This window comes from Aquarana catesbeiana, linkage group LG04 (genome assembly GCF_042186555.1).
Source record: "Aquarana catesbeiana isolate 2022-GZ linkage group LG04, ASM4218655v1, whole genome shotgun sequence".
NCBI classification, from domain to species: domain Eukaryota; kingdom Metazoa; phylum Chordata; class Amphibia; order Anura; family Ranidae; genus Aquarana; species Aquarana catesbeiana.
Window position 1 is genome coordinate 339,302,020 of NC_133327.1, and position 72,089 is coordinate 339,374,108.

Below are 72,089 nucleotides of genomic sequence, written 5' to 3' on the forward strand. Positions count from 1 at the left end.
AGGCGAGCAGGTGACACGGGATCCCCCAGGGCATGGAGTCTAAGGGCCAGATGGTATTCTGCCAGGGACTCCCTCACAAGGGTTTGGGCTTAGCTGCATGCTGACCCCAGGTCACGACCCCCGGGTTCATCCCGCTCGCTAGGGAGGTACCAGAAGACACTGTCAGACAAGGATGGATAAAGCAAAGGAGGGCCGGATAATGAGCCAAGGTCAGGGTGGGCTTCAGACAAAGTAATCAGAACAAGCCGAGTCTGTACAAAAGAGATCAGTTCATGAGAGGTCAGGTTAAGGCAGGTTACATGAAGCGAGCTCAGAAACAAATGTTGCTCAAGCAACCAGAACTAGCCTGAGAGGGATTTAAATAGAGAAGCACATGAGAGGCTGAACAGGAAGTAGCAGGAAGGAATCATATATTAAGCAACAGGTGAGGCTGGTGACACCCATAGCTGCAGAGTGCAGCAGAGCTGAACACAAGCTAGTGGAACAACAGGTGCCAGCTGGCCTGCAGCAGTAAAGATGAGACACAGATCAGTTCCGCAGATGAACTGTGACAGTACCCCCTCTCTTATGAGGTCCTCCTACATGTCTGGGGGCTGGCTTGGAGGGAAATTTCGGATGGAATCTGGCTACCAAATGTGGGGCTAAGACATCGGTGGCAGGAACCCATGACCTCTCCTCCATAGGCCTTCCAATCAATCAGATTGAGTAGCCTCCCTTGGGAATACTTGGAGTCCAATATTTCTTTAATCTTATACTGATCTGTGGTATCAGCCACAGGAACGGGGTGAGAAGAAGGGCGAGAGAAGCGATTAAGGACCAGTGGCCTGAGCAGGGAGACATGGAAGGCATTGGGTATCCTGAGATGAGAGGGCAGACGGAGCTTGAAAGCAACTGGATTGATCTGACGGAGAATAGGGAATGGACCGAGGGGCAAATTTTATTGAGGGCACTCGGAGTCGAAGGTGCATGGTAAAGAGCCAAACTCTATCGCAAGGCAGGAACTTAGGAGCCTGTTGGCAATGACGATCTGCTGCTGTTTTATGCCTGGAAGCAGGTAAATGAAGATTCTCAGAGACTTCTTTTCAGATTGAGTTGAAGGACCTTTAAATTTCAGCTGCTGCTGGTACAAGAGGAGAAATGGAAACAGAAAAGGGAACAGATGGATGCTGCCCCTAAACAGTGAAGAAGGGAGATTTTCCAATACTGGCATTGGAGTGATGGTTTAAGGCAAACTCTGCCCAGGGCAAAAGGTCCACCCAGTCATCTTGGTGGGCTGAGATGAAGGCACAGAGAAAACGTTCTACATTTTGATTGACAGGTTTCGCTTGCCCATTGGACTGGGGATGAAAGGCAGATGAAAAATCCAATTTAATCCCAAAAGAGATGGCCAAGGCTCTCCAAAACCGAGCAGTAAATTGAACTCCTCTGTCAGAGATGATATGTGAAGGCATCCCATGAAGATAAAAGATCTCCTTAATGAAAGTTGTGGCAAGACTGGGAGCAGAAGGTAGGCCTGGGAGAGGAATCAAGTGACACATTTTGGAGAACCGATCCACCACTACCCAGATGACTGTAGAACCTGTTGAGGGGGCAGATCTGAGATAAAATCCATGGAAACACAACACCAAGGTATATCGGGAACTGGTAAGGGCAAAAGCAACCCAGCAGGAGCAGACGTGGAAGATTTGGATAGTACACAAACTGTACAAGCTTGAACGTATTCCTTAACATCCTTACAAAGAGAAGGCCACCAGTAATGATGCTGAAGAAGGTCACTAGTACGAGGTATGCCAGGATGTCCAGAGAAATTGGAGTCATGTGCCCAAGCAAGGAGTTTGGGACGAAGTGCGGGAACTACAAAAGTTTTTCCAGGAGGAGGCTGCGTAGACCAGAGTTGAGTAGTGGCTAGAATACGATGCAGAGGGATAATGGGACCAGGATCTAGGTAATTCTTGGGAATCGTTGACATCAAACGACCTGGACATGGCATCGGCTCGAAGGTTTTTGGCACCTGGATGAAAAGTAATGTTAAAGTTGAAGCGGGTGAAAAAGAGGTTGAGCTTGACGTGGGTTCAAGCATTGCACGGATTGTAAATACTGCAGATTTTTATGATCAGTATAGATGGTAATACAATCAGGAGAACCCTCTAGACGGTGTCGCCATTCTTGAAGAGCTAGTTTAATAGCGAGTAGCTCACAGTCCCCAATGGTATAGTTCTTCGCATCAGAAAACTTCTTGGAAAAGAATCCGCAAGGCTGAGACTTGCCCTTCTGAGCTTGGAGTAGGACGGCACCAACTCCTACTAAAGAGGCATCAACCTCCAAAGAAAAGGGTTTTGTAATGTCTGGACGTAGGAGAATTTGGGAGGAGAGGAAGGCTGCCTTGAGTTTGAGGAAAGCATCAATGGCTTAATTGGACCAGAACTGGGCATTGACACCCTTGCGAGTGAGAGATGTAATAGGGGCCACCAAGGTGGAGTAGTTATGAATGAATTGGCGATAGTAATTGGTGAAGCCCAAAAAGCGTTGGGTGGCTTTAAGACCAGAAGGCTGGGGCCACTCAGAGATGGCCCGAAGTTTGGCTGGGTCCATGAGGAGGCCCTGTAATGAGATTATGTAGCCCAGAAATGGAACTTGTGTTTGTTCAAATAGACATTTCTCCAATTTTGCATATAGACAATTGTCCCGTAGATGCTGTAGCACAGCTTTCACATGAAGACGATGGGTAAGTAAGTCTGGTGAAAAAATAAGAATATAATCCAGATATACAATAACACAGACATACAGAAGATCGTGGAAGATCTCATTAACCAAATTTTGGAAGACCACTGGGGCATTGCATAAGCTAAAGGGCATCACAAGATATTCATAATGTCCGTCCCTGGTGTTAAAGGCAGTCTTCTACTCGTCTCCATCCCGGATTCTTATTAAATTGTAGGCCCCTCTAAGATCCAGTTTGGTAAAAACATGAGAACCTCGTAGTCTGTCAAAGAGTTCCAAAATTAAAGGAAGAGGGTATCGGTTCTTCACAGTGATGGCGTTAAGGCCCCTGTAGTCGATGCATGGACGAAGTGAACCATCTTTTTTTTGCTACAAAGAAGAACCCGGCTCCGGCAGGTGAGTTTGATTTCCTGATGGAACCCTTCTGCAGGTTTTCCTGAATGTATTCAAACACGGCTTGTGTCTCGGGGATAGATAGAGGGTAGACTTGGCTTCGGGGAGGAGAGGTGAGGAGGAAGGCAATCAGCAGACTTTTTGCAGAAAACATCTCGGAAATACTGATATTGGGAAGGCAACATGGGAGTTGTAGAGGTCTCAGCCAGAGGAATGGAAGGAGGAGGTAGCACCTTGGAAATACATTGCTGCTGACACGGAGGACCCCAAGCCAGTACTTGTCCAGAATTCCAGTCAAGATGCGGGGAGTGTTTCTACAACCATGGAAGGCCCAGGATGATGGGACTGGAGGACTTAGGCAGAATTAGGAAAGAGATCTCTGCAGCATGCAAAACCCCAATGCGTAAGACAATAGGAGGGGTTTTAAACTGGATGGGGCTCATAGGCAAGAACGAGCTATCTACTGAGGTCACGGAAAGGGGTATAGCCAAGGCAACAAAGGCAATGCCCAACTTGGAAGCTAAAGATTGTTCAATGAAATTCCCAGCAGCACCAGAGACCACATATTCAGAGAGTTGATAGAAAATGAAAGGATCGGTCTAGATCACCTCCCTCCGAGTGACCTAGACCCTGGAGTTTCCCGAACGGACTGGACAGGAGTTCAAAAGATGTCTTTTATCGCCACAATAAAGGCACAAGCCCAATCCCATGCATCGAGCATGTTCCTCGGGAATGAGGTGAGTTCGCCCAATCTGCATAGGTTCTTCAAACGTGTGAGCGGTTGAAGACAGAGAGGGTTCCACAGGTCTTCGGACTACCTGCGCTGGACAGCCAGCAGGGGGATGACTGGATCTGGATTTCTCCAGGGCCCGCTCCTGGAAGCAAATGTCTATTTGAATGCTCAATGAGATTAAATCATCCAATGTGGTAGGAATGGTGCCTTCAGCGAGTTCATCCTTGACACGCTCAGATAGGCCTTGCCAGAAGGTAGCAGTAAGGGCCTCATTATTCTATTTGAGTTCAACTGCCAGCATACGGAATTGAACTGCATATTGGCCGAATGTCATTCCTTGCTGACAAAGATGAAGGAGGGCCCCAGCAGCCGAAGACACTCTGCCGGGATCATCAAAAGTTTTCCGGAATGCATTCAAAAAGAGCTGGAGGTCGGAGGTGATAAAATCGTGTGATTCCCAGAGTGGGGAGGCCCAAGCTAGAGCATCATCGGAGAGGAGAGAGATGATATATGCGACTTTGGTGCGATCAGTTGGTAAACGGTGGCTGGAAAGTTCAAAGTGGATGGAACACTGATTAATGAAGCCCCAACAAGCCTTAGGGTCGCCAGAAAAATTAGGTGGCAGCGGCAGATGCAGGTAGGGTTTGCCAGGTGTAGCAGGTAACACAGGAGCAGCTGAAGCAGAAGCAGGAACGGGAGGAGCTGAAGTTGCAGCGAGTTGCAGATGATACAGACGAGAGGCAAGATCCTGAAGGACCAGCATTATTTGCTTTTGATTTGCTTGCTGGGAGTTAAGTCTCTGATCTAGATGTTGCATTTGATCCTCAATCAGTGGCCGATTCTCATGGCTTGAGAAAACTGTCACGCTACTACTTACAGTGAGCCCACAGGCAAGCAGGTGACATGGGATCCCCAGGGCGGGGAGTCTAAAATCAAGTCGGTATTCTGCCAGGGTCCCCCTCACAAGGGTTTGGGCTTAGCTACGTGCTGACCCCAGGTCACGACCCCCGGGTTCACCCCGCTCGCTAGGGAGGTGCCAGGAGACACTGTCCAACAAGGATGGATGGATGAAGCAAAGGAGAGCCAGATAGGGAGCCAAGGTCGGGCGGGCTGCAGACACCGTAATCAGAACAAGCTGAGTTTGTACACAAGAGTTCACAAGAGGTCAGGTTTAGGCAGGTTACACAAAGGGAGCTCAGAAACAAATGTTGCTCAAGCAACCAGAACTAGCCTGAGAGGGATTTAAATAGAGAAGCACATGAGGGGCTAAACAGGAAGTAGCAGGAAGGAATCATATTAAGCAACAGGTGAGGCCGGTGACACCCATAGCTGCAGAGTGCAGCAGAGCTGAACACAAGCTAGTGGAACAATAGGTGCCAGCCGGCCTACAGCAGTAAAGGTGAGACACAGATCAGCTCCGCAGTTGAACTGTGACACTTCACTAGATCTGTTAAGGGGATCCACAATATCTCCCTGATTGAAGCTAACCTTAAAGTCATGTTTTGTTGGTACCTGGTGCCTACCCGCCTTGCAAAATTTTACCCGCAGTCCTCCCCACTATGCTTCAGAGGGCACTCTTTTTCACACCCTCTGGCAGTGCCCTAGAATTAGGAGTTACTGGAATAAAATCTTCAACCTAATTTGCAAAATCACTGGGGTCAAGGTGAGCCAAGATCCCTCTATAGCCCTTCTTAATCAATGCATTCCCCAAATCACTAAACATACCCAGGCCCTAATTAATTATATACTTTTGGGAGTCAAACTAATGATTACACGGGCAAGGAAATTTCCATTGGTTACTTACCACTTGTTCAAACAAAAAATATCTTGGATTATATCCCAGGAAAAGATATGCTTGACACCTCGGAGAAATTTGATCTGATCTGGGAACCCTGGGCCCGATATACTGGAGTAACTCTATAACCCTGGCAATGGGTAGCCTTGTCTTAGGTTCCTCCTCTCCTAGATATCTACACTATTAGTTCTCTGTGTGGGTTCTTTTCTATCCCTGTCAGGGAATCAATGGTAGGAGAAGGGCTCTAGAACCCAGCATCTCTACCAGCATGTCACATGGGTCTTTATAAGGAATTGTGATAGTGTTCAAAGCTGCTGATTGATCTTCAGCTTGTACTGTGTTCCTGTGATCCTTGTTCCTGAAAATCCTTTGCTACCAACCCCGCTTGTCTTTGACTACTCTCCTGTCTGTCTCCTGACCTGACCTTGGCTTGTGCATTGATATTCTCTACTGTCTCCTGTGTCTGACTTTGGTTTCCTCTCTGACACTGCCTGCTCTGTTATGCTCCTGGCTTCCGAACTCTGGCTTGAACTGACTTCCCATTATCTCAGTGCTACTACAGATCTGCCACGTCTCACAGATGCCACCTGTCTGCAGCAAATCCTGAGCACATCAGAAACCCTTCTGAGTTCCTCTGCAAACAACATCACTGGCCTGTGCTACTTGAGCCTGACTCCTCCTGTTCTCACTTTTAGGGGAGTCTGGAACTTAGCCGCAAGGGAAGCCCTCTCTCCATTGGCTTCCAGCACCAGGTACGTGATAATCCCTCTTCCCCTTATACTACTCTATTCCCCTTTCTGAACTCCTTCCCTTGTTTCCACCTAACCTCACCTCTCTCTTTGCACTTGTCAGCCCCAATAGCATTTAAAGGATAAGGATTCACTTTGATAGCTTTTGACTCCTGGTCATAGGTTATATTTCTTAGGGCTTGTGGGACCCGTTCTCATGGTTCTGTGGTTACGGACCTTCGGGGTTGGGCCACCAAGACAAATCTTCAACAATTTGACCTGAAAGAGAAACTCTAGCCAACCCTATAGACTTCCAGAATCAAACCTTATATAAATAATATGTAGGTGATATCTGAAATGCCATACCTTTCCTTGAGGGGTACCCTCCATATCACTCACAGAGGCGTTTCCAGCATAGCTTATAACTTTGCTGTATCTGTGGGCATGTGAGAGGGCCAAACAAAAGGTGGCTCTAGGTTTTGCTGTCTTGACCAGACACTTACATCATCAATGTTATACTTTCATAGTTTGCTGACTATCCTGGAGCCTTATGAGGCTAATAGCTGTCTTTGTTCTCCTGTCTCTCCAGCCTTTATTATGTTTGGATCCTTCAAGTTAAATAGTTTTATAATTATGGTAACACCAGTTTTGTTCATTATCACACAATACTATTGTGAGCATACCTTTTGGATGCTCTCCACACCAATTCCTGTTAATGCTGCGTGTCCTTCATATTTCTGAACTTGACATGCCTCACCAAACGATTGAATACGCTAAAAGACACAGTATGCATTCTGATTATATGGCAGGCACCATTGCTTCTTACCCCACTACACAATTTGTTCCCAGTTGGGGTGTGTGGGAGAGGGGGCAATACCCATGCCAATTGTTTAGACACTGGATCATAACCTGTGTTCAATTTGCTGTTGGTCTATACTTGTCTATACTTGTTCACCAATATAATATTCAGATATGACTGTATAACAGGATACAATGCAACTTCATATTTGTATTTACTCTCTTATTTTGTTTGCAGAAAACTTCAATAAAAATTATTAAACCAGTAGAGTAGTCAGGTTTAAGCAGGGGTTGAGGCAGGTAGCAAGCAGAGGCTAGTTAGGCAATTAGGGTCAGCAACAGGCAATATCAAACTTCAGTATTATAGCTCTCAGGCAGCCGGTAAGAAGACACAGCCTTAAAGCTATATACCCTATGGTCTGTGATCGCTTCTGGCGCTGCCACAGAGATCGTGGTAACTTGTTCCATATCTACTGGCAATGTCCACTATTACAACCCTACTGGAGGTCGGTACAGGATCTTCTTTGAAGATTGTTTGACTCAAACCTTCCCTTTTGTCCCAAGGTCTTTCTATTAGGGTTACTCCCTACTACATTATCTAGACTTTCTAAGAAATTGACGCGTCATATACTAATGGTGGCCGGATGCCTTGTGGCTCTTCAATGAAAAAGGCAAACACTGCCAACCTCCATTGGGTTGTACACTAGGATTAAGGATGCGGAGACCATGGAGTCACTTACTGCTCACCTCACCCATACAGTTGAGTAACATAATGCAGTCTGGGAGCCTTGGCACTTGCGAGAAGTTTCCTTATAAGAGTTTAATGTGTCCCAATGTCGAGATTGGCGGTATGCTCCAATTCCCGAGAGTGACAACCTCAGGATCCCTCTTACTTTTACTCTCTTTCTCTTTCTTCCTTCTTTTTACTAACTAGTTTTTGAAAGCTCCTTATGGGCATGGCATGGCGTGCTGGGCTCAATCTCTGGGCCCTATTGGGCCTCAAAAAAGAGAGGGAAGAAATGGAATTGGAGACCAATTCCAAACGAAAGCAATTCATCAAAGAGGAGCATGCAATTAACAGAAATATAAGTTATGTTTATTATTAATTCACTTGGACACCAATCAAAAATTGTAGTTAAAAAACAGGTACTAGCACCAATTCATAAAATAGACAACGTTGTCTTGGACAAACAGAGATGGCCACCACAGACAGAAACCATGCACACCTCCTATCATGTAAGTACCAGATGATATCTCCTAGTGGGTCATCTGAAAGGGAGCTAATTATCCTGATAAAAGTCATCCACATGCAGAGTGTTGCCAATTGCTTTCATTTGGAATTGGTCTCCAATTCCATTTCTTCTCACCCTCTTTTTTGATATGCGTAATTAATTCAGAGGAACGCACCTATATTACGGCCTGAGTGCCACTGGTGTAAGCAATTATCTACACCTAATACAGGCACAGATATTATTGAACCATACTGTTTAGCGGAGCCTTTATGTTCCTTTTTACCCCTATGTTATCCTATTGGGCCTCAGTTGGTCCTTTCTGGGATAGGGTCCATTGGCTGATATTTTCAAAGCTAGACAGTTGTAATTATATTTTGGTTAAACACTGTTATTGATACTTGCAGATGTCTTACTGTTATTATTTATGCATTCCCCTCAGACCTATCCTTTGTTGGATTGCTGGTCTGTTGTGGACAGCATATGATGTCCTCTGTTTGTTGACTTTTTCTTTTTTCTTTTTCAATGTTATGTGAAAGAAAACTCTGTAACTTCTGTAACAAAAACACACAGACATGACCTCTAATAACCAGGAGGAAAGTTTAAATCTAACTTTAGAAAGTATTGTTTTTACCCAAAGAGTAGTTGATGCTTGGAACAGACTTCCAATAGAGGTAGTAAACCAGTCAACAGTAAGTGAATCTAACCACTTTAGCACTATCCTGTATGCATTTTCAGTTTGTAGTGCTGTGAGAGTTTAACTGACAATTATACTGCACCCAAATTTATTTTGTATAATTTGTTGAGATAGACATAACTTTTGATGGTATTTAATAACTATTTTTTTATTTTTTACTACATAAAGTAAAGCAGTAGTGCAAAAAGACCAACAATTTAGAAAATGAAAATGGTTTACTTTACTTTCTACTATAAAATATCTAAAAAAAAAATGTCAAGCCAGTACAAATACCTCCAAAATGACCACTTTTTGAAAAGTAGACACTCCAAAGTGATCCCATGTTTTGCCACAATTTTTTGTAAATGAAAAAACATATAGGTATTGAGATGGTTAAAACATGGTGCACTACATACAGTACCTCAATAATGTTTAAATCATATACAGAGGGAGGAGATGGTGGGGGGCTTTATGTACAGGTCACCTAAAGTAGGAGGAGTAAAGTGAGGAGGTTAAGGTGCAGAATAATGGAGGAGAAGACATTAATATAGAGGCCACTACAAACACATAAAAGAGATGAGTTGCATAAGGGAAAAAGAGGTTGAAAATGTTAAAGCAAACATCCCACAATCAAATTAATAAAAAGTCCTACCTTGAATCTGCAGCTTCTTGACTCCCTTCCTCAATCTTATTAATCCCCCCCACCACCACCACCACCACCACCACCTCGATTGCAGGAAGAAGAAAAGGGCTTTCAAAAGTGAACAATGGCAGTGTGGGTACAAGGAACAGAACCACTCTGATTGGCTTCATGCATTTTGCCTATGATCTGTGCTTTCTAATGAGTGCAATCACAGTCATTGTGCACATATCTGGAGTACACAGAAATAGTAAAAAGAGAGATGTTTCTAAGCAATGCTACAGAAATGTATGTCTGGTTACTTGCTGTATTTTCCGTAAGGTGATTAAAAATCCTTGGGACAAACATACATTTATATCTAACCAAAAAGGTTAAAACAAAAACAGTTAAAAAAGAAAGGGATTAAAAAATGGTCAGGCTTGATGGACCACTTGATATTTTTCTGCTGTCACTATGTTTCTATGGAAATTCAATAATACTCTAAACCCTCAAGCTCTTGCTTAAATAAGTAGAAATTAACTCTAATACACCTGACCTTTCTATCATACTCAGCAATAAGATATTTTGCCGTAGTAATAAAATATAATCAATGTACTCATACTCTTATTTAAAGTTTTTCCTATAATTCTTACTGAAATGCATGTTTTTTTATATACATTTTCATTGAAGTAACCATAACTATGTCCATGAGTTCATCTGTTATAACAATTTATGTCTGATGTTGCTCATATGATAGATATTTATATATGTAATGAACATATTAGCAATTAGCAAAAAAACACAGTACCATTGTATCTGTGATGCATAGTGTATGTATAAAAAGAGGCAAATTATTGATTTATCATTTATTTTCCACTCTATTGTCACTGAACACACGCACTTTTTTGCCATCTGCAATTGCATGCACACTCACCCAATCAAGCCACATTTGTTGATGTCTAGCTAAGATTTAGATCTCTATTTTTTCAGTGTGAAATCAAGGTCACAATAACCTTTGTTTTACTAATAACATTGTCTATGATACATTCACTGGCAGTGATCACTTCAACTTGATTGCTATATTCAAATAAGGAAGCTCTGATTTTATTAAGGATTCCCCATTGATTTCAAATAGTGACCAGTTACATATGACTTGCTCATCTGTCTAAGTTATCCTAAATTATTAATTGATCAGCTATAAAATGTTCTGTTTTGTTAGACATTCCTAATGTAAACATTGCCCTTTTATTATCTAATTTCATTTTCTCTATGCATAGCTTTTTGTTCTATTTAGAAGGATGCTCCAGCTGTTTCCTATCCTTGTTTATTCTTTCTTTATTGTGTAAATTAGGCTTTAAATGTATTTATTTCAGTGCCTTCTTGTTGCCAGCTAGATTCAGCACTACCTCCAGCTTTTGGCTGATTCATTGTACCCCCCCCCTAGTGTGCCCTAGGCTTTGCCTGCTGATTCCATGTACTTATATTGTCTGTGACTGGCAGCCTGCCCCTGGTATTTACCTTTAGGTGTAATTGGCCTGCCTGTCAGCTTCCTGTGGGATTCTTTTCCTGACGTCTGTACCTGGATTTTGTCCAAATTACTGTCTTGTTTCACACCTCAGGGGAAAAAAAATACTTTACTATATATATCTAGATATATCTAGATATATACATTTGGGAGTAGCAGATGCTACACTGAAAAAGTTATCAATGGTCAGAAAAGTAGTATTAAAAAGTGCAGCCTGTTACTTTGTGTCTTTTTTTTTACTAAAGAGGTCATAGAAAGTACAAGTAAACTGGAGCCAATTGAAAAAAAATAAAGAATTATATGGGCAAATATATGAATAAAAGCATTGAAAAAGGCATGTAAATCTACATTGCAGAGAAAAAAACTGTAGGGCATCGGTCTTTCATCTTACTTTATCCTTGCTGCTGACTAATAATTAACCAGGAGAAATACTTTTTTATCCATTTCTTTGTTCTGCTTAATCCTGATGTTCTGCCCATCATATTTGGACCATCTTCAAAGGAAATATTTCTATACAGAGGAAAGCAGCAAAGCAACAGAACATTGCAGTGTGCTGTAAGGTATTCATTCATGAAAACAGAAATGTTTTCTTCTGATCAATTAAAGTTGATATGTTAGTGTAGTGAAAGTAACTGATAACCTATGTATTGACTTAAAGTAATAGTTTATTTTTTTATCTAACATAATATTAAAAAGCATTAATGGTTAATAAAAAGAAAATAACTATTCGACCACTAATTATTATATTCATAATATTATTCCCTTTTAAGTGATCTCCTGAAATGCTGTTATCATCTGAATTGCAAGTGATTTACTATCTCATGATCCAGGTTTGATTTTGTAATGCAACAGGTCCAACAACAGGAAATGAGAAAGTTAAACTCTGGGTAAACTCTTTTTCACCTTTTTATTATGCCAGCCCAAGGTTTCTTAGCCAGTTGAATAATTAAATAAAAGATGGCACAAAAAGGGTGCCCTTCCTAAAAAATGCCAGCCCTGTCCTGAGGGTACAGGCCACTGGTCATCAAGGCATATCTGGTTTTATGTTGTTAACAAGCTTGTTAATTTTTATAGATGGTCTTACCCACTTTGATTGAAGTGCAGATTAACTCAAAAACAACTATTTAAAATTTTGAAGATTACGATTTCATAGATCACAGAGGAGAAGTATAGTTATAGAGCTAGTCTTTTGGAAAGACTCATTAAAGGCGCTACATCCCTTTTTGCAAATATAACATAGGAAAGAAAAAAACCACAGTAAATCAGTAACAAATATCAACAGAAGTATAATTGTATCTCTACATGTTTTGCCATTCACGGCTTCTTCAGGAGATTCTGTTACAATAAATTCTGTATGTATAGACTGATCACTACAATAGAAAAATATACAAATCAGAAAAACAACAATTTAAAGAGAGCAAACAATGAAAAACAACAAACAACAATTCGATATATTAATATCATGAACTGATAAACAGTGAACAGTAAGCATGTTTTGACCAAGATTCAAGATTACAATCATCAACAATTGTGGAGAGGCGTGCAAGGCCATTTGGGAGCATCATAGAGAAGGGTAATAGACTGGGAAGATCTGAAAGTGCATCTGAATTAAAGATAAGTATGCAAAAATATAAATACAAATGAATATTTAACACACGAGAAAAAAAAAGGGGGTACAAGAATAGTTTTTCAGGACAAGTCAGAGTCTTGGTATCACCAACAGGTTACAATTGCTTCGCTTGCAAACAAGGGGAAAATGGACATTTTAAATCTGAAAAATTCTCAAAGTATTCCAGACTGCTCTTAAAAAGAAATACAAGAACTAAGTTGCAATATAAAAACAATTTTTGGGTGAAGGCAAAGATAGCCAAGTCCAAATCAATCATTACCTATTATTTTCTGGAGCACTACATAGCATACCTCCTTCCATGGACCAAACCTAACAATGAATGAAGATTACTTCCTTTTATACCCCCTCCAGACCGTTTGGAGCCAAAAACGTCCTGAGGACACACAATTGGCTGGATTAAACAAGAGACCGATTGCATAGGAAATTGCGCTTCCCTCTATCCCGGCGTGCCGGAAATGACATCACGGCAGCCACAGGGAGGAGAAGAGGAAGTGGAGAATCGCATAGAGTAATCCATCCACTTCCTCCACAGCAGTATGGAAACCTATGGTGGCCGGGATGGGGAAAAAAGTCAAATATTGTGAAGATGGAATAAATAAGGGCTAAAGGCCCAATCGGTTCAAAAAACAAAAATAACAAATAAAAAACAGGGACCCAAGAAAAAAACAGCTAAGTTGGCTTTCACCCGGATGGGTAAACGCCTTGGGTGTCCATATGATGCATCTAGTCAGCAGCCAAACCACCAAAATAACCAAAATATATACCCACAAAAAGTGGAATAAGGATTCCAAAACACAACCGTGAAAATACTAAGAAAAAAAATGTTTTTTTTCTATTACTAATGATACTGTACCCTGAGCAGTCAGACATACACAATGTTCAGAGCAAATTCAGTCTAAACTATAGATGAAGTTTATACAACCTCGATTTGACAATTGAAAATCCAATAAAAATAATTAATAAATACAGAGAAATATTAAATTCCTCAATAGGCAATGGCTGAATCCCTACAAAAAAGGCTTGAATCTCAGAGACTCATTCAGGCCTGGATGCATAGAGGCAGCTAAATTGTGTATCCATTTCGATTCCCAATGAAGAAGTATTTTGTCTATATCACCACCCCTGCCGCAATCTGGTATATGTTCTAATGCAAAAAAATGCATCTTTGAGGCATCAAAGAAATGATAAAGCCCCATGTGCCTGCTGATCAGAGTTTCCATCTTTTTTTGATTTAAAAAACTTGACATGATCTCTTATCCTATGGAAAAAGGGCCTTTTGGTTTTACCCACATAAAATGCATTACATACACACTTCATTTAGTAGACTACACCAACCATTTTACAATCAACGAAAAAATTTGGTTTGTAAACTTGGCCATTAGGAAGAGTCACTTTTGCAGTATTGATAAGTACATAGCAGAAGTCACATCTTCCACACGCATAGGTTCCTTTACGTCAAGTGTTAATTCTAGGACTAAGGTGGCTATGCACTAACGGATCTTTCAAAGATCTTGATTTGTGGTAGGTGATTTGAGGATTCTCCCCTACATATTTAGACAAATTTTTATCCGTAGCAAGTAAATACCAATATTTTTGAACAATTCTGCGAACCTTCTTATGTTCCCCAGCAAATCTGGTAATAAAACGTACAGGTTGTCCACTCTTAGAAATTTTTTTAAAGTGGATTAAACTTTTTTGATCCATCTGTTTCACTCTCCGATAAGCTTTTTTACAGCAGGTCTTAGTATATCCTCTATTTGGAAGACAAATTTGAAGTGCCTTAGCCTCCCGCTAATAGTCCTCATCCAAACTACAGTTTCTCCTTAGTTGCAAGTACTGACTGTAAGGTATACTCTGGATTAGAGATTCAGGATGCGAACTAGTGGCATGCAAAATAGTATTGCCAGCTAGTGGTTTCCGATAGAGGGATGAACCAAGAGTGCCATCTGGGTTGGTAAAAATTGTAATGTCCAAAAAATCAATAGATTTTTAGTCACAAGATAAAGTAAATTTCAGGTTGTATGTATTTGATTCCAACTTCTTCAAGAAATACATCAATTCATCCCTCGTTCCCAGCCAGATGACAAAATGTCATCTATGAATCTTCTCCATAACAACACCTTTTAAAAATCGGCAGAAAATTCATCTGAGGAGAAAATCTCCAGCTCCCACCCCCCAGGTACAGGTTGGCATATGATGGGGTGCATTTGGTCCCCATCGCAACCCCCTGCACCTGGAGGTAGTGGGAGCAGTCAGAAACAAAAATATTGTTGGAGAGAATGAAAAGCAGGAAGTCCAAAACAAAGTTGTTATAAGCCCTAGTTTGAGGTCCTTGTTCCTATAGGAAGCCATCGACAACTCGATCCCCCAACTTGTGGGGGATTGAGTTGTAGAGGGCCTCCACATCGATTGCAACAAGCCAAGCCTCCTTTGGAATGGATAAGCCTCCTGCTTTTCATTCTCTCCAACAATATTTTTGTTTTTGACCACTCCCACTACCTCCAGGTGCAGGGGGTTGCAATGGGGACCAAATGTGCCCCATCGTATGCCAACCTGTACCTGGGGGGTGGGAGCGGGAGATTTTCTCCTCAGATGAATTTTCTGCCGATTTTTAAAAGGTGTTGTTATGGAGAAGATTCATAGATGACATTTTGTCATCTGGCTGGGAACAAGGGATGAATTGATGTATTTCTTGAAGAAGTTGGAATCAAATACATACAACCTGAAATTTACTTTATCTTGTGACCAAAAATCTATTGATTTTTTTGGACATTACAATTTTTACCAACCCAGATGGCACTCTTGGTTCATCCTTCTATCGGAAACTACTAGCCAGCAATACTATTTTGCATGCCACTAGTTTGCATCCTGAATCTCTAATCCAGAGTATACCTTACAGTCAGTACTTACGACTGAGGAGAAACTGTAGTTTGGATGAGGACTATGAGAGGGAGGCTAAGGCACTTCAAATTCGTCTTCTAAATAAAGGATATACTAAGACCTGCCTTAAAAAAGCTTATCAGAGAGTGAAACAGAAGGATCAAAAAAGTTTAATCCACTCTCAAAAAATGTCTAAGAGTGGACAACCTGTACGTCTTATTACCAGATTTGCTGGGGAACATAAGAAGGTTCGAAGAACTGTTTAAAAATATTGGTATTTACTTGCTACAGATTCAATTTTGTCTAAGTATGTAGGGGAGAATCCTCAAATCACCTACCACAAATCAAGATCTTTGAAAGATCAATTAGTACATAGCCACCTTAGTCCTAGAATTAACATTAAACGTAAAGGAGCCTATGCCTGTGGAAGATGTGACTTCTGCTATCTACTTACCAATACTGCAAAGGTGACTCTTCCTAATGGCCAAGTTTACAAACCAAATTTTTTCGTTGATTGTAAAATGGTTGGTGTAGTCTACTTCATGAAGTATGTATGTAATGCATTTTATGTGGGTAAAACCAAAAGGCCCTTTTTCCATAGGATAAGAGATCATGTCAAGTTTTTTAAATAAAAAAAAATGGAAACTCCGATCAGCAGGCACATGGGGCTTTATCATGCCTTTGATGCCTCAAAGATGCAATTTTTTTCATTAGAACATATACCAGATTGTGGTAGGGTTGGTGATATAGACAAAATACTTCTTCAACAGGAATCGAAATGGATACACAATTTATCTGCTACTGTGCATCCAGGCCTGAATGAGTCTCTGAGCTTCAAGCCTTTTGTGTAGGGATTCAACCATTGCCTATTGAGGAATTTAATATTTCTCTGTATTTATTGATTATTTTTATTGGATTTTCAATTGTCAAATTGAGGTTGTATAAACTTCATCTATAGTTTAGACTGAATTTTCTCTGAACATTGTGTATATCTGACTGCTCACGGTACCGTATCATTAGTAATAGAAATTTTTTTTTTTAGGATTTCCACGGTTGTGTTTTGGAATCTTTATTCCACTTTTTGTGGATATATATTTCAGTTATTTTGGTGGTTTGGCTGCTGACTAGATGCATCATATGGACACCCAAGGCATTTGAATGGCAGCTGTTTTTTTCTTGGGTCCCTGTTTTTTATTTTATCATTTTTGTTTTTCCAACCGATAGGGCCTTTAACTCTTATTTATTCCATCTTCTCAATATTTGACTTTTTTCCCTATCCCGGCCACCATAGGTTTCCATACTGCTGTGGAGGAAGTTGATGGATTACTCTATGCGATTCTCCACTTCCTCTTCTCCTCCCTGTGGCTGCCGTGATGTCATTTCCAGCGTGCCAGGATAGAGGGAAGCGCAATTTCCTGTGTGATCGGTCTCTTGTTTAATCCAGCCAATTGTGTGTCCTCAGACCATTTTTGGCGCCAATTTTTTGGCGCCAAACGGTCTGGAGGGGGGTTTAAAAGGAAATAATCCTCATTCATGTATACTATGTAGTGCTCCAGAAAATAATAGGTAATGATTGATTTGGACTTGGCTATCTTTGCCTTCACCCAAAAATAGTTTTTATATTGCAACGTAGATCTTGTATTTTTTTTAAGGGAAGTCTGGAATACTTTTTTCAGATTTAAATCAGAATTTTTCAGATTTAAAAAGTCTATTTTCCCCTTGTTTGCAAATGAAGCAATTGTAACCTGTTGGTGATACCAAGACTCTGACTTGTCCTGAAAAACTATTGAGGTAGGCTCTTACTAGTAGGGAGTTCTGCGCTTGTACCCCTTTTTTTTTTCTCATGTGTTAAATATTCATTTATATTTATATTTTTGCATATTTACCTTTCATTCAGATGGACTTTCAGATCTTCCCAGTCTATTACCCTTCTCTATGATGCTCCCAAATGGCCTTGCACGCCTCTCCACAATTGTTGATGATTGTAATCTTGAATCTTTAAAGGTTGGTGCCATGGTCAGAACATGCTTACTGTTCACTGCTTATCAGTTCATGATATTAATATATAGAATTGTTGTTTGTTGTTTTTCATTGTTTGCTCTCTTTAAATTGTTGTTTTTCTGATTTGTATATTTTTCTATTGTAGTGATCAGTCTATACATACAGAATTTATTGTAACAGAATCTCCTGAAGAAGCCGTGAATGGCAAAACATGTAGAGATACAATTATACTTCTGTTGATATTTGTTACTGATTTACTGTGGTTTTATATTTTCACCTATGTATTTTAAGCTAAATAAATATTTTCTATTTTTCTAATTTTTGTTTTTGTTTTCACTTGAAAAGTCCCAATTCTTCTTTCCTATGTTATATTTACAATTTCATAGATGTATCATCTACAATAGTTTTGCTTTTCAGGATTTTTTCCTTTTCTTTACCTAGTCATTCTGCCAGTAACACACTTTCAGGACAGATCAGCTGGCTCACTCAACCATTTTTCCTTTTGATTATGTGTATTTTCTAACTAAAATGCATGGTCTTCACCCCTAAATTCTACAAGCACGCTAGTCACCCCTAAATTCTACAAGCACACTCGGTTTCTGGTTTGGTATCACCATAGTAAGAAACTGCCGAACAAGCTGGTTCACTGGTAGGATGCTACTGTACATACTGTATGCCTATAAGCATCAGGTGGGTGCTCATCTTGCATTATATCATCACTGCCGTTTGCATGATCTTATTTAATAAGTCCCTAAGAGATACCCATTTAGCTTAGCAGGCAGTACATGCAAAATCCTGCGGGTTTAATATACAAACATAATAATAAGTAATGAATGAATGATATTATTATACTTAAACACTCTAGGCCATGGCAACTATTAAATACAGCACAAATTAATATTCTAACTATAGTTTGTTCACATTATTTCTCCTCATTAAACATGTGGTTTCACTGCTTAATCATAAATAGAACTCTGTCCCTATTATCTAAGGCAACACAATTAGTTCAAACAAAATGTCAACATGACTAAGTGCAAACGATGATTAAAGTTATTTAATGTATGTCTTGATAGCATTTTCTTGGAAATGTGTTAATGAGTTTTACATTATAATTTTATACAAAATTCACATCATAATAAATGCTGAAGTTTTCAGTTCAGGTGTATTAGAAATTTTACTTTGCATTTGCTTTATTAGAATTAAGTGTATTAAAATAATATTGTATAAAAAGATTGTTTATGACATCAGTGAGTTCATAAGCAAATGACCTTCCTCTTTACATCACTCTCTTGGAAATGAGTTGCTAGGCTTGCTCATTTCAAATACGTGGAGGGATTATTATGAATAAAGCAGTGAAGGAATATGCATACAATGACATCAAGCTTAGAAAATTGATATTTCTTACATGTGCTATGAGTTTATGTTTTGGAAAAAAACATGCTTCCTGTGTGGCCAAACATTGTCAGCAGAACAGGAAGTAAGAGTAAATCTCTCAGAGCACCGCACAGCAGAAAATAAATAATATAGGTTCTGATTCATCCCCATTTCTTTGGCTTGAAACGCAATGTATTTTTTTTTTATAAAAAGGACCAATATTTTATGATTCAAAGTATAAATATATTTGCCATTAAAAAAAAAAACATTTTTTAGTCCAATATCAGAGAATTATCAGTTTTGTGCCAGGATCTACAGTTTTTAAAATTCCAAATTTACATGATGAGGCATAACATCCAACCTAAGATTCAGAAATTTCCTTCATATGCAGGTTATGTATGAATGGTAAACACACACAAAAGAACACATAGACAGTAGCCCTTTCTCTTGTAAAGAGAATCTGTTCTGTTCATTTTAGTGTGAACAGTCAACAGTTCTTACTAAAATCTACTACCTGAGATGGCTATTATTACTGGAAAGAGGATTTATTACTGACATTACTGAATTATGCATTGCTTACCAACACTAAGCCCAACTCAGGACTTCAAACATAAGAAAAAAAAAACAATGAGGAGGAAAAGACACAAATAAAATGTTTGGTGATGTTGATATGAGTGTGAAAATGAAGATTACTGCCAATTTTGTAACAGTAATAATAAAAAGTAGTTTAGAATTATTTAGAACAGGTGAAGTCTATTGCAGAGAATATAATGTTCTGTAACAGGAACTACAATGTCTCTTCTGAATTAAAGTGGTTCTAAAGCCTAAACACTTTTTACCCCAATGCACTCTTTGAATTAAGGTAAAAATGTTTAAGCATCTATTTTGGCCCCTTACCCCCCCCTATATACTTACCTAAGCCCTCCTTTGATCCAGCGCTTACATGTCTGCAGCTGTTCTCCTCCCTCGCTTCCATGTCTCGCTGGCTTTGCTGGGGGCTTGCAAATGGCTAGTAATGGCGCCAAGAGCACAAGTCCCTGCCCTACTTCATCACCTACCAGAACAACAACCCACCTGCTTGAGGCTTGAACCTTCCCCCATGTTGTGCCTATCTTCATGGCAAAGACCTCCTTGTGACATTGCTGGCCATTGACCTTTGTATTCCAAAAAAGAGATGTCCATACAGAAAGTTAGGATTGCTGGTCTGTTATTTTCAGAGGGCATTACCGTCATATCAGTACATTTTAGTAAGCCATCCTCCCTACTGTCACTCTCCTCCCAGGGTCATCAGTACTCTCTCAAATGGTCGTGGTTTGCCTTAGGCTTTCTGTGTCCAACTCTCTGCTCTTTATGAGACAGGATCACTACATTACCCTCTTACTGGGGTACACTTCTCCCAGGTCCTCCGGGGGGATAGCCTCACTCTAAGGGATACCTGGTTTGTCTAAAAAGGCTTTTTGCAACCTGTTCTAGCCTCATCTACCATTAGAGTCAGGATGTCTACAGACAGTTCTTCTGGGTGCAGGCAGGTCTACCTCTACTTGTCCTCCAGTCCTGTCCACAGCCTCCATTTGCTGACTACATCTGCCTGATGGTAGGGTCTCTGGCTTCCATGCCCCAACTGCAGTAGGGCTCCTATCAACCTGGCTTATATATGGGCCCTGACTCTCCCATGATATCACTACAGGAGGTCTCTAACTAAATGGGACCAAGCACCTTATTACACTATTCTCTGTTACCACCAGCACTATTCTGGGACAGAGTTACCTTGTGGAAGACTAACGGCATCTGCTTACACCCCCCCACTTTAAATATGTCACCCCCTTGTGCCATGAGGGGAATGCACACACACCTTCATGGAATGCATACCTTCATGTAGTAATACAGTAGTGAAGTGCAAATAAAATAACACAACACTTGATGTTACAAACAGTAAATTACTCTAGGTGTTAACAGCCCAAATGCCTGGCACTTGAGATAATCAAAAATTTCCAGTTGCAAAATATAAATATAACATGGGCAACAGGCCCAGGGGGCAGCACCTTAATAGGAACAGGTCACATAAACAGTATGCAATAGTAGAGATGACATGCAGATGAAAGCAAAAAAAGGATCAATGACACATCAAAAGAACTAAGTGTAGTACTTGGGATCCGGGTACTCACTCCCTCCACTTCTCTGTACCCATAACTGCCCGGAAGGTTCTGGGTACAAATAAGTGGAGGGAATACCCGGATGCAAGAGGTACTCCATGCCAGAGACCTCCTCATAACTTTCCTGGCCACTGACATTTATATCCCAAGGAAGGTGTGTCCACACAGAAAGTAAGGCTTACTGCACTTTACTATTATTTTCAAATGTCATTATAGTCACAACACATAGACATACTTCCTGGGTCACATAACAGCATATTGTTAATCACATATAGTGTAAAAACCACAGCAGTCGCATGTGAAAGCAGCACATAGTAATTTTTAGTAAGCCATCTTCCCTACTGTCACTATCCTCCCTGAGCCATCAATACTCACTCAAAGGGTCCAGGTTTGCCTTAGGCTGTCTGTGTCCAGCTCACTGATCCTTGCAGGTAATTTTTCAGAGACAAGATCACTACAGTAACTACTGGCCTACAGGGGCTTTTGCAACCTGCTCTAGCCTCCTCTACCATAAGAATCGGGGTATTTACAGCCTGCTTTTCTGGGTGCAGGTCTACATCTTCCTGTCCTTTAACCCTGTCCAGGGCCTCCACTTGTTGATTATATTGCTTGATTGTAGGGATGAGCCAAACACCCCCCCAGTTCGGTTCACACCAGAATATGGGAACAGACAAAAAATTTGTGCAAACATGCGAACACTGTTAAAGTCTATGGGACACGAACATGAAAAATCAAAAGTGCTAATTTTAAAGGCTTAAATGCAAGTTGTTGCCATAAAAAGTGTATGGGGACCTGGGTACTGCCCCAGGGGACATGTATCAATGCAAACAAAGTTTTAAAAACAACCATTTTTTTAGAAGCAGTGATTTTAATAATGCTTAAAGTGAAACAATAAAAATGAAATATTCCTTTAAATATCGTGCATGGGGGGGTCCATCCATCTTCAATCACGGCACCCAATGGACCCGAAAAATATAAAAAAAAAGAAAGCTCGATAGGAGGTGTCCCGCCGACTGCTGTCTCTTGGCTGTAACAGCTGTTATATAGGCAAGGGTGGGGCCACCTGGTGACATAAACGGGTGACCCTGCCCCCTTTGACATCACGTGACGTCAGAGCTCATCCCTACTTGATGCTGGGGTGTCCAGTTTCCATGCCTCAAATGCACTACGGCTCCTCCCAAACTGGTTTATATATGGGCCCTGACTCTCCCATGACGGCACTAACTAACTGATCTGCTTACACCTGTTATACAATGAGCTGCATATGCATGCTCGTGAGGGACATCACCTCAGGCTGGTCAATTAAAATGTCAGGGGATTGATAACCAGAAGTCACTGGGCTGAAGATGGAAAGAGTTTGGGGGAAAAAACATGGACTTTTCAGGCACAGAGAATTGTATTAAAAATACGTATACATCTATATTTTTTACAAAATGTATACAAAAATAGAAAAGACAATGACGATTTAAAATTACATATTAATTACACTCTATAGCCAAATATTTGTATGTCTGTTCAGTATGCACCCGCATGGTTAGTTTCCCTGATACAAAGTAGCTTTACATGACCAAAGGACAATCTTGTAAAGAAAGGGGTAGTCTGGGGGTCATATTGTTTAACATACATAGATGTGTAAGTAAAGATGAACACAGGTAAGCAGATGCGGAGACATAAACACCGAAGATGGACCATACAGGCAGATATGCATGGGAGTGTCCTATAAACGGATGCGAAACGGACAATATACAGTATATAAATATGGGAATAAGTGAATCCTAAACTCTAGTAGTTAATACCAACAACGGCTTCAAAGGGCTTACAATAGGCATCTAATGTAGCAATTCCTATCTCTGATACATGTCACGTGGTATGGGTTGAATGCCAGGTGCATAACAAGAGGATGATCGCAGCCAGAGGGGAGATATAGGAGATAGCATTACTGGAGAGCAGGTGAGTATAGTTTTGCTTTGCACACACTGGCTTTTATTATTGTGTCAGTTTTTTCCTTTACAGCTACAAAAATGAAAATTTTCACAGGACAATATTGTGGGTTCAAACTTTCAAAGGGAACAGTAACCTAATTTGCTAATTAAAGCAGAGCTAAACTCTTCTATCATCTAAAGCCAAGAAAGCTGCCATCTGTAGCCTCTGTTTGATTTGCAATTTCTATGGTGCTGCACATGTGATCAGCTATGACACTAGCCATTTAAGGGCTTGAAAGTTCAGTTGAGAGATAGCCTAAGCACACTGGCAGCCTTAACAGTTATAAGGAGGCATGCCCGTAATGTAACTCCTTTGAAAAACAGTTAAATCAGTGTGTTTAGTTCCACTTTAAGTTATCCACTTGCTTCCATTAGGAGTATAAATACTGTGAAGATGTATCTCATCTGTTGACCTCTCCTAGGAAACCAGTCTACACAGTAGAAGCACATTAGTCACTAATCCTCTATGTTGTGAATTTACCCTAGATTCAACTGGCAGAAGAATGCCCAAAAAAGTTCCACAGGTGGATAGAAGAAAGAGTTTTTCTTTACATGGGCTCCGTTTTAAGCCCTGAATATGCTTACTTTATTCAAAAAATCAACTTCAGTTACATTACTTAATGTAACCTTACCAGAAACACCTCTGTCTCCCAGTCTTAACTTTCAAAAAGGCTCTGAGTTGCCAATGCAAGTGCCCTAAATAGGATGTAGAACCTATTATAATAACAAACGGTGCATATTTTTTGCCATTGTATTTACATCTACAGTTATGGCTGAATATAATATTTATCTATTACATATACTGTATATTGTAGTTAATATTGTAAAGGGACCTTGTCACTACTAGGTTACTTACAAAAAGCACATGCTCCGAAAAAAAGGCAGTATACTGATCTTTTTGGCAGCTCATGTCTTCAAACCCTGCCACTTCACTTCTCTCTAGTATTCAATTCAGCTGGTCAGATGGGTCAAGTACCTGCTCTGTATGTCACAAGCAATGGTTCCTCCCACTGGCTCATACCCTCAAGCAGGCAGGAGAAACCACACATGTGGCTGAGGGATCCAGTATTCACGCACTTGGAAGTGTGGTGTACCTGCAACAGTGAGGGGGCACTGAAGCAGCGTCATTTCAAGAAATGGACACTGTCAGAAAGAAAAGTATAGCACCTGATCTTTTACAGGGCTGTTGTTTTTTGGTAAGTTACTTTGCAGTGACAGTGCCACTTTACTCTGATTGAAAAAAAATAAGTACCTTCTGATATTTGTGTGTGTTTATTCCTAACATTTCATTTTTCTATTACTCAAATAACATTGTGCATCTTCTCTGCAGCATTATATAATAAAAAAGGTCCAAGAAAAGAAAAAAGTTATAATGCATTGACAACAAATGATAGACTGAGTTTCTGAGTTTCTGATAGACTGCAAATGGTGCAGAAAATTAAATATAATTTTATCTCTTATAAATAAGCTGTAGTAAGGCTTACATTGTGTAGTTAGTTATAAACGTTCATGAAAGTAATTATTTTCTCACATATATATGAAAATTTTGATTATGTGAAATGCATTTTTAGCGATTTATTTCTATTTTATCATAACACTTGAAATTTCCTACATGGAACTCTTCCAAATGACGTTTCATTCAACTTAGTTTAATGATTGACATTTAGGTCTGAATGCCCAGATCTCGTTATTTGAAAACTCTCCTTGGGAAATCTTTCAATTTCAAAGAGCAATTACCTAATTTTGTGTAGACTTCTGTGGGACTAGATTTCAGGTACCTTGTGTGCTTATTTGTTGAATGACACATTCCATACCTGCGCTGAAAGCTTTTTAATACAACGTTGCATTGATATTGCCAGTTTATTAGGAGTACTAGAGCAAACAGAATATAGCAACATGTAATATATATGAAACATAGTTGCGAGTTTTATTTTATTATAAGAACTGTTGTCTAAAAAAAGGATTCAGTATTATTCATTTAACTAATTATGCCCGGGTGGTATTTTAACAGTGACTAGAAACATTTCTATTTATCCCATCCAATCAAGATTCCAGGCCCCTAACAAAGGTGATTGAGTGGGCACTTTAACCACGTACAGACCGGAAGATTTGCCTCCTTAATGACCAGGCCATTTTTTGCGATACGGCACTGCGTCCCTTTAACTGACAATTGCGTGGACATGCGACACTGTACCCAAACAAAATTGATGTAGATTGATGCAGAGGGCATGTGTGTGCCTCCAGCGGCTTGCCTGCTATAGGCATTTAAAGGGCCTATGTACAGCTAAGGCAGTTCGTGGGATCGTGCCAACCTGCCGCAGTGGCTGGTCGGCAAGTGGTTAAAGCTGATCTTCAATAAAGATCTTTAAGGCATACTTACATTGGTCCAGCTTGGAAATGTACTGGAGACAAAAAACACAGGATGTGGCTTTACTACAAGAATCAAAATACAGCAGAGGATACAGTAGTGTAAAATTGGCCAGTAGCAGAGCATTTTTATTAGGGATATTGGCCAAAATCAACTAAAGGCAAAGGTATAAGCAGGTGTTTTACTACAGTTGTTAAGAGACTGCATACGATACTGCAGTGTAAAATTGGCCAACATCAGAAGAATCTTATTGAGCAAGGCTACACTCAACTTTACTGGAGACGAAGAGCAAGTTCCCCTCTAGAACATTTTTATTTCATTTTTTGCACATATTAAAATCTGCATTTGTTGGCTATAAAATTACCTAAACCCCCAAGAACATTATGCATGCTCTAAATAATAGGCTCTGTGGAATAAAAAGAGGTAGTTACTTTTTTTATGTTGTATGATATTTGCAAAACTGCATATGTAATCTATATTTTCTTTAAAAAAATTATAAAAAAAAAAATTATTGCATGAAAATAATTTAATCCCCATTTTGTATACAAATTAAAATATGAGGTTGTGTGAAGTAAATAGATACCAAATGCTTCAAGACTCAGAACTGCGTATGCCTACAAATGGCAACAAATTATCATATCCAAAATTTTAATAGGTGGCTCTTTAAAGTGTTACTAAACCCACAACAGTAAAATCTGTCTGTATATGCAGAATAGCATGCTTCTTATACTCACTGTGGAACTTTAGGGGCTAATCCTCTGCATTGTGTAAAAAGGCTGTTTTATCCTGTGAAATAAAAACCGCAGAGGTGATCAAATACCACCAAAATAAATCTCTATTTGTGGGAAAAAGAAGGACATAAATTTGATTTGGGTACAGCGTCGCATGACTGCACAATTGTCAGTTAGCCAGTTGCCGACCGCTGCACGACAATGTACGTCGGCACAATGGCACGGGCAGGCATAAGGACTTACCTGTACGCCCCAGCCTGACCGCGGGCGGGGGGTCCGATCGGACCCCCCTTGGTGCCTGCGGCGGTCAGATTCAGGTCAGGGGCGATCAGAGGTGAGAGGGATGCCACTCATTCCCTTGCAATCGCTCTTGGCGAATGACAAGCTTCCTCAGCTTCTGTAATGTAAACAGAAGCGGAGGAAGTGTTGTCATCTCTCCTCGAGCCGTTCTTTTCGTTCCGGCGCCGAGGAGAGAAAACATCAATGTGAGTTTGCACAACACTACACTTACAGTAGAACATGCAGGCACACTTTTCACCCCCCAGTCACCCCCCAATCACCCCCCTGCACCCCCTGTCACAGTGACACCAATAGCAGTTTTTTTTTGCATTGGTGTCAGTTTGTGACAGTTATAAGTGTTAGGGCAGTTAGGGTTAGCCCCCTTTAGGTCTAGGGTACCCCCCTTTAGGTCTAGGGTACCCCTCTAACCCCCCCTAATAAAGGTTAACCCTTTGATCACCCCCCGTCGCCAGTGTCACTAAGCGATCGTTTTTCTAATTGCTGTATTAGTGACATAGGTGACGCTAGTTAGGGAGGTAAGTATATAGGTTCGCCGTCAGTGTTTTATAGTGACAGGGACCCCCATATGCTACCTAATAGCATATGACGCTGGTTAGTTAGTTTGTTTATTATGGTTTTAGGGCACCCGCCATTTATTACCTAATAAAGGTTTAACCCCCTAATCGCCCGGCGGTGATATAAGTTACGTTTTTAGGGTCAGATAAGGTCTGCGTTGCCCCAGGCAGTGCCAGGTTAGTGCCAGTACCGCTAACACCCACGCACGCAGCATACACCTCCCTTAGTCTTATAGTATCTGAACGGATCAATATCTGATCCGATCAGATCTATACTAGTGTCCCCAGCAGTTTAGGGTCCCCAAAAACACAGTGTTAGCGGGATCAGCCCAGATACCTGCTAGCACCTGCGTTTTGCCCCTTGGCCCAGCCCTGCCCAGCCCACCCAAGTGCAGTATCGATCGATCACTGTCACTTACAAAACACTAAACACATAACTGCAGCGTTTGCAGAGTCAGACCTGAAACCTGCGATCGCTAACAGTTTTTTAGTAGCGTTTTGAATCAGTCGCTAACAGTCGGGAGCTTTTTTGTCTGTGAGTTTCACTAGTGTACCACTAAATTTAGAGCCCAAAATGGCAAATCGAAGGTACACTAGTGAAGAGGCCTACACGTTTCTGAGCATGACAGATAGTGAAGTGGAAGTCACTCATCTGTCAGATTCAGGCTCAGAATACGAACCTGTAGACAGCAGCGGCTCCATGACAGATAGCTCTGATGACGGAGTTGTGGTCCCTGCCAAGGTCAGGCATACCAGACCCCAAACTTCTTCTTCTGTCCTTGATGTGCAAGAACCGCAGGTCCCTCGTGTGGAGCAGAGCAGTACTAGCGCCGCTATTCCTTCTGAACTGGCAAGCACCAGTGGCCTAGTACACCCTGGTCGTACATCCAGCACTGCAGTAACACTTGGTGACATGGTGAGTCCCATAAGTGCAGTTCAAGCTGGTGAGGTGGCAAGCACAAGTAGTGTCCCGCTGCCACCAAGAAGATGAACACAGGCCCTTTGTGCCCATAGTGCCCTTCCTGCTGCATTCTCCAATCCGAATTGGGAACCCACTACTTCTGCAGCACCCGCACTTCCCCCATTCACTGGCCAACCCGGCATTCAGTTGATTTTATGCCACTTGATTTTTATTCGCTGTTTTTCACCGAAGATCTCTATAGATCTATTGTGGACCAAAGCAATTTGTACGCTGGTCAACACATCGCCACTATTCCCCAGTCCTCCCTTGCCAGAGATTGGAAACCAATTACAGTTTCCGAATTTAAGATCTTTCTGGGCATTTCCCTCAACATGGGCATAACTAAAAAGAGTGAGTTACGGTCATATTGGTCCACTGACCCAATTCACCATATGCCCTTGTTCTCTGCCTCCGTGACCAGGGCACGATATGAGCAAATTTTGCGGTTCATGCACTTCAACAACAATGAACTCTGTCGTCCTCGTGGAGACCCTGAATACGATCGACTCTACAAAATTCGGCCCCTCGTAAACCACTTCAACCAACATTTTGCAGACTTGCTTACTCCCCATCAAGTTGTCTGCATTGATGAGTCCCTGATTAAGTTTTCTGGTCGCTTGTCATTCAAACAGAACCTTCCCAGTAAGCGTGCCAGATACTGGGTCAAGATGTATAAGCTCTGTGACAGGGCCACAGGCTATACATATAGTTTTATGGTTTACGAGGGCAAAGATAGTCACGTAGAGCCAACAAACTGCCCTGACTACATAGGAAGCGCTGGCAAGATTGTGTGGGACTTGGTGTCACCCTTATTCTGAAAGGGGTACCATTTATATGTGGACAATTATTACACGAGCGTGCCACTTTTTAGTCACCTTTTTGATCAGCAGATTGGAGCATGTGGCACCGTGTGACCTAATCGCCGGGGCTTTCCCCAGCGGCTTGTAGATTCCCGTCTTAGGCTGGGGGAGAGCCTGCTTGCAGTGTAATAATTTTCCCACTATGAAGTGGAGGGATAATAAGAATGTTTTCATTCTTACCTCCCTTCATGCAGACACGACGGTCCAAATTACTACGGCAACTGGTGTTGTGGAGAAACCCCTCTGTGTCCATGAATATAACCTCAATATGGGAGGGGTGGACTTCAACGACCAGTTGTTGGCGCCATACCTAATTGCCCGTAAGGCCAGATGCTGGTATAAAAAAGTGTCTGTATACTTATCTCAATTGGCTTTGCTGAACGCTTATGTGCTATACAGAGCTTCAGGACGGAGTGGATCCTTCCTTAAAATCCAGGAAGAGATCGTCAGAGCCCTTCTGTTTCCAGACGGTGCTCCACCTCACCTTCCCCAACCAAATGCAGTAAGCTGGCTGCATGAGAGGCATTTTCCTTATGTCCTCCAGATTACCCCTACCCAACGAGCCCCCCAAAGAAAATGTTGTGTCTGCAGAAAGCGCAAATATAGGCGTGACACCCGGTATTATTGTCCCTCCTGTCCTGACAATCCTGGTCTTTGCATTGGTGAATGTTTTGATCGCTATCATACACTAGTTGAGTTTTAGCGTAGGGTACAGCACTGCACAGACTAGGACACACTTTCACGGGGTCTCCCAAGATGCCATCGCATTTTGAGAGACCCGAACCTGGAAACGGTTACAGTTATAAAAGTTACAAAAAAAAGTTTGGCATATATATATTTTAGGCACAGGTTGCGTTAAATGTTTTATTTTTTACTATGTATTTTTGTATTTGCTTTGCAGGTATGGTAAGTCTTACTGTTATGCTGTAATGTTACTTTGTTTTATTGTTAACCATCATTTGCTTAGCAGGTACACCATTCAGTTGCAGCGCGGATTTATTTATCTTGACATCAACAGAATTTGCTCCCACGATACATAAAGCCGTGACTCCAGCACTGTCGGAGGTGATTTCACCACCACAGTTACATACTTTAGCATATATACCGAAGCGTAGGGGCAGCAGTGGGCGGAGGAGCGATTTGCTCCTACCTTTTGCGGGAGGATGCCCCCATGCTTCGGCATATATAAACGGTGCATGTATGCCCATCATTAGAAGTGGGTGGATGAAGGGAGGTATTCTAATGGTGGGCATACCCACCGATCAATCTCTTTTTTTCGTTCAGCCCACAGGCTGCATGAAAAAAAGTTTACAATATATGCCCTACGTACTGGTATGTTGCTGGACTTTGAGTGGTTATACCAGAATGATGCCTGCAGGTTTAGGTATCATCTTGGTATCATTCTTTTCAGCCAGCGGTCGGCTTTCATGTAAAAGCAAGTGAGAAAAAAGTGTTTTTCTCTGGCTCTCCTGTCCCCAACAGGGAACCTGAGAATGCAGCCGGTGATTCAGCCAGCTGACCATAGAGCTGATTAGAGACCAGAATGGCTCCAAACATCTCTATGGCCTAAGAAACTGAAAGCTACGAGCATTTCATGACTTAGATTTTGCCGGATGTAAACAGCGCCATTGGGAAATTGGGAAAGCATTTTATCACACCGATCTTGGTGTGGTCAGATGCTTTGAGGGCAGAGGAGAGATCTAGGGTCTAGTACACCCCAATTTTTTCAAAAAAGAGTACCTGTCACTACCTATTGCTATCATAGGGGATATTTACATTCCCACATTTGTAAAAAGTGCCCTGGTCATGAAGGGGGGTAAATCTTCCAAAGGGCAAATGGTTTTACAGTTCATCAATTTATATTAAACTGTAAATGAGGAAATATTTGCAGTGATATATAACATGTGTGGCACAGTTGCTGTTTACATACACATGCATGGTCTATGCATATGTTTACATTTGTTTGTGCAGGGTGATGAGGTGCTTTTTTAAAACATTTTAAATATTGTTTTTAATATTTAATTTGTTAAATACTATCATGAGTAGGTTAATGATCTACTGCTCCCTCCCCATCACCTTTTTTCTCTTGATGTAAAGAAAACTTGCCTCTGGCCGAAGGTATTCCGCCAGAGGCCGTCCCAGAAGGAGGAGTGTTTTTTTTTTTTCCGGATTTGACAATGGATTTACATTGAGGGACCCTGTTTTTTTATTTTTTTAAAAAGGATTTGTCAAAAACTTTGCTCTTGTTTTTATTACTTCTGTACGATACTATTATTGCCCTGTACACATGCTCGGACATTGATCGGACATTCTGACAACAAAATCCATGGATTTTTTCTGACAGATGTTGGGTCAAACTTGTCTTGCATACACACGGTCCCACAAAGTTGTCGGAAAATCCGATCGTTCGGAACGTGGCGACGTAAAACACCTACATTGGTTTTATAAATGGGGCAGTAGCCAATAGCTTTCGTCTCTTAATTTATTCTGAGCATGCGCGGCACTTTGTGAGTCAGAATTGTCCACACATGGTCGGAATTTACGCAAACGGATTTTGTTGTTGGAAAATTTTATAGCCTGCTCTCAAACTTTGTGTGTCGGAAATTCCGATGGAAAAAGTCAGATGGAGCCCACACACGGTTGGAATTTCCGTCAATAAGCTCCGATCGCACATATTCCGTCGGAAAGTCCGACCGTGTGTACAGGGCATTATTACTATTTTTTGATAGGACACAGAGAGAAGACACTGCGGGATCTGGCGGCAGAGGAGGTTCCCTGGAAATTTAAATAATCTTACAAAAGATTGTGAATCGCCTAACTGGAGTATGGAGATTGCCACTGTGTGTTGAAGAGCTAGAAGCAAGGTGTTATCAAAATTTTAGTAACCTTACCATAGACTGGGTATTGCCTGACTGGAGTATTGAGATTCCTATTGTCTGCTGGTGACCTGGAAGTATCACTGAGTATTTGGAGTGAGGTTATCGCAGGGCACAGACCATACAGTAAAGGAGTCATTGAAAGCTGCAGCTGTTCCCTGTTCAGCTGGAAGATCCACAACAGAGAGGAAGGAGACACAGCTTACCACAAGTGATGAATATCTTGATGCTCGACTAGACCCATTGGGGTCTACCTTGAAGATGACCTAGAAGCACACTGGATGTGGATTGTTATAAGGGATCTGCAAGTCATTATCACATTCAATCCCGTTTTTGCACATGGACACTTTTTTCTTCTACTCCCCCTCCCTTTTGCACTAATTTCCACAGCTGAAAAGACTATGAATTATTTATGAGATTATATGCACGTTTTTTGACCAACCGTTTATTGCACAGTTGCACTTTGACCTTATATTAGTCATAATACAATATCATTAGCACTTTATTACGTTTATTTAGCACTTTATTATCTTGCTGCATTTATTGGTCATTTTTGAGTGTTAATATATAGCGCTGCTTCACTTCACTGTTATAATTTATCATTTGGTGTTGGTGACACTTCAGAAGTTCAGCAGCTTTATACATATTGATTTACACTCTCTCAAATATTTTAATCGTTGTACACTTTGAGTAGCGCACAAGCACCCCACTTTTTATAAATCTATGAATATAATAGTTCCTGTTTCATTCATAGAACCTGTATTACCTGCTTCCATGAATGGAGGAGCTGGGTGAAAGTGCCTTTCACAGCTTCCTCTATTCTGTAACCCACTGCTGAACCTAGAGATTAGGGATGAGCCGATCACCCCCCTGTTCGGTTCACACCAGAACATGGGAACAGGAAAAAAGTTTGTTCGAACACGCGAACACCATTAAAGTCTATGGGACACGAACATGAATAATCAAAAGTGCTAATTTTAAAGGCTTATATGCAAGTTATTGTCATAAAAAGTGTTTGGGACCTGGGTCCTGCCCCAGGGGACATGGATCAATGCAAAAAAAAAGTTTTAAAAACGGCCGTTTTTTCAGGAGCAGTGATTTTAATAATGCTTAAAGTCAAACATAAAAGTGTAATATCCCTTTAAATTTCGTACCTGGGGGGTGTCTATAGTATGCCTGTAAAGGGGCGCATGTTTCCCGTGTTTAGAACAGTCTGACAGCAAAATGACATTTCAAAGGAAAAAAGTCATTTAAAACTACTCGCGGCTATTACATTGCCGGTCCGACAATACACATAAAAGTTCATTGATAAAAACGGCATGGGAAATCCCCACAGGAGAACCCTGAACCAAAATTTAAAAAAAAAATGATGTGGGGGTCCCCCTAAATTCCATACCAGGCCCCCCCCTGTGTGAAATGGTAAGGGGGTTCCTACCATTTCACTAAAAAACTGTCAAAAATGTTAAAAATGACAAGAGACAGTTTTTGACAATTTCTTTATTTAAATGCTTCTTCTTTCTTCTTTCTTCTATCTTCCTTCATCTTCTTCTTCTGGCTCTTCTGGTTCTTCCTCCGGTGTTCTCATCCAGCATCTCCTCCGCGGTGTCTTCTATCTTCTTCTCCTCTGGCCGCTCCGCACCCATGGCATGGGGGGAGGCTCCCACTCTTCTCTTCTTCATCTTCTTCTTCCTCTTCTTCTCTTCTTCATCTTCTTCTCCGGGCCACTCCGCACCCATGCTGGCATGGAGGGAGGCTCCCGCTGTGTGACGCGTCTCCTCTTCTGACGGTTCTTAAATAATGGGGGCAGGGCCACCCGGTGACCCCGCCCCCTCTGACGCATGGTGACTTGACGGGACTTCCCTGTGACATCACGGGGAATGCCACAGGGAAGTCCCGTCATGTCCTGTGCGTCAGAGGGGGGTGGGGTCACCGGGTGGCCCAACCCACCGTTATTTAAGAACCGTCAGAAGAGGAGACGCGTCACACAGTGGGAGCCTCCCTCCATGCCAGCATGGGTGCGGAGCGGCCCAGAGAAGAAGATGAAGGAGAGAAGAAGAGAAGAAGAGGAAGAAGAAGATGAAGAAGAGAAGAAGATGAAGAGAAGAGCGGGAGCCTCACCCCATGCCATGGGTGTGGAGTGGCCCGAGGAGAAGAAGATAGAAGACACCGCGGAGGAGATGCTGGACGAGAACACCGGAGGAAGAACCAGAAGAGCCAGAAGAAGAAGAAGAAGATGAAGGAAGATAGAAGAAAGAAGAAAGAAGAAGCATTTAAGTAAAGGAATTGTCAAAAACTGTCTCTTGTCATTTTTAACAATGGTAGGGGTACTTTTGTACCCCCTTACCATTTCACACAGGGGGGGCCGAGATCTGGGGGTCCCCTTGTTAAAGGGGGCTTCCAGATTCCGATAAGCCCCCCGCCCGCAGACCCCCACAACCACCGGCCAGGGTTGTGGGGATGAGGCCCTTGTCCTCATCAACATGGGGACAAGGTGTTTTGGGGGGCTACCCCAAAGTACCCTCCCAATGTTGAGGGCATGTGGCCTGTTATGGTTCAGGAGGGGGGCACTCTCTCGTCCCCCCCTCTTTTCCTGCGGCCTGCCAGGTTGTGTGCTCAGATAAGGGTCTGGTATGGATTTTTGGGGGGACCCCACGCCGTTCTTTTTTAAATTTTGGTGCAGGGTTCCCCTTAAAATCCATACCAGACCTGAAGGGTCTGGTATGGAATTTAGGGGGACCCCCACATCAATATTTTTAAAATTTTTGGCCGGGGTTCCCCTTAATATCCATACCAGACCTGAAGAGCCTGGTATGGAATTTAGGGGGCCCCCACGTCATTTTTTTTTTCAATTTTGGTTCGGGGTTCCCCTGTGGGGAATTCCCATGCTGTTTTTTGCCGTCAGACTGTTCATTTTGCTGTCAGACTGTTCTAAACATGGGAAACATGCGCCCCTTTACAGGCATACTATAGACACCCCCCAGCTACGAAATTCAAAGGATATTACACTTTTATTGTTTGACTTTAAGCATTATTAAAATCACTGCTCCTGAAAAAACGGCCGTTTTTAAAACTTTTTTTGCATTGATCCATGTCTCCTGGGGCAGGACCCAGGTCCTCAAACACTTTTTATGACAATAACTTGCATATAAGCCTTTAAAATTAGCACTTTTGATTTCTCCCATAGACTTTTAAATGGTGTTCGAATTTGCTGTGAACAACCCAAATTGTTCGCTGTTCGGTGAACTTGCGAACAGCCGATGTTCGAGTCGAACATGAGTTTGACCCGAACTCAAAGCTCATCCCTACTAGAGATTATGGCAGCAGGGGTTTGGGGGCATCGGAAGATTACGATTTCAAGGAAAGCATGACCCAGCAGCACAAGGGACACATCAAATTAATAGTGGTTGGAGTGGTTGATCATGGAGGAAGGAGTGTGCTAGACGTGCTCCGTGCTCCAGCTGAGACTGGGACTAATGATTCCCCACTGATCCGCAGAAGCATCACCTGAGATCGGCAGGTGAAAGTCCCAGCTGTCCTTGCAATCTTTGCTCTATTTCCTGTGCTGTGCGACACCTACTCTGGTAGTTCACACTGTTCAACTGTGTCTGTCTGCACATGATCACACCATGTGGTAACCCACTGCAAAACCAGCACTATTACCAGTGATCTATTGGCAACCTATGGCTTTTCTCTTTCCCCCCCCGGGGATCCATGGGACGGAGGAGAAGGCGAAGTGTATCCAACACATCGAGCCGTCCGCCTACAGCTACCACGGTATCTACAGTATCTACCAGCCAGCAAGGCATCCTAGAGTTTTTCACTGTTGGTGGCCGGTCTCGCTCCCGCACATCAAAGCTAGAGTTGGGAGGCTGCAGAGAAGCTGCTTGTGTCTCCGCTTGTGTTCCCGCTTGTGATCCCCTGCAATCACTGGCTTCAACTCCATTTCTACCATCTCCGTTTCCAGCTGCTAAAAGGCTGCTATGAGTGCTGTGAGAGCGCAGCCTTCATCTATGGCTCCACCTGAACCCCTGAACCCTGCTGGGTTAGGTGCGGTAAGTGGAACAAGTGCATCAGCATCAGTTATATTAAACACAGCAAACACAGCAAATATAAATGTGATTGATCCTATAGAGTCTCCCTCACCTCTTTCCTCCCCTATCTCCACCACCCTTTCTTCAGCTGGGGTTAAATATCATATAAAAGTGGCTGGAGGTTTAGAGGGAGGTTTAGAGGGAGAGGTAGAGAAAAGATCTGCTCTGCATTTAGAGGAGGGAGATCTAAGGGAATATCTTCATGCACTACCTACTCGCAATGACATGGAGGCTTTTGTGCAACGTTTGGAGCAGGGCTATCACAAAGAGCTTCAATCTGTTAAAATGGAGCTGCGGGCAACAGGGGTAAAGACTGTAGAGTTGGAGCAGTCCTTAGATGTCTTGACGGGCTCACTACAATCACAAGAACAACGTTTAGATACACAAGAGGCGCACATCCATACATTGTTCCAATTATTGGAGGACCAGGAAAATCGTAATAAGAGGAACAATATCCATATTAGGGGGGTACCAGAGATACCAGGTACCGAGGACCTTATGTTAACAGTCAAAAAAAATTCAAATTTTTGCTGGAAAAACCTGAGACATCAAATATGGAACATGATAGAGTTCATTGGGCTTTAGGACCTAGAAATATAGATTCAACCAAACCAAGAGATATTATTTGTCGTGTACATTTCTATAGAGAGAAGGAGGAGATTATGAGGAAGGCCAGAGAAAAAGGTCAAGTTAACCTAAATAGGACATCTGTCTATTTATTACACGATTCGTGTCGGTTTACATTAGAGAAAAGAAGAGCACTAAGGCCACTGCTTAAAATGTTGCAAGATCGCAAACTCGTATATCGTTAGACCTTCCGACTCCAACTCCAAATCAAGAAAAATGGCAGGTGGTTTAATATACGTGATCCATCCGATATCCCCGCTATACAAAAAATCTTTGGTTTGACAGACCTTCCAACAATAACATGGCCACAGACTTATACACCATTTAAGAGAGCTGAAAGTTTGGGAGTTGATGAAAGAACTGAAGCAATGGCCTTATCAAGTGCTGATACCAGCCTGCCAGCTGTAATAGCTGCAACAATGACTATTAACCAGGAGGAGGGGGGAGAGGGAGTGAAGAGTTCCATAAGCAACAATAAATAACAAATCAACTGTAAATTCCCTTTGTCTTGCCCCCCCCTCTTTTTTTTTTTTTCTAATACCCCCTGTAGTATGCCATGGGTATGACCATTAATGAAATTTCAAAGAACTTATGATTTTTTTTTTAGTTGAGTTATGCAGTAGTATTTTATAGCATTATGGATTTATATATAACATTGACAATTCATTTAGTCAGGATGGGATCAAACCCAGATTATCAACTATTAAGCCACTCAAAAAGAAATGAGAATTTTTTGTTTTTCTTTTTTGCTTTTGTTTTTTTGTTGTTTTAATCACAAAGGAAACAACTAAAAAAAACAGTATCTATTAAAGTGTATGTGATACATGGTGGCACATTGGGGCTATGTATGAAGAGCATTGTTGTGCAATCTGATTAACTTGCTCTATAGTCTTACTAGGGGGTTATGTTACCATTAGGCCTACCACCATGTGCTATGTATGGGGGAGTGGAAGAGAGAGGCAAGGAGGGGGGAAAATAGATGTAGTCAATGATTTTTTTCAGTTTTTTTTTTTAAACTGCAGAACGGTTCATAGTGTCGCAGGGTTAGACATTGTATGATGCTGTATGTGGTGGGCAAAGGCTACACCAGTCCTATATGTCTCAATCATGTTGTAGTATGGAACATTTGCGACTACTACGCAACATGATATACACTATAACGACTGTGAGTTTTGGTTTAGACCAAACTAGGACTAAGGCTATGGAAATCTTTTTAGAGCCCCATAGGAACTGGTTATATGGGTGTTTAAACCTATGTTATCTGATTCACTATTGAAATCAAGGTCTGCTCTGCGACATGCAAACTGTTCAGTCAGGGTGTCATTTACCTGATTGGTTCCCCCAGTGGTTGAGGTGACTAGAGGGGGGTGTGGACGAGCTATGTTGGGGATACCTATCTGGTTGCCAAAGGTTACGTAACATAATAATGAGATTAGGGCCCCTTTAATGAGAAACACGTGATAGATGAACCAATGTGCTGGTATCTACATGCTCTTGTTAAATACATATATGTGTGTGTGGCAGCAAATATATCTGGGTAAGCGTACGCACAACCACTGGACAATGTATGTATGTGTGGGTATGCATATATGTATATGATAGATTTGGGGAGAGAGGGAGGGAAAGGGAAGAAAGGGGGGAAGATTATATAAACATAATACTATACTCTTGGAAGAGAAATAGAGGGAAAAGAGAAAGGAAAGGGAAAAGATTTTTTTTTTCTTTTTTTTCCCTTCTCTCTTGCATCCCTCCCCTCCCTCCAGATGGACTGCTCACACGGCCCATGCTGCTCGGACCACCCCCCCTTTCATTCCCCCCCCCCCACCCCCCTTAAACATTATAATTTGTGTTTGGTTTTTTTCCCCTCTCCCGAATCTAATGTATATAATGGGGAGGAGGAGGAGAAAAATAAAAGGAATAATAAACTATGCGGAGGATAAGATATATATATTTTGTTTGTCCCGGGTCTCTGCTGTGAGACAACCTCTGGGTCTACCTACTTAACCCCCTTGTAGGTACACCAGCTCTCTGGTAGGGCTTGGTGATTTTTCTTTTTTTTTTGGACATTGTCCATATCCCTTTGTTTTTTTTTTCCCAGTGTTGTGTCCTACTTGTGGACCTTGAGTAGCTCAGGGCCCCTAGAGAGGGAACCTTTCTTTTTATAAGTCCCCCCCCTCTTTTTTTTTTTTAAAGATGGCTAGGGGGTCTTCCTCGGTATCTCTACTAAAACTCTGTACCTATAATGTCAAAGTTTTAAACAACGAGTCAAAAAGAGGACAGATCTTATACAGTTTGCATAAAGCTAAGGCAGATATAATACTCCTCCAGGAGACCCACTTTCGCACCGAAGGCATCCTCAGTTAAACATTACTCTCAATGGTTTCATAGCACTATGTCTGGTTCGAAGGCCAGGGGGGTCTCCATCGCCTTTCATAAAAATTTACCGGCTTAATATTTGGAACATATAGCTGATACCAATGGTAGATACCTTTTACTTAAATTCCAGATATGGGATAAACTCTTCATAATTGCCAATTTTTACATCTTGAATTCTGACCAAACCACGTTATCTTCATCTTTTAGTGGATTTCGCTGAAGGCGTTATTCTTGTAGGAGGAGATCTCAATTTAGCCTTGGAGCCTCAGTTAGACACCTCTGCCCAACGCTCCAATATCTCTTATTCCAAGCTGAGGGCCATGAGGAAACAATTGTTTGACCATAGACTTGATTTGTGGTGGATTCTATATACCACAGATCGTAATTATTCATATTTCTCATCAGCACTAGGGATGAGCCGAACACCCCCCTGTTCGATTCGTACCAGAACATGTGAACAGGAAAAAAGTTTGTTTGAACACGCGAACACCGTTAAAGTCTATGGGATACGAACATGAATAATCACAAGTGCTAATTTTAAAGGCTTATATGCAAGTTATTGTCATAAAAAGTGTTTGGGGACCTGGGTCCTGCCCCAGGGGACATGGATCAATGCAAAAAAAAGTTTTAAAAAACGGCCGTTTTTTTCAGGAGCAGTGATTTTAATAACGCTTAAAGTCAAACAATAAAAGTGTAATATCTCTTTAAATTTCGTAGCGGGGGGGTGTCTATAGTATGCCTGTAAAGGGGCGCATGTTTCCCGTGTTTAGAACAGTCTGACAGCAAAATGACATTTCAAAGAAAAAAAGTCATTTAAAACTACTCGTGGCTATTGCATTGCCGGTCCGACAATACACATAAAAGGTCATTGATAAAAATGGCATGGGAATTCCCCACAGGGGAACCCCCGAACCAAAATTAAAAAAAAAAATGATGTGGGGGTCCCCCTAAATTCCATATCAGGCCCCTCAGGTCTGGTATGGATATTAAGGAGAACCCCGGCCAAAATTAAAAAAAAAAAAACACGTGGGGGTCCCCCTAAATTCCATACCAGACCCTTCAGGTCTGGTATGGATTTTAAAGGGAACCCCGCGCCAAAATTAAAAAAAAAACGGCGTGGGGTCCCCCCAAAAATCCATACCAGATCCTTATCCGAGCACGCAACCTGGCAGGCCGCAGGAAAAGAGGGGGGACTAGAGAGCGCCCCCCTCCTGAACTGTACTAGGCCACATACCCTCAACATTGGGAGGGTGCTTTGGGGTAGCCCCCCGAAACACCTTGTCCCCATGTTGATGAGGACAAGGGCCTCATTCCCACAACCCTGGCCGGTGGTTGTGGGGGTCTGCGGGCGGGGGGCTTATCGGAATCTGGAAGCCCCCTTTAACAAGGGGACCCCAGATCCTGCCCCCCCTGTGTGAAATGGTAATGGTACCATTTCACTAAAAAACTGTCAAAGATGTTAAAAATGACAAGAGTCAGTTTTTGACAATTCCTTTATTTAAATGCTTCTCCTTTCTTCTTTCTTCTATCTTCCTTCATCTTCTTCTTCTGGTTCTTCTGGCTCTTCTGGTTCTTCCTCCGGTGTTCTCGTCCAGCATCTCCTCCGCGGCATCTTCTATCTTCTTCTCCTCGGGCCGCTCCGCACCCATGGCATGGGGGGAGGCTCCCGCTCGTCTCTTCATCTTCTTCTATTCTTCATCTTCTTCTCTTCTTCTTTTCTTCATCTTCTTCTCCGGGCCACTACGCATCCATGCTGGCATGGTGGGAGGCTCCCGCTGTGTGACGCATCCTCTTCTGACGGTTCTTAAATAACGGGGGGATGGGGCCACCCGGTGACCCCGCCCCCCTCTGATGCACGGTGACTTGACGGGACTTCCCTGTGACGTCACAGGGAAGTCCCGTCATGTCCCATGCGTCAGAGGGGGGCGGGGTCACCGGGTGGCCCCATCCCCCCGTTATTTAAGAACCGTCAGAAGAGGATGCGTCACACAGCGGGAGCCTCCCTCCATGCCAGCATGGATGCGGAGCGGCCCAGAGAAGAAGAGAAGAAGAGAAGAAGATGAAGAAGAAGATGAAGAAGAAAAGAAGATGAAGAGAAGAGCGGGAGCCTCCCCCCATGCCATGGGTGCGGAGCGGCCTGAGGAGAAGAAGATAGAAGCCGCCGTGGAGGAGATGCTGGACGAGAACACCGGAGGAAGAACCAGAAGAGCCAGAAGAACCAGAAGAAGATGAAGGAAGATAGAAGAAAGAAGAAGCATTTAAATAAAGGAATTGTCAAAAACTGTCTCTTGTCATTTTTAACATTTTTGACAGTTTTTTAGTGAAATGGTAGGGGTACTTTTGTACCCCCTTACCATTTCACACAGGGGGGGCTGAGATCTGGGGGTCCCCTTGTTAAAGGGGGCTTCCAGATTCCAATAAGCCCCCCGCCCGCAGACCCCCACAACCACCGGCCAGGGTTGTGGGGATGAGGCCCTTGTCCTCATCAACATGGGGACAAGGTGTTTTGGGGGGCTACCCCAAAGTACCCTCCCAATGTTGAGGGCATGTGGCCTGGTATGGTTCAGGAGGGGGGGTGCTCTCTTGTCCCCCCTCTTTTCCTGCAGCCTGCCAGGTTGCATGCTCAGATAAGGGTCTGGTATGGATTTTTGGGGGGACCCCACGCCATTTTTTTTTTTTTAATTTTGGCGCGGGGTTCCCCTTAAAATCCATACCAGACCTGAAGGGTACCCCAAAGCACCCTCCCAATGTTGAGGGCATGTGGCCTGGTACGGTTCAGGAGGGGGGGTGCTCTCTCATCCCCCCTCTTTTCCTGCGGCCTGCCAGGTTGCGTGCTCGGATAAGGGTCTGGTATGGATTTTTGGGGGGACCCCACGCCATTTTTTTTTAAAATTTTGGCACGGGGTTCCCCTTAAAATCCATACCAGACCTGAAGGGTACCCCAAAGCACCCTCCCAATGTTGAGGGCATGTGGCCTGGTACGGTTCAGGAGGGGGGGTGCTCTCTCATCCCCCCTCTTTTCCTGCGGCCTGCCAGGTTGCGTGCTCGGATAAGGGTCTGGTATGGATTTTTGGGGGGACCCCACGCCATTTTTTTTTTTAATTTTGGTTCGGGGTTCCCCTGTGGGGAATTCCCATGCCGTTTTTATCAATGAACTTTTATGTGTATTGTCGGACCGGCAATGCAATAGCCGCGAGTAGTTTTAAATGACTTTTTTTCTTTGAAATGTCATTTTGCTGTCAGACTGTTCTAAACATGGGAGACATGCGCCCCTTTACAGGCATACTATAGACACCCCCAGCTATGAAATTTAAAGGGATATTACACTTTTATTGTTTGACTTTAAGCATTATTAAAATCACTGCTCCTGAAAAAACGGCCGTTTTTAAAACTTTTTTTTGCATTGATCCATGTCCCCTGGGGCAGGACCCAGGTCCCCAAACACTTTTTATGACAATAATTTACATATAAGCCTTTAAAATTAGCACTTTTGATTTCTCCCATAGACTTTTAAAGGGTGTTCCGCGGCATTCAAATTTGCTGCGAACACCCCAAATTGTTCGCTGTTCGGCGAACTTGCGAACAGCCGATGTTCGAGTCGAACATGAGTTCGACTCGAACTTGAAGCTCATCCCTAATCACCACATAAATCTTACAGTAGGCTAGACTATTTCTTATCAGGTCCAAAGGTTTTGGAGTGGAACCCCTCAATGGAAATAGGGTCTTTTTTTGGTCTGACCATTCACCTGTATTTCTACCAATATATCTCCCCCAGACTTGAGGCACAAGCTGGTCTTGTCGTTTAAACAATAGACTTATGTCTGATCCAATCTGTCATAAAGCAATTATAGAAGCAATTGGTAACTTTGTTTCTGATCATTAACAGGATGCGACTGCACTACCATTAAAATGGGAAGCTCTTAAAGCGGTTCTATGAGGGTTATTCATCCAACATGGCTCTCGTCTTAAAAAAGAAAGATCGGTGGCCATTCAAAATTCCCTGTTAAAGCTTCATACACTAGAAACATTACATAAAGCCTCACAGTCTCCAGAAGTATTAGCCAACATAATGTCTACAAGGGCATCCTTATTGCAGCATATGACAGAATCGCATAGTTCATACCAACAGAAATGTGCCTTAAATAATTATAGATATGGAAACAAATGTGGGAGACATTTAGCACGAATATTACATCCTCGTCTTCCTCAGACCTTTATAGCTAGCATAAGGAAGTCATCGGGGGAAATTACTTCAGACCCACAAAGTCTCCATCAAACATTTAGAGAATATTTTTAAGCTCTTTACAACTTGGCCCAACCATCCTTTGTAGAGAACGAGGGATCAAAAACTTGTAGCTTTGAAGACTATGTACAAGAAACTTCTATTCCAACATTAGAAGATGACCATAGGGAATTATTGGACAACCCTTTCTCAATGGAAGAACTACAGACATTCCATCAGGGAAGAGTCCTGGCCCAGATGGATTCACTCCAAAATGTTATAAAACATATAAAGAATATTTGTCTCCATTTATGCTACAGGTGTTTAATTCCATCTCTTCTACAAACACATTCCTGACCCAAACATTGGAAGCCCATATCACTTTGATTCCCAAAACCAGATAAAGACTTAACATTATGTTCCAGTTATCGTCCAATATCTTTAATTGGAGTAGACATAAAAATTTATGCCAAATTGATTGCGTCACATCTCCAATCCTTCATACCTAGCTTGATACATAATGACCAGACCGGATTTGTGCAAGGAAGGGAAACACGTGACAATACAATAAAAACTTTCTTACTAATGGGCCATGCCCAAATGGCTAAAATACCAGCATGCCTCCTCTTGGTTGATGAAGAGAAGGCTTTCGATCGGGTTGGGTGGCCTTTTCTCGAACATTCACTAAAGCAAATAGGGATTAGGGATGGGTCCAAATTTACTTAATAAGATTTTGGCATTATACACTAAACCAAACGCTAGAATTAGGATCAATGGCTCATTGACCACAAGTTTCCCTATAAAAAATGGCACCCGTCAGGGATGCCCCCTGTCTCCTTTGCTTTGTGTTCTAGTAATGGAACATTTAGCAATAGCAATCAGACGGAACCCCTCAATTACAGGTATAAAGCTAGACCAACAGGAAATAAAACTTGCTTTGTTTGCCGACGACCTGCTACTTTATATTACCAATCCACATATTTCTATGCCCTCTATTCTATCAGAATTCCAGCGCTTTGGAGCTCTGAGTAATTTTAAGGTAAATGTTTCAAAATCTGAAATTCTCAATGTGTCACTTTTACCACATCAAGTGACAATGTTGAAAAATAACTTTTTATTCAGATTTTGCTCTTCTGCATTAAGGTACTTAGGAATTAATATTCCTAAGTACCTTAATGCAGAAGAGCAAAATCAAGAGCAAAGGAATTAATATTCCATCAGATCTGACCCAGCTATATTTGACAAATTATATTCCCTTAATGCAATGTACTCTACAAGATCTAAAAAAATATGATTCAAAACAATACTCATGGTTTGGGAGGATCAACATATTGAAAATGGACATAATACAGCGATTTTTATATCTCTTTCAAAATATTCCTGTTACTATTCCTAGATCCTTTTTTTCTACTCTACAATCCGCTTTCGTTAAAGCGGCGGTCCACCTATCTATCGTTTTTTTTTTTTTGAGTTCATTCACAAACTTTTCTTCTCAGCATTACATACTCACATATTGTGTGTAATATGTCTGCCTGTGTCAGATTTCGTCGGAAAGAATAACTTATATTATTCACTGCAGGCAGTTTCCATCTTCATTGTGGGCATTTGAAGCCCACAAGCATTTATTTCCTGGATGTGGTGAATGTTGTGCTCCCAGCATTCACCGCTCATTCCCGCACATGCTCAGTGGTATCCTGGGAAGCCTGAGACTAGCTCCCAGGAGTCTGGGAGGGGCTAGAAACACGCCTACTCCCACGGGAGGAGAACCAGGAAGTGCAAAGAAGAATAGAAAAATAAAAGGTAATTACGGCGATTTAAATTTTTTTAAACGGCATCTCAGCATCTAGGCAAGGAAGAGAATACATACAGATATTGTTCAAAATTTGGGTGGAACCCCGCTTTAAGTTTATTTGGGGTAATAAGAGATCTAGATTCAATTGGAAAACGCTAACATTACCTAAAATGAAAGGAGGAGCGGGTGCACCAAATCTCTATTTTTACTATGTGGCGGCAGTCCTGACCAGATTAGTAAGCTGGTTTCATCACGCGGATACCAAACAATGGGTGTCAATAGAACAGGGGCTGAATCAATTTGACCTTCAGGCTCTTCCTTGGTTAGATTTACCCTTTCAGGGTAACCACCAAGATATGACCCTTTCTCCACCCTTTCTTACATCTCACCTATTGATCCTGTGGTCCAAAATGATCTCGCGGTTAGGGCTTTCTTCACAGATAGGACCAATGACACCTTTATTTGGCAATCCACAATTCCCACCTGCAGTAGACCGGAATCATTTTCTCATATGGAATAAGGAATCTCACCAAAGAGTGAGCCAGATGCTTTGTCAGGGTAAATTACCACCCATATTGAACCTAATATCAATGCATCAGCCTTCATTTATGCAATGGATGGAATATCAACAATTATTGTCATTCCTATTTTCTATTTCTCCAAACCAATCCCTCAATAGAAACCTAAATATGTTCGAGTCCATCCTATTGCAAAGTAACAGACCAAAACATGTTTTATCAGCAATATATAAGATTCTTATCCTAAAAAAACACCCTGAGCCCCCAGAATTCACAAATAAATGGGCATGTGAATTTAATACTCAAATTCAAACAGAAGAGTGGAAGAAATCATTTACTTACACACATTGTCTGTCATCGACAATTAAAGCCTAAGAGACAAACTATAAGCTTGTCTCCCGCTGGTATCGATGTCCAATGACAATGCAACGAATATATCCAGACACATCAGATAAATGTTGGAGATGTCATGCTGCCAAGGGATCGCTGCTACACATATGGTGGGAATGTCCCCAAATTCGCCAATTCTGGGATATGATCATGCAGCTGTATACTACAGTTACAGGGGAGTTAATCCCCAACACACCTCAAATTACTCTGCTATCCATTTTACCAGGTCCATATAAAAATATCAAACAAGGTTTGCTAAGACATTGGCTAATAGCAGCCAGACTGGTTATTCTGCGATATTGGCGAACTACACAAGCCCCTTCAGTTAACGAATGGATAGCAGAAATGGACCTAATTGAGAAGATGGAGACCCTCCTGTCACACAAATTTGACACATATGAAAAATGTTGTCAGACATGGGCCCCCTGGAGAACATTTAGGGAATTGCCTGGAAATTAGGGGGAAAATGGAACCTTAATCTAAAAAAAAATTGGGGTATGCGTAGGAGATGTCTTCATGTTGTACCCCCTGGCCACTTTTTTTTGATGCTATAGTTATGATAGTCTGCAAAATGTTATTGTAAGATTTTTTCTGTTTTGTTTTTTTGTTTTGTTTTTTGTTTTGTTTTTTTGTTTGTTTTTTGGTGTGGATATACCACCAATGTATGTTTGTATTGCCTATTTGTAAAAACTTAATAAAAATATTGAAGATAAAAAAAAATAATAGTAAGTAATGTATCTTGTGCTGATTTTTTTTTAATTTAACTAAACTTGTGGCTTTAACATAAGATTTTTTTTTCAGGATGATTTTTTTTTGCAAAAAATTGCAAAGAGAACAGAATATTTTACTGTATATTGTCTTCTAAATTACAGATTGTGTACTTCTTAAATATTCTTCTTGCCATGCATTGATATAAATGGTTGACCTTTTCTTAGATGTGTTGATTTTGTGTAATTAAAATGGATAATAACAATACAGCAGAAACAACTTCTTTCATTCCAATATAAGAATTGTAAAACTCAGTGAAGTACAGTAAATCAGGAGGTTAAAGTGTCACCAGAGTAAGCTCATTGTAAATGTATCTTGTCCTCTGAGATATTCTTAGGCCCCAGTTGTCCATTTCAGTGCTAAATGATTTAATATGCATAGACTATAATTTACATAGCAAGTGGTTGTGTGAAATGAATTATTTATTCACTGACAAATACCAATTGTCCATTATACTGTCAGATACAGAGATGAACCATATTTGACCTGTTGTGCAAATTTGCTTTCAATAATGTATTATTTTTGCCTATAAATGACATTGACGTATTGAGTAAGTTCAGTAGAAATGCAATGATTTTATTTTTGACTAAATTCCACTGTGTATCATAATATAATACAACATTTCATGACAATTATATGACATACAAATAAAATAGGTGCCTTTAAGACAGATATAAGTGTATCCATTAATCTACAGGGCAGCTGCAACCACTATTTGGAATTTGATATAGTTTGTTTAGTAACTTCAACAGATTTTAGCCCTTGTGTTTTTTATATACTTTAGTACTTGTGACTTTCCCATGGGACTCTTTTTATTACTTCCCACAGCCATTCACACATATAATTACATAGTTACATAATTACATAGTATGTGAGGTTGAAAAAAGACACACGTCCATCAAGTCCAACCCATGTGTGTGATTATATATCAGTATATCCCTGTATGTTGAGGTCGTTCAGGTGCTAACACGATCGGACATTGATCGGACATTCCAACGACAAAATCTGTCAGATTTTTTCAGACGGATTTTGGGCCAAACTTGTCTTGCATACACAAGTTTCCAAGTTGTTGGAAAATCCGATTTTTCTGAACGCGGTGACCTAAAACACGTACGTCGGGACTATAAATGGGGCAGTATCCAATAGCTTTAGTCTCTTCATTTATTCTGAGCATGCGTGGCACTTTGTGCATCAGATTTGTCTACACACGATTGGAATTTAAACAATCGAAAATGTTATATCCTGCTCTCAAACTTTGTGTGTCTGGAATTCCGACGGAAAAAGTCCAATGGAGCCCACACACGATTGGAATTTCCGACAACACAATCCGATCGCACTTTTTCCGTCGGAAAATCCAAACGTGTGTACAGGGCATAATAGTTTCTTGAAACTATCAATGCTCCCCGCTGAGACCACAGCCTGTGGAAGGGAATTTCACATCCTTGCCGCTCTTATGCCCTGTGCACACGATAGGATTTTCCAATGGAAAATGTGTGATAGGACCTTGTTGTCGGAAATTCCGACCGTGTGTAGGCTCCATCACACATTTTCCATAGGAATTTCCGACACACAAAGTTTGAGAGCTTGCTATAAAATTTTCCGACAACAAAATCCGTTGTCGGAAATTCCGATCGTGTGTACACAAATCCGATGCACAAAGTGCCACACATGCTCAGCATAAATTAAGAGAGGGAAGCTATTGGCTACTGCCCCGTTTATAGTCCCAACGTACGTGTTTTACGTCACCGCGTTCAGAATGATCGGATTTTCCAACAACTTTGTGTGACCGTGTGTATGCAAGACAAGTTTGAGCCAAGATCCGTTGGAAAAAATCCATGGATTTTGTTGTCGGAATGTCCGATCAATGTCCGACCGTGTGTATGGGGCATAACAGTAAAGAACCCTCTAGGTAGTTTAAGGTTAAACCTCTTTTCTTCTAATTTTAATGAGTGACCATGAGTCTTGTTAAACTCCCTTCTGCAAAAAAGTTTTATCCCTATTGTGATCTACGGATCCATGCTGTCTGCCATCTGCCCTGTACAGTGAAAACAGGGATTCATACGTGAATAGAACAGCTCTCCAAAGTGCCAGACGCCATTGAATGTGAGCATTTGCCCACTCAAGTCGGTTATGATGATGAACTGCAGGCAGGTTGAGCCCCCGGATGAGGACGACGAGTATGCAGACGAGTTTCCCTGAGGTGGTTTCTGACAGTTTGTGCAGAAATTCTTTGGTTATGCAAACCAATTGTTGCAGCAGCTGTCTGGGGGGGCTGGTCTCAGACGATCTTGGAGGTGAAGATGCTAGATGTGGAGGTCCAGGGCTGGTGTGGTTACATGTGGCCTGTGGTTGTGAGGCCAGTTGGATGTACTGCCAAATTCTCTGAAATGCCTTTGGAGACGGCTTATGGTAGAGAAATGAACAGTCAATTCAAGGGCAACATCTCTGGTAGACAATCCTGCAGTCATCATGCCAATTGCACGCTCCCTCAAAACTTGCGACAGCTGTGGCATTGTGCTGTGTGATAAAACTGCACATTTTAGAGTGGCCTTTTATTGTGACCAGCCTAAGACACACCTGTGCAATAATCAAGCTGTCTAATTAGCATCTTGATATGCCACATCTGTGAGGTGGATGGATTATCTCGGCAAAAGAACACTAATGCCGCGTACACACGAGCGGACTTTCTATCCTACTTGGTCCGGCACACTTTCCGACGGACTTTGTCCGCCAGGTGCGCCGGACTTTAAAACGGACGGACTTGCCCACACACGCCGGGACTTTCCGGCGGGCTAAGTCCGCCCGTCTTTCCGACGGACTTTCGCCGGAGTTCCGGCGGACTTTCAGAATGAACGGACTTGCCCACACACGGACAAGTCCGTTCATTTTGAACGTGACTCAGGTGCGACGGGACTAGAAAAGGATGTCAATCTTGCCGCTTTTATCGGCGAGATTGACACCTTGCTAGCCCCGTCGCGGGGCATACCAGGCCCTTAGGTCTGGTATGGATTATAAAGGGGAACCCCGCTACGCCGAAAAAACGGCGTTGGGTCCCCCTAAAATCCATACCAGACCCCGATCCGAGCACGCAGCCTGGCCGGTCAGGAAAGGGGGTGGGGACGAGCGAGCGCCCCCCCCCCTCCTGAACCGTACCAGGCCGCATGCCCTCAACATGGGGGGTGGGTGCTTTGGGGGAGGGGGGCGCCCTGCGCCCCCCCCCCAAAGCACCTTGTCCCCATGTTGATGAGGACAAGGGCCTCTTCCCGACAACCCTGGCCGTTGGTTGTCGGGGTCTGCGGGCGGGGGCTTATCGGAATCTGGGCGCCCCCTTTAATAAGGGGGCCCCCAGATCCCGGCCCCTCACCCTATGTAAATGAGTATGGGGTACATGGTACCCCTACCCATTTACCTAGGAAAAAAGTGTAAGTAATAAAACACACTACACAGGTTTTTAAAATATTTTATTAAACAGCTCCGGGGGGGGGGATCTTCCTCCGGCTTCGGGGGTCTTCTTCCGGCTTCGGGGGTCCCTCCGCTTCATCTTCTCCCGGCGTCCGGTTGGTTCTTCTCCGCTCTCCGGCCTCTTCTCCCGGTGTCGCAGGTCTTCGGCCGGCCCCTCCGCTCTCTTCATGTAGCTCTATTGCGAGCGGAGGTCCGGACTTCTGGGCTTCTGGGCTTCTGGGCTTCTTGGCTTCTTGGCTTCTCTTCTCTTCCCCCAGATGTTGACACGACGCTCTCTCCGGCTGGACTGGTCTCTGAGGGCTGCGTTGTGACTTATATAGGCGGAGACCCCGCCCCCATATGATGTCACAGTCCTTGGGCATGCTGGGACTGTGACGTTTTAGGGGGCGTGGTCGACCACGCCCCCTAAAACGTCACAGTCCCAGCATGCCCAGGGACTGTGACATCATATGGGGGCGGGGTCTCCGCCTATATAAGTCACAACGCAGCCCTCAGAGACCAGTCCAGCCGGAGAGAGCGTCGTGTCAACATCTGGGGGAAGAGAAGAGAAGCCAAGAAGCCAAGAAGCCAAGAAGCCCAGAAGTCCGGACCTCCGCTCGCAATAGAGCTACATGAAGAGAGCGGAGGGGCCGGCCGAAGACCTGCGACACCGGGAGAAGAGGCCGGAGAGCGGAGAAGAACCAACCGGACGCCGGGAGAAGATGAAGCGGAGGGACCCCCGAAGCCGGAAGAAGACCCCCGAAGCCGGAGGAAGATCCCCCCCCCGGAGCTGTTTAATAAAATATTTTAAAAACCTGTGTAGTGTGTTTTATTACTTACACTTTTTTCCTAGGTAAATGGGTAGGGGTACCATGTACCCCATACTCATTTACATAGGGTGGGGGGCCGGGATCTGGGGGCCCCCTTATTAAAGGGGGCGCCCAGATTCCGATAAGCCCCCGCCCGCAGACCCCGACAACCAACGGCCAGGGTTGTCGGGAAGAGGCCCTTGTCCTCATCAACATGGGGACAAGGTGCTTTGGGGGGGGGGCGCAGGGCGCCCCCCTCCCCCAAAGCACCCACCCCCCATGTTGAGGGCATGCGGCCTGGTACGGTTCAGGAGGGGGGGGGGGCGCTCGCTCGTCCCCACCCCCTTTCCTGACCGGCCAGGCTGCGTGCTCGGATCGGGGTCTGGTATGGATTTTAGGGGGACCCCACGCCGTTTTTTCGGCGTAGCGGGGTTCCCCTTTATAATCCATACCAGACCTAAGGGCTTGGTATGCCCCGCGCTCGCCGCAATAGGAAGATTTGTTTTTCCTATTGCAGCGAGCGCGAGATGCAATACCATCCCCTCGTGTCGCATTTGGTCTGTCGGACCAGCCTACACACGAGCGGGCTTTCCGTCGGACCAGCACACACACGAGCGGACTTTCCGCCCGAAATTGAGTCCGACGGAAAGATTTCAAACATGTTTAAAATCTAGGTCCGGCGGGCTTTTGGGAAGAAGTCCGCCGGAAAAGTCCGCCGCCGCCCACACACGGGCGGATTGTCCGGCACACTCTGGTCCGCCGGACCAAGTATGCCGGAAAGTCCGACCGTGTGTACGCGGCATAACACTCACTAACACAGATATAGATAGATTTGTGAACAATAGTTGAGAGAAATAGTCCTTTTGTGTACATAGAAAAAGTCGTAGATCTTTCAGTTCAGCACGTGATAAATAGGGGCAAACAAAAAAGTGTTGCATTTATAATTTTGCTCAGTGTATTAAGGAAGATGACGAGAAGCTAGCTAGCATTCCTTGGAGATCAAAAGTGCCTTTTGGGCAGCTAATGTCGGAGTTTGGAAGTGCTGGCAATGGTGGCTTGGTCCACAGTGTAAGCTTTTCCGCTAGTAGAAATGATTTGGCCTGGGTCAGTCATGGCAGTATTGTGTCTGTGGTTGATGCATCTAAAAACACAAGCCTTTTACAGCTGAAGACTGAATTTGTGTCGGAGAACAGCGTGATAGCAGCTGGGCATGACTGTTGTCCCATGCTCTTTGCATTGGATGATTATGGCTCATTGACATTAAACTGGACATTCCAAAGCAAAGCACTCAGCATAACATTTCAACTATGGAATGCTTTAGATACGTGGATAAGAGAGCAACCACTGAGGACTGCAAGACTACATTGGACACTCTGCATCAAAACAGCATCACCCAGGTGTCTATTTATGAGGGGGACAAATCTGCTTGTCGCAAGTTCTGTACTACTGGCATCGATGGTGCAATGACCATGGGACTTTAAGACTCTGGAATCTTACATTCAAGGCCTCTGCATTATGTAACTGAAGAGCAACTGCACAAGCAAGACAAATAAGCAAAGCTGCAAAACTTTTAAGACGTTCAGTGACATTTTGCTGACCTGTACACTTGAGAAATAAAGTAAAGAAGCTTATTAAGTATAGTGTGTAATGAGATCCAGATCCAAAAATATCTAATATTTTTTTTGAAGCACAATGTATCAATTTGATTTTTTTGGTCTTGAAATTATATTACTTAACAAGCATTGTGCGGGACCAGAAATACATAAATAAAAGCATCAGTAATTTTGTGAATTGTCTTCTAGAAAATAAAAAAATTAAAAAATGTTGAAATATCCATTTCTGAATCAACTTCAGCTTTCAGCCTCACATTCCCATCAAGCACACTTTGATATGATACAGAATTTCTAATTGACTTAATGACTGACAGCGCTGCCTTGAAGCAGCAAAAGCAACCTAAGCCATAACATTTTCACCAATATGCAGTTGATATGAGGTTTTGCTCCTGTAATGCTGTCTTTGGTATGCACCAAATATGTCAACTGATATGCCCCGTACACACGGTTGGATTTTCCGATGGAAAATGTCCGATCGGAGCGCGTTGTCGGAAATTCCGATCGTGTGTACACAAATCCGACAGACAAAGTGCCACGCATGCTCAGAATAAATAAAGAGATTAAAGCTATTGGCCACTGCCCCGTTTATAGTCCCGACGTACATGTTTTACGTCACCGCGTTTAAAAACGATCGGATTTTCCGACAACTTTGTGTGACCGTGTGTATGCAAGACAAGTTTGAGCCAACATCCGTCGGAAAAAATCCTAGGATTTTGTTGTTGGAATGTCCGAACAAAGTCCTGACCGTGTGTACGCCCTATTACTGTGGCCAAACAACCCTGTCTTTATTTTATCAGTCCACAGTACATTTTTCAAGAAGGCCTGGTCTTTGCCTCTATGTTTAATGGCAAGCTGTAGTCTTGCTTTAAGTTCTTTTTTGACAGCAAAAGACTTTTTCCTTGCACATCTTCCATGTGGGTTCAACTGGTGCAATTTCATTCTGATTGTGGATGCATGCACCTTGACACCAACTGTTGCAAAAGTTAATTGCAGATCCCAGAATTCCATTTTCAGGTACTTAGAGACTTTTTCTTAGTACCACATGGTCAGTTTTTTGGCCTATTTTTCTGGGCATGCCAGTGCTGGACAATTTAGCAGTTATTTGAACTCTATACCATTTGTACATTATTTTCCCTACAGTGGAATGATTCATTTCAAATAATTTGGTGATTTTTAAAAAAATGGATTGTCAGACTTCTAGGCATCTACAACTTTTTTTGAGCACCCGTGACACCCCATGGCCGAAGAGTTTTGTCATAGGGGTAGAGATTAGTTCCCCATCAGGTCTGATAGAGCATGACAATAGGTAGATCCATAGCCACTATTCAGTCCAGCAGTGGCATTTGAAACAGCCTATTGCTGTGCTCTCTCAATCAAAAGTAAAGAGGACCTGATGCAATGATAATGATAATGTAAAAATGATCCAGGGACAATGATCACTGGGACAAATAGAGAAGTACACAGACAGCATTATAAACCTGACAGGGAGTTTAATCGTTCCTGCTATATAAAGAAGTGTATACAACACATACTGTACATATCATTTAAGATGCTTAAATATTGATTGGCTTAACGTGCAATAGCTTGTTACAATAATAATCAATAACAATAATAGTTCCTTTTATATTTGCAACTGTAAGTAAAAAATGTTCTCCTTTTACCTGGCTGGGTACTGTGGCAAAAATATGACGTGATGTGTCAGTTATTTAACATGTAAAAAAATATTTCAAAAGGTTAATCCATCCAGCTGTACTATAAATCAATCAAGTGCTGACACATAAATCTCATGTATAATTAACAGAACTTTTTTTATATCTATGGTATAAATCACCAGTAAGCAGTTACAAAAAGCAAGTTAAAAAATATGTTGACTTCTGTAAAATAGTATTGCTCATTATCTATCAATGAAAATATTTATGCATAATATTTTATAACTGAAAGTGATATTAAACTCACATTAACAGCTTTGCATATACCATTTTAATGGCAAATATAGTTAACGATTCTAGTTATGAACTTTAAAAGTCTCCCAGTTACCTCCACCTGGATTCTTTATACTCTGGCCTTCCACCTTTTTGCTCATTCCCAGCCACAGTGAAAAATTTGTGCAATGACCCTAGTGAGCTCCCAAACCTCTCATTTTTCCCTTCACTTCTGTTGTTTGGAATGAGCAGTGTACATTAGTTGCAGTCATGTGCACTGCTCTATGCACATTACAAATCCCATAGCCCATAGTCTATAGTTCCTAGTCCATCTCGGGAGTGAACAAGAGAGAGTGACTATGTTTCTACATGCAGTGAGACTATGAAGAGCAAATGCAGCCACACTCTAATAGGAAGTTAGACCACAGCAGCTAAAACAGTTGGGAAATAATTAAATACATTTCGGGCAATATATATAAATAATAAATTATTTTGTGTATAAGCTGTGTAAAAAATAAGCAAAATAATAGCTAATAAGATAGTGGTTACTAAAGCTGTTGTTGCAAGGATCAACTGTCTCTATATTTCAGCATATAGCTATTGCTGCTATCTTCTAATAGGGTGATAATATTAACTCTAAAATATCCGTGAATAAAATGTATATAAATGGCTGCAGTGGTGATATAATTCATATCTAAAAAAGCCATGAATAAAGAACAAATCCTTCTGCAGTCATTAATAATCAGTGATATGTGTAACCAATACAATAAATATTATCATAAAACAGTAGACATAAAAAATAGTGAACATTAAGGTTGTGCAATGACAGTCCACTTCAGTGCTATGTTAAAGTGCAGGTGATAAAAATATATAGAATTCTTGAAGGAGATAGATGGGTAGCAGCATATAAACAGTCTATAAGTATTCCTTCTATTCGATTCTGGCATATGAAGTGTAATGGGTATATATCCCTGCTGGTGGTGTCTCCTAGTGTGGTCTCACAAAACCCTCACCTTCAATTTGCAGTAAACAGGCATTCAGTGATTGTAGCTTTAAGATGTAACAATAGTCACTGGGAACCTCACTTTCTTTGTTACTATTTCTCCATCGTTTCTTCTATGTGGCTCCACTCTAATTTTCTCGGCAGTGGGGGAGATAAACAAATAGGGGAGGGGGAGAAAAGAAGGCTCCACTAGTGTGATATAGTTTTAAAATCGGAGGGGGTATTTATTTTAGGTATTGCTCTTACATTTAATTCATTAAAAACAGGCAGAGTAAATGAAAAACAGTCTGGCGTTCTCAGCGCCCTCTCACTTGTGCTTCAGATCGTGTGTACCGCTACAGCCAATCCCTACGCGTTACGACACCGTCACGTGTCTTCATCTGGGGAACTGGATTGGCTATTATGTGTTAGCTTATATATTATAGAACCGGAAATTCTAAAACCGCCATCTTACTTGTGGTTTGTATTCATTTCTCCCGGCGGCCATTTTTCTTGAGTTTAGGGAAGTTGAGTATCCTCCATTTTATTGAGGATATATGTTAATGTTCCACTATGTTATGGGCATCTATGTGGACAGCCGTTTTTTTGGTGGCAACTTGCTTTAGTGATATAGCATATTCTGGCTGCTGTGTATCATGAACGATGTTGTATTACGGGGATTTAGAACAAAATTACAACCAATTCTCATGCAATAGATTGTGATGGTGTCTTAGACAGCACATAGATATTGGGGATATGTGTAAAAATATAAATATATATTACACCGTCTCCGGATTTAATAATATATCATAGATATGGTTTAGGAGTTCCTTTCTTTTACAATGTGTTCTTGTGTATAGATGAAGCAGGCATGAGAGTGCTCTGGTAAATCAACCAGCCGATCTATTTTTATTCCATACACTATAATTAAACAATTGTAGGACAATAAATTGTTTAAAACGATTATAATCAAATAGAGACTTGATAAAAATATGAAATATAAAATATACATAGTTTTGATACCTTCTATGGGACACAGTCTAATTACACTGGTTACATAGTGGGCTGGTCACTCTTAATGTTCAAAAAAACTTAAACTAAAATCCATACACATTAAAAAATTGCATTAAAAATGACCATTCCCCATCCTGTCTTTTGGATAAGTAAATGGACACATTCGATACAAATATATATTAAAAGTAAATATTAAAAATTGTTTAAAAAACAGTTTAAATCGAACTCTACGTTCAGGCCCCCAGATACAAGGGTACGCAAAGTATGAATCCATTTGGATTCTTTACGGCTGATGTCTCGAACCAGGTGACTTCCTCTCCATGATGGTTTATGTTTTTCTATTTCCCAAAATTGGAGATGTGCAGGATCTTTATTATGTACTAATGCAAAATGTTTTGACACATTGTGTTTTGGGAAGCCAGATTTTATATTTTGTACATGTTCCTGTATTCGTGTTTTAAGTGCTCTTTTTGTGCGGCCTACGTATTGGAGGTTGCAGCTGCACTGCAACACATAGACCACTCCTTCTGTATGACATCCTATAAAATCTCTAATATTAAAAGTTTGTCCTGTATTAGTAGCTGTAAATTCTTTACGCTTTCCCTGAAATTTTTTCGCATGGCGTCACACATAGCAATTGTGACAGGGATAGAATCCTTTTCCTGAAAAAAATGTATATGTAGGTATCGGGGGAGGGTCAGTTACTGATTTCACGATTAGATCTCTGATAGTAGGTGCTCTTTTGTATACTATATTGGGCCTTTCTGGTAGTATTTCTTTAAGGTCCTTATCATTTTTTAAGATGTGCCAGTGTTTTTGGATCACTTTTGCTACATCTTTGTATTGTATATTGAAGTCTAATATTATACTAGGTACTTCTTGTTGGAATCTTTTCTTGGGGTGTTCTTCAAGCATTTACTTCCTGTCGATAAGGTTGACATGTTCGATCTGTTTTTTTATCCAATGATCATCATATCCTTTTGCCTTAAATCTTTCTCCAATCACCTGTGCTTGATTTCGATAGTCCTCCTCTTTAGTACAATTCCTTTTAAGTCTTGTGAGTTGGCCCTTTGGAATATTGTATAGCCACGGTTTGTAGTGACAGCTATCTGTTGACAGATAGTTGTTGGCATCTACATTTTTAAAGTGCGTTTTGTTTGCTATCCTTTGTCCCTCTAGGCTTATATTTAAATCTAGGAAGTTTATTTCTTTCTCGTCTATTTTCCATACCAAGTTGATATTTTTATCGTTGTCATTTAATTTGTTAAGAAACATTTCCAGGCTATTTTTATCTCCGTTCCAGACTATCACCACATTGTCTATAAATCTTTTGTACAACGTTAGTTCGGCGGGGGTATTTGTATATACCGCCGTTTCTTCCCACTGTGCCATAAATGCATTTGCCACCCCTGGTGCAAATTTGGCACCCATGGCTATTCCCACTGACTGTTTGAAATAGGTTTGGTTGTGCCAAAAATAATTACACTTAAGGCAAAAATCGAGGCATTTCATCAAATATTTTCTTTGTTTGCAGATTAGGGTACTATATTTCCTTAAGAGCCATTTAGTTGCTGAAATCGCATTGTGGTGTTGCACTATTGTGACGTCTGCGGTGGCCAGTAGAGTTCTTCCTTCTAATACTGGCACTGTATATAAAAGTTGTAGTGTGTGTTTGGTATCTTTTAAATACGCTTGGGTTTGCTGGACCGCTGGTTGTATAAAATAGTCTATGTATTGTCCCATTCTAGATGTTAAAGAGTCAATACTATTGACTATTGGTCTTCCAGGTGGGTTATCTTTATTCTTGTGGATTTTAGGGACTGTGTAGATTATCGGGATTCTACAAGTTTCTGGTATCAAGTATTTTGTTTCTTTTGGATTTAATATATTCTTCTTCATCCCTAGATTTACTAAAGCTTCCAGTTGTTTCTTATATTTGGTGGTTGGATTCCCAAGTAGTCTAGTATATGTTGTTTCATCTTGCAGCTGTCTGTTTAATTCAGCAAGATATTGTTCTTTTGACTGTAGAACTATTGCATCTCCCTTGTCTGCTGGCCTGATTATAATGTCTTTCCTTTCTGTCAGGCATTTTATGCCCTTTTTCACATGTATAGGGTCTGCAGCTTTTTTAATTTTTATGGAGTCTATATCTTGTAGAACTAGATTTTTGAAAACTTCCACATTTTGGTTATTAGACATTTGTGGGTTGAATAATGAAGCATTCCGTAATGTACTGTGTACTTCTGGCTGTGTAGTTCCACTCCTTGAATTTTCTGGCTTCCACAGGTTATTCATCACATATTTTTTAATGTTAATTTTCCTAATATATTTTTGAATCCCTATATATGTAGTGAATTTATTGAGATTATTTGTAGGTGCGTGTTTGAGGCCTTTGTCTAGTACTGCCAGCTCTTCTGTTGTGATCTGTTTTCCGCTTATGTTCACCACGTTTTCTCCAACTACTCTCTTTTTCTTTTGGAGTTTCTTCCCTGATCTCCATCCTCTCTTCGTTCTGGGGTGTTTCTTGTTTGATCTTCTTGGGGTCGTCTCCTGGGTGAATGGTGTACCTCTTGCGGGGGTCTTCGGGGGGAGTATTCTCTTCTCTCTCTCTCTAAAAAAGGCCTTTGTGTGTTGTAATTTTGTTGGTTTCCATAATAGTATGGGTTTTCATAGTATTGTTCTTGGTAATCCCTGATAGGGTCAAACCTGTTATACGTGGGAACCGGAGTACGTCCATATCCGTCATGGTATTCTTGTTGGTAGGGTGGTGTCCTATTTTCCCTTGGATTTCTTTCATTTTGTTGCCAATTTCTATTTTTAAATGGTTTCCTAAAGGGCTTCTTTCCTCCTCTTTTTGGGGTGTGTTGTCCATACCCATAATTGTTTCTTTGGCCATAATTGGTTCTTGGTGTGCCTCCATATGTATCTCTATCGTCTTTTCTTGTGGGGTTAGGGCCGTTTGGGTTGGATCTGTCTTGGTATGGACATGGTGTTTCTATCCGTCTTTCTCTTTCTTCCCATCTTGGTGGGTTAAGTATATGTGATGTTGTAGGATCTTGGATTCTAACTTCCCTTTCCGGTGTTGAATATGTGGATGCAGGAGGGGCTGGTTCAATTTTACTTTGCCATTTAAAGACTTGATCCATCTTATAATCTGTTATATCCCTTTGATATTTTTTCATTTTCCGATTTTGTACTTCTAGGTCTTTAGCGATTAAATCTTTATTGAGTTGGGTTGCCAGTCTCTTCAACTCCGTAGTTTCTTTAAGCGGTTCCATTTTCTGCTTGATTTCTTCTATTTGTTGTTCTAGTATTGCAGTTTTCTTGCGTTTGTGTTCTAGTAGGAATTTTAAATCTTCTATGCTTTTGTTATTGAAGAACGCAAACCATTCTTCCATTGATTCTTTATCAGTTAGCCCATCATTTGGTGGTAATTCCCACCTTAATCTCCTGGGGACAATATTTTCTCGAATATATCTTTCAAATGTATTAGTGTCCCACCAAAGATTGATTTTTTTCTCCATATGATGTCCTAATTTTCTAGTCATACTTTCTAGATCTGTATTAAGTGTTTTATTCTGTGAGTTTAATACCTCATCTAAATTTACTTTTCTATTTTCAATATATGTGAACACATCCATATTAGCAGCAAAGGTGTGTATATGTGAAATCTAAAACAATAAAGCTAAAAAGTGTCCTTCGCGCTGGTGAATGGTAAAATACAAATACGGTGGTGACTAGGTTGTTTTAAATATGAATATTGCTATAACGAATTTTGCTGCAATATCATCACTTTTTCGTTATAGCAATATTCATATTTAAAACAACCTAGTCACCACCGTATTTGTATTTTACCATTCACCAGCGCGAAGGACATTTTTTAGCTTTATTGTTTTAAAAAACAATTGGGAGATTTGGGGGAATTGGGAGATTTGGAGGAGGCTAAGAGCAATAGAAGGTACTTTTTGAAGTTAATACGGTACCTGTATTGAGTTTTTCTTTTTTTTTTAAGTTTAATGTCACTCTGAGCTGCATCAGAATATCTGACAGGTATAGAAAGGTCGTGTAAAATACATAACAAATTCACTTAAAGTATAACTAAAGGCAAAACTTTTTTCAGCTTTGGATAGAGTGGAGAGGGATTAGAACATCTGCCAATTTTTATTGCTGGCTGTGCCCCCATTTAGGAGATCCACCCTCTCTATTTGTCCTAGTTACCATTATCATTAAAAGTGAAAGTAAAAGAAAATCCCAAATTCTGGGGTGTCCCCAGAAAAGTAATGAAGAGGAAATCTTCCAATGGAGACACTGGTTCTGGTGACCTGGGGGTCCCCAAGGAATTCCCTTAATTTACAGGAATTTCCTTTAACTTCCTGTCTGGCTATGGGAAAATCTACAAAATGGGACAGAAATGAAAAAAAATCTGACAGGGGTTATAACCCTCACTTGCTCTATTCAAAATGAAATAAACATTTTTTGCCTGTAGTTCTACTTTAAGGTGACCTTGTCGCTCAAAAATAAAGTGCCAGGAGATATAAAGTACAGGAGTTTTAAGTGCTATGAGTTAGTCCCAAATGCTGGAGCACTCTGATCTGGCAAAGCTCTGGTACTCTATTGTAAAGCTGGCTTCCCCCATTCCAACTCCTGCACTCTTCTACTGTGAAGGGCCAACAGGAATGTTTAAAGCGGAGTTCCACCCAACTTTACTACTAGGTCTTAAATTAAAGATTACACGTCCACCCCTCGTTTTTGGATATATATATATTTTTTATTTTTTTTCTTACCTTTTATGCAGTACAAAGGTGTACTTCTGTCCCAGCCTCACCACGGCGAGGTACGTAATTTCATCTTCTGCCTCATGCCCCCCCTGCTACCTTCTGGGACTTGTGTGTGTCCCAGAAGATGACGGGGCCATCTAGAAAGCGCCACGCGACTCGCACATGTGCAGTAGGAAACCAGCTATGAAGCCTGAAGGCTCCACTGCCGGTTTCCCTTTGCTGCAATGGTGGTGCCTGGACCTGAGCCAATGGATGGGGGGCTTCCTGAACAGGCAAGTGTCCTTATAAAGTATTTGAAGCTGCTGACTTTAAAAATAAAAAAAAACTTTTTTGAGGCTGGAACTCCGCTATAATAACCACTATAACTTTATTTTTTTGAAAGTGACTTTCAAAACATGTTTCTAAATGCAATGTACATTAACCCTTTTTGGGGTTTCCTAAATATGCCATTCACCCTGTTGTGAATCACATCTGTGTACAGCCTTCCCAACAATGACACAAATACATGGGACAGAACTAAAAACATTCAGAGTACTTACATTCTTAACAATTAGATTTGCTACACACAGTGCACATGATGAGGGGACACCCTTTAAAATACTGTCAGCCACTGCACTGGTATTGTTGATAGAAAGGCAGATAAATCTGTCTGTGCTGGGCACTGAGGTTGGAGTAGTGTCCATACTGGATACACCTTCCTCAGTGTGCTCCCTCTCTCTCCAGCTACTGCACCCGTCATACTGATAAGTACATGGACAATGAGTTTTGTAGTAAGAGTGGATGTAAATTAATTGGGAAATCTATAGCCACTATTTAGTGGCTTTTGAATGGGCATTCCCATATATTGGTAATGACACCACCACCATCCCTGGAACCTTTGTTTACATTTAGGATAGATTACCCAACTGACAGCCGAATGGACTGGAGATACAGAATGTGTAAGAAGTTGTCACATACATGACAGCTGCCCAGCACAGACATTCCCCACCCTGAGCACTGGCCTACATCCATACGCCAGCTCACAGCTGGTATCAATTACTGCTACTTTCATAATCTGCAAACTGGTGGTAATTCTTTAGTAAAATTATCACTACCAAAGTGGCACGTCCTTAGATGTGTTGCCTACGTTAGTAATGTTATCCAAACTCTAGCAAATGCTTGTTTGAATTAGATGCGGGTTATTTCTTAAAGAAACTACTGCCAGCAAAGCCCTTTCCTGACACAGCATGACAGCATATACGTATGGTAGGCTTCGCCCCCTGCCCTATTTCAGGACCGGTTATACAATATAAGTAAGTCTTTTCCCTGCAGGCATTCTCTTTTTTCCTCACTGCTACAGCCGGTTATGCTGTTGCTGAAAGCAAGATTTTTCTTTTCCCTCACCTTGCTGGATTCATCTGGCCATCCTGCACAGGTTCAAGCCTCTCTTGTGACGAAACTCCCCGTTGTACAGGCTGCAAATCACCTATATGGAGGAGACCTCCCCTCTCAGGATCCAGGATGAGGGGGGTGGTGGCATCTGGTCTCTAGGGATTTCTCTTTCATCATGACTCCATGGATGGACATTCATTGGACTTCCTGTTTGGGCATGAAGCGTGCAGGTGGTAAAGGAACCACATGGTGCACAAATCCATAGTATTTAGTTACTGCTGCAAGTATGTTGTTAACTTGCACCACTGAAAGCATATGTCACACATGTGAATTTTTCTGGCTTGTCCATAGCTTCAGTCTGTTTACTATTGCCTCACAGGTTGTGGTTTGTGTCTGCAATACTGCTAATGGTGATAGCAGGTGTGCTGTGCTGGGCTGAAGCCTTCCTATTAACTCAGCAAGGCCTGGTCCTACAGGCTTGACTTATTGTCTGCAGGTATGCTGTTAGCTTGCATCACTGAAAGCGTATATCACATATGTGAATCTTACTGGCTGTCCATAGTGCCATTTTGCTTACTAATGCTTCACACGTTGTATCTGTGTCTACAGTATTGCCAATGCTTAGGTTGATTTCAGGTGGAGCTGAGCCTTTCCTATCAACGCAGGGCCTGGCCCTGCAGGCTGGGCTTTCTGTGTATTAATGCTTGGTTGTGGTATGGACCTTTTTTTGCGGTACATGTGTCTAAGGTAAGTTTAACCTGCTAGTGCTAATTGTCTGATGACTATTAACCTGCACTGTTTGCCTGTGATTATATTGACTCGACAGTACCATGACTGCTATGCGTTTATTACTATGCATTTACATGCCGACCTTGATGCTAAAATGAAAGTCAGGATCTGCTTAGCTACATTTCCTTAGTCCTTTACCTGTTAGCAATGTGTAATTGCTTCTGTTATTTGTGGTACACCACAGAGGGATATGTGGTTTGCTGCTTGTAGTGGTTACTACTGATGTTTTTTTTAACAAATACTCCCAGGCATGGCTCCAGTCTTTCAGCTTATCCGTGGGCCAGTAGCAATCAGCCTTCCTAGAGACCAGCAACATTCATTAAGGTGGGGCAGGTAGGTATATTCTATATCTTAAAAGAGTGCACATTATGGGCATAATGGATTGTAAATCTCTCCAGCCCTCAACGCCAACACCACTTCTCAGTAAGATCAGAGTCAACCTGCTTCTGCAACAGGGACAGGTCCTCTTTAGCCCTGAAGGAACCACTATGTATTTAACTGCCAGAAGAGGCAGACCAAGTTAATCTCTACAATAATCATCAGGGGCGATAGTGGACTGGTGGTAGCTGGTGTGTCAGCCAAAATGCATGCCAAGTTGCTGGCCAGAGGCAGTGGCAAATGGGCAGAGACTGAGAAGGCTTATAGTCACTAATAGTTCCATACCAAGCCTAATCAAACAGCTGTGTTTATTTAAAGGCAATCTCTACCTCAGAAGCAGTTGGCCTGGGTGTCTTTATCAGACTGGCCAGATAGGTCATCCTTAGCTTGCTTCTAGTAAGTAGCTATGGCAAGTTGACATATCAGAAGCAAAATGTGTATGTTTTAACTCTGTCAAAACTGACTGTGTGGATCTCTATCCAATAATGCTCAGGTACTAAGCTAATCAAACAACTAAGTTGTTTAAAGGGTACCTCTGCCTCAAAAGCAGCTGGCCAAACAGGCTTCATCAGATTAACCATGGGTGCCATTCTGCCAGCAGAAAAGCAATATACTTTGCAGAGGCCCTGGGACAGTGAATGGATCTTGAGATGAAGAAGGTTCATACTGCTATTAAGTAGTGTTTTGTGACCTGCGGTTGAGCTCACTTCAGTAGCCAGACTGTCAGGCTCTCAGACAAGATGAAAGCAGAGCTCTGGCCAGTGATAATCTCTCTATGATAGCTGATCCTAGAGTGAAAATGAAGTAGCCAGTGATGCAGTTCAGCCACTGTGGATACAAGACTGTATGCTGCTTCTCTGGTAGTCCGTTGTGGTCGTTTAACCCCTTATGGCTCATCCCACAATAACACATACAGCTTTTAAGTCACAGTGGTGACTGTTCAAGTCAGATCCGGTGATATCTAGAAGGGGGATTAATCCCTTATGACCAGAGGATACCCAAAAGGCAAAGTAACGAAAATCGAATGACAGGTTAAACCTGGGAAAACTATAGAAGAGAGTAAAGAATCAATAATCATCTTTATTTGTCTGCCTAAACCCAAATCTGCCCATGTCGCCCAGTGGGGTCGGCTGACAGAATTATATGTAAATTTGAGCTATAGAATCCATGGGTCCTGTGCATTATGGAAGCCATTGGAATTTTCATTCCTCTCTTTCAACTCATTGTATTCCCTCCACAAGGGTTATGACTGAATGTTCTTTGGTCAAAACTAATGCCCTGTACACACGATCGGACATTTATCGGACATTCCGACAACAAAATCCATGGATTTTTTCTGACAGATGTTGGCTCAAACTTGCTTTGCATACACACGGTCGCACGTTGCAAGTTGTCGGAAAATCCGATCGTTCTGAATGCAGTGACGTAAAACACGTACGTCGGGACTATAAGCGGGGCGGTAGCCAATAGCTTTCGTCTCTAAATTTATTCTGGGCATGCGTGGCACTTTGTGTGTCGGAATTGTCCACACACAGTCGGAATTTACGCAAGCGGATTTTGTTGTCGGAAAATTTTATACCTTGCTCTCAAACTTTGTGTGTCGGAAATTCCGATGGAAAAAGTCTGATGGAGCCCACACACGGTCGGAATTTCTGACAACAAGCTCCAATCGCACATATTCCGTCAGAAAGTCCGACCGTGTGTACAGGGCATTAGACTTGGTTAACAAGCAGAAGATTTAGGATCCAAAACTGCATATGGCATTGTTGCAATCAATCTCTCCAGTCAGCAGTAAGGCTTGGCTTCCACAGATCGTACCCCATGATTTCTAAGGAGTACAGTTCATAGCGGTGTGACTTCAAAATGCAGCAACTTCAAAGTAGTCCCTGCACTACTTTGATCCCACTTCGATGCAACTGGGGACCATGGACCTCAAGAATACACAGGCATTGCTTTAAGTCTTATAAAAGTTGCAGCAAAGTCACACAACTTTAGGTCGCAATAGTGGAAACCTAGGCTAAGATTGTAGATTGTCTTTAGACCTAGCAGGTGTGTGTGTGTGTGTGTATACTGTATACACACTTTGAGACACCCATGCTTCTGCAAGTACCTTCACTTGGCCATTCGAGAGTTCACTACGAGTTCATCTAGCAGACTTTGGCCTTTCCACAAATTCCGAGCATTTCCCAGGATATTAGGTCCAGTAGTAGCCGTCTTGCGGGAGCAAGATCTTCTGGTGAGCCTTGTTTGGGCAATAGCCTGGCACAATGTTTTCCAGGTCCTGGAAAAAGTTCTAGTTCAGACTCTGATCGAATTGGGAGGAGCCATCATCGAGAGACCCACTAGTCTCATTATAGCAATAACCTGCCTGGAAGCAGTTTTGAATCTCTGAAGAATACAGTAGAGTTACCCTCAGAGAGAGAGCAACAGTATAAGTATCTAATTTGAACAAATTATAGCTCTTTCCCATTGGTTGCATCCCACGGTCGCAAAAGGGTAAAGAAGTAGCCTGTAGTAACCCATATGGTCCGAGGGGCTCAATGGAAGGTTGACAACTGTATTAACTGGTTTTGTAGTAAGGGAAGACTTGCTTCCTGCACCAGGAACAGTGACTCCACAGCTCCTGTTGGCTGCAGCTGCTGGTTCTGTGTATTGATTATACTTGTCCTTGCCTGGGAGTTTTTTTGCATATATTGTATATATATTTGTATATTTCTTATTCACATGTGTACATGAATATATATACACTTGTTTTTTATCCCTTTCTTCCCTCTTTCCCCGTTTCTTTGTTTTTTCTTATACCATGGATTTTCTAGAGGAAATAGAGTGATCCAAGTATGGTATTCTGAATGACCTATATACCACATTACCATTCTCCCTGTTTAGTGCTAATGCAGTACTAAGCAAAAATATTAGATATGTCTTCTGTGGCGAATTCAAAAAACTTGAACGTTGGATGCACTCCATATTTTCTGAACAAATACCTTGAAAATAGAATCTCACCTAGGGCTTGAGAATAATTAAAGATTGCTCTTTTCTTGGGCCTGAGGAAGCCAAAGAATGGTTTGTATTTCGGAATTTGGAACTACTAAGTGGATTGATATTTTAATCAAACACAGAGTGGCCAAATACGAACAACTTACCCATCAAGTACAATTACTGTCTCAGGAGATCAGGGATATGGGTCAGCCAGTTCCCCTGTCTTAGTTTGATATTTTTAAAAGGAACACTAAAAATAAGACGATGATCTTCTGAAAAACAAGTTAGGAAAATTTCGGCGTGATCTCAATGATTACACTAATAACAGAGTGTTCACATGGATGATCAAATCTCCAGTACCTCACCCCCCAACTTGCATCCACGTAATGAACCCCAATCTCAACTCCATAACACTTCTAACATTCCATCTCTCCTTTTTTTGCCTACACCAACTGCATCCCATTCTTTATCATATCCTTCATCACACATCCCAAAACCACATCCCATAAAAAAATCACAAAAGTCTAGACCCAATACTCCATACAATACTACTACCAAAAAAGCTCATCACGATAATAAATTACACAAGGATATCAATGTAGGACAGAGCAAACTATGCAGGGATTTGCAAAAATTCTACAATAGGAACAAAGTGATTCCCATATCCTGTATCTCATCTACTACACCTGAGCTACAAGAACCTAAACATATGAATCCCACTAATTTGTCGAATAAAGACTCGGCGACTCTCTTAAACCCCGGCCCAGCATCAGTATTCCAGCCTCCACCATGTGTGCAATCTGTAAACAATGGAGCCAGTGTTCCTTCTCCTCCCAGAGAAGTTACAGCCATCTCTAGATCTATTCTTACACCTTCTACCAAACATAGGATTCCTTCTACACTTCCTTGTTCTGTTGCTACTAATAGCCTCCTTAGCTTTGGGTCCCAATCACCAGTGGATATGGGTCACTACCCTTTGGCTAGTGATCCTTCTTTTTTAGTAATGAACCCCTTTCCAGCAGCTCCGCGAAAAAGAAAACACGACGGAGAGGCTGTAGAGGGGGAAGAAACAAACAGAGGAGCAAGCCACCACAAACTTCGGAAACTATAAAGATTTTTAATCTTTCCAAACATGTCCTTCCCCTGCAGAAACAACATTACTCAGCAAGGGTTTAAACTTTGCACCCACTTCTAAGCCAGATCCATATGTGCTATACAAAGATTTTAACAAATATATAAGACATCTTACACTTAAAAGATTCTTTGAAATCCAAAAGACAAAACATCCCAAGGCTGCTAGCACTTCTTATACTGATGAATCCACTCCGCTGCAGACCACATCTGTTGAGTTCAGTTTTGACACGAACATGATGGATCAACATCAAAGAAGCGTATCGTCTTCTTGCTGATACCTCCACATACAGGAAACTATCCAAGGATCCCCTTCCTGAGTATAAATCCGAAATCAATCTCCTAATAGAAAGGGCAACAAAATCTCACATTCTGGAAAAATCTGAAGCTTCATTTCTAATTAAGGATTTTTACCGTACCCCCTATTTTTATCACATCCCCAAAGTCCACAAAAGTCTAACCAATCCCCCCGGCAGGCCCATTATAGCAGCCATGGATAGCATAACTTCAGGGCTTTCCAAGTACATAGATTATTACCTCCAGCCTCTGGCTCAGGGCCTTCAGTCCTACATTAGGGACGGTACTCATCTTTTGGAGTTACTTGAACCATATTCCTGGAATGGTGATTATATCTGGATGTCATTAAATGTTAGCTCCTTATACACATCCATCCCACATACTTTTGGACTTGCAGCTCTCCGTCATTTTCTGTTCCAGGACCAGTATATGAATGACAGACAAGCTGCATTCATTTTGGATTGTACTGAATTCTGTCTTGAACACAATTGTTTTGCCTTTGGCGATCAATTTTATGTGCAAGTCCAAGGCACTGCGATGGGCGCTAATTTTGCTCCCTCATATGCCAACTTAGCAATGGGTCTCTGGAAACACAAGTACATATGGAACAATAATCCTTATTTAAGGCATCTTGTGTACTACGGCAGGTATATAGATGACATTGTTATCATCTGGAATGGTTCCCCTCAGGATACACTAGATTTTGTCAACCACTGCAATAACAATCCCCATGGCCTAAGATTCACTTATGTTTCTGATGCGGAGAAATTGGCATTCTTGGACTTAGAGCTATATCATGATGGTGACACTATACACGCCAGAAATTACTCCAAACCAACTGCTGGCAATTCACTGTTACACTACAAAAGTTGCCACTACCACAAGTGGAAGAATAATATTCCAAGAGGCCAATTTTGCCGCCTCAAATGTAATTGTACCAATCACCTAGATTTCATCAGGGAGAGTAGTGTGCTCAGTGTCAAACTGAGATATAAGGGATACCCAGAATCACTTATCCAGGAGGCATATATGCAATATTCATCAGATACCCCCTCACAGAGTAAAAAAGAAGCTACTGACCAGTCAGTCCGCTTCACCACCAGATTCCATCATGATCACAAAAAAATGGAATCTATCCTCAAAAAGCATTGGCCAAAACTTCTAGAGGACCTTCATTTAAAAACTCTTCTACCCAAATTCCCCATAGTAACTTATAGAAGAGCACTCAATGTCAAAAATAAAATTGCCCCTAGTAAGCTGAAACCCTTGTCTTCACAGTCCAGTTCATGCTTATGCTTACTCCCACTACATGGCATGTTTCAGTGCAAAAAAGCCCTATGCAAAACTTGCAATTATGTACAACATGGCCAGAAACACTTCTCCACAAAGGGCAAGACCTATGACATCAATTAGTTTTATAACTGCTCATCTGATTTTGTAGTTTATTGCCTATATTGTCCCTGTCATTTATTATATGTAGGCCGTACCATCCGCTCCTTAAGACAAAGATTTGGAGAACATCGCAGAAAGATAGAGGAAGGAAAAGATAAACATAGTGTCCCTCGCCATTTTTCCAAATGCCAAAAAGGCTCTACTCATGGCCTAAAGGTATGGGTCCTAGAACAAATGCCGAAAAATCTATCTGAAGCAGAGAGGTTTTTCAGGCTATGTGAAAGCGAAACCTTTTGGATATATTCCCTCGATGCTTTGTCACCTGGGGGAATTAACGAGACTTTTAAATTGTCTACGATCCTATAATGATTAATTTTGCTTTTTTCCCTTCCCCTCTACCCCTCCCTAATCCTGAGTTTTTCTACCATTGAATAAAATATATCATGGTTATTCAATATCTATGAATAGGATAGTGTCAAATATAGCTAGGTATATATATACATATGTATGCAACTAAGTCCTTCAAAGATTCATATATATCTTCTTTCTTCTTTTCCCTCCCTTTTTATTCCTTTCAAATACCAGTTGTTTTTAATGTTTATTGCCCAGTGCTTATATATCTCTCCAAACATGCTTTTATTGATGATTATGTTATGGTGTTTTTCCACATACTGATCCCACCAGTTTTTGAATTTATTTATCCTTTAATATCCCCCATATATTGTTCTTATATATTGTCCATCTGACTATACAATTTATATGCTTTTAACATAATTCATTTATAGTCATTTTTATCTTCATCAAATTGTTCTATATACAAAAATATATATTTTCCCTATTAGACCCCCATCCTTTTTTATCCATAGAGTCCCTTTGCATTTGCCATATATAATTTATTTGCTGTTGGAGTCCTTCTATCTAGATTGTGTTGTTGTATACAATCTCCACTAGATGGCTCCAAGTGCTAGCACATATAAGGCCCTTAAGAGCCTTTGTCCTCTACTTGAGGAAGGCGCGCGCCTGTACAACACAGTGCGCATGCACCAAAACGTCGTTGCACTGCTAGTGATGTCACCGTGCCAGAGGCCTGCGTTCCACAGCTCATCCGAGCCAAGCCTCGTACCCAATCCCTAGGATAGAGCCTACACATCCTGCTGGATGGGACTGTTTCTTCTCTCCTATGGACAGATTTTTTACAAACAGGCTACTCACGCTGGGACATCACTACCTGAGGATAATCTGTGCTCTACTTGCTTTTTATTACATGTAAGTGGACATATTCGTTTTGTATAATAAAGATATCTAACTGATCCTGATCTGGAGGCGCTTTTTTTCTGCTTATCAATTTCATTGAGGAGAAATAGGATAGTCACTCAGCATAACAGGATAGTCACTCAGCATCAGCATAGGCAGTCTTCAAGGGATCTCACATTCATAAAAAAATTAATAGGTTACATCAGCATCAGGTGCTTGGTAGCGGGTGATCCAAGACTGATTCATTTTTTGAAGGTGAGCCGATCAACCGAGTCTGTGGACAGGTGCACACTGTGATCAGTTACAAAGACACCAGCAGCACTGAATGTGCATTCAGATAGAACACTGGATGCAGGACAGGCCAGTAGCTCAATTGTATACTGTGCAAGCTCTGATCAGTGATCCATCCTCTAAACCCAGTAACCCAGTGGATTTTGGGTTGGAAAGGTCTCCAAGTTTGATCTTGCCCCAAGGTATTCCTGCACCATGTAAATCAGACGCTGGTGATGGTTGCTGGAACCGATCAGACCTTGGGGCTGCAGACTAAAAAATTGTCTGACTGCATTGGTCAGATGGCCACCTTCTCCACCGCTCCTTCTGTGACTGACCAAAGCCTCAGCAACACGTTGCCCAGGAGGACCAGGAAATTGCAACCTCCCAGGCTCTGGAAACGCATTGCACAAACCTTTCTGTGAGGCCTCCCGAAGATGTTTCATCCTCTGCTCCCTCTGCGAAGGCTGGATAAGTTCCGCAACCTTACTCTTGTAACGTGGATCAAGAAGGGTTGCCAGCCAGTACTGATCCCTCTCCTTGATAAAACGATTCAGAGGGTCCTTTCGCGGGCTTTGCAGGATCAGGGAGGCCATGCAGCGTAGGTTTTCTGAGGCATTTGGTCCAGAGTCCTCTGGGTCACTAAGAATGACATGATCCGCAGCCACCTCCTCCCAGCCACGTACAAGTCCATGGGTTTCTGGGGACAGAAAACGATCCCTTGAAGACTGCTGCTGAGTGCCATGATGCTGACACAATCCTCCTCCTCCTCCTCTTCCTATGTGATAGGCGGGCCTGCAGGAATACTGTCTGGATAAAGGGGGGCCTTGAGCGGTAAGGAAGTCCTCCTCTTCCTCCCTCTGTTCTGCCTCAAGTACCCTGTCCATTATTCCACGCAGCGTGTGCTCCAACAGCATGACAAGAGGGACAGTATCACTGATGCATGCACTGTCACTGCTCACCATCCTCGTGGCCTCCTCAAATGGTGACAGGACAGT

At 41.8% G+C, this 72,089-nt stretch overlaps 1 pseudogene; it reads left to right on the top strand.

Annotated features, from left to right (window-relative positions):
* The first annotated feature begins 35,867 nt into the window (after window positions 1–35,867).
* LOC141141250 (uncharacterized) lies at window positions 35,868–52,442 on the top strand (annotated as a pseudogene).
* The last annotated feature ends 19,647 nt before the right edge of the window (window positions 52,443–72,089 follow it).